Source organism: Triticum urartu, chromosome 5A (assembly GCF_056163025.1).
Source record: "Triticum urartu cultivar PI428250 chromosome 5A, HENAU_Tu73, whole genome shotgun sequence".
In the NCBI taxonomy this organism is placed as follows: Eukaryota; Viridiplantae; Streptophyta; class Magnoliopsida; order Poales; family Poaceae; genus Triticum; species Triticum urartu.
Window position 1 is genome coordinate 675,736,690 of NC_141877.1, and position 72,089 is coordinate 675,808,778.

The window sequence follows — 72,089 nt, forward strand, 5'->3', positions numbered from 1 at the left end:
AAGAATGAGCGCAAAGTGCGCAAACAGAGGATAGAAAGGAGATGGGCAAGAGAGTGGAGGGAGTACAGATATGTCACTCCTAAGTACATGAAGAAATTCGCACTCAATCCTTCATGCCCAAGAGCTCCATTGGCACCTGGCGAAATCGCTGATCCCACCAGCCTCAAGCGCGGTGAGGACTATCCTGTTGAATGGGCCAAGTGCCAAGCCAAGCTGGCTAAGCAAGCTAGAGAAGCAGTGAGGAAATTCAATGAAGACTCTGCTGCTGCTGCCTCTGCTGAGGCCTCTGCTGTCAAGCCAAAGAAGGCTATGTCTAAGAAGCCTGCGTGGATGCCAAGTTCCTCAGCTATGCCCTCACGGCCAGAATCCTCAAAGCCCTCACGGCAAATTCCTCATGCTGCTCCTGTTCCTCCAAAGACCTCAGCTCCTCCGCCAAAGCCTTCAGCTGTTCCGACTAAATCCTCAGCACCTGTGCATCTCGCCTCGTGCCAAAGGACTACCGGCATCTCCATTGCCTCAGTGTCTCAGCTAGTTCCTCAGCTTTACCAAGTTCCTCACTGCTGAAGACAAAGGCCACTGCTGGACGAGGTCCTCGCCCAAGTCCTCAAAAGAAGCAAGTCGCTTTCCAAGTGCCGTCTGATGAAGATGAAGCAGATGATGATGAACTTGCAGAAATCATCAGAGACAGGCAAGTCAGGGCCGCTAGATGTAAGTGCATCTAGTGCCCCTTAGTGATTTTGGTGTATTGAAGACTTATGGGTTAAGGGACTAATGCGTGTGTGAGTATACACATGTCTATAAGTCTATGAGGAGTTTGATATTTACAGGAAAAGTCGACCCCTAAAAATGAATATCTTCGACTGAAGATTTTGGTATTTCTGAAGACTTTCATGAAGACTTTGAAAGTGAAGAAATTGGTGTGTCCGTGAAGACTTGATATTCATGCGAGGAATATGAAGCTTGAAGACTTTCGTTTTCATAGTTTTGTTTTTCTCTTTCTTGAGTCATAGGAAACACCGTACTGTTAAAGGGGGTCGAGGAAATACTAAGGAAAAATTTCCATGTGATGCTCAACTCAAAATCCTACACCTACCAATCCCTTCGAGTGAAGCCATTGGAAATCTCATACAGTTCGGTCAATTTCTTCAGTGACAGAGACGAAGTTCTTCTGGTCTCTGAGGAATTTGTCCTGACTGAGCAGTTAGGAATTCGCCAGTGCGAATTGCCTACACAGTGAGGAACATGATAGCCCTGAGGATTTTGCTACTCAAAATTCCTACTGTTGCTGTGCTATGCGCCAGCTGTTCCAAAATATCTATCCACCTAACGGTCATATCATTGAAGGGCATTTATGTCTTATCATGTCGGGCTGCTCCCTAGGCTATAAATAGCCGCCCCCTACAACCACTAGCTGGTTGGCTGCTCCGAGAGAAACTGACACTTGTCATTTGAGAGTAACCCATCCTCTGAGGACTTTGAGCGAAAATCATCAAGTGAGGAAAAACCAAAAACCCAAAACCCAAACACCTACAAACCCCAAGTGATTGAGCATCACTGAAGAGATTGATCCTGAGTGGATCCGACGCTTGTTACCTTTGAAGACTGTGCTTCTTCCAGATGGTTAGGCGTCATGGTCTAGAGCATCCAAGAGGAATTGTGGATCGCCGAGTGACCGAGTTTGTGAAGGTTTGGAAGTCGCCTGAAGACTTACCACGAGTGATTGGACGAGGTCTGTGTGACCTTAGTTCAAGGAGAATACGGTGAGGACTGGGTGTCCTGAGCTGCGTGTTCAGGACTGGGTGTCCGGGACTGTGTGTCCTCGAGTTTAAATACTCAGCCGCTCCAACCAGACGTACAACTAAGACAGCAGTTGGAACTGGTCTACCAAATCATTGTCTTCACCAAGCTTACTGGTTCTATTCCCTCAACTCTTCCATTTCCTCATAACTGTGTTGTGTGTTTGTTCATATCTGTGTTTGAAGACTTTGACTGAAGACTTTCTCAATTTCCTCAGTTCAATTTCTTCAGTCTGTTTGTCTTCATCCTGTGTTATCCTGTGATTACGCTTCCTATACTCTGTGCCTGTCTTCATTTCATCATGATGACTATGCTTGTATTCTGTTATGTTTACTTTTGAGTACTTATTCCGCTGCTAGTACTTCTTCGCTAAGGAACTTTCCTCACCGGCAAATTCCTTAGTGAAGAATTTCATAAAAATCGCCTATTCACCCCCCTCTAGTCGATATAACGCACTTTCAATTGGTATCAGAGCAAGGTACTCCATTGTTCTGTGTGATTTTGGTTTAACTGCCTGGAGTTTTAGTTATGTCGACCGCAGGTATGACGAAGGTGACATGCCCCATCTTTGACGGTCACGAGTATCCCAAGTGGAAGGCCATGATGAAGAAACGCCTCATGGCGATGAACAGCGAGTTGTGGACCGTCACTGAGATTGGCCTGACTGATCTGTGCAAGATGGCGGATGCTGATGACATTCGCAAGTATACTCTTCTCAACCTCACGGCAAAGGATGTCATCTGCTCCAGTCTGTCACAAAATCAGTTCAGGAATATCATGCATCTCGATCATGCGAAGCTCATCTGGGACCGTCTCTGTGAGGTCTATGAAGGTCATCGAACCTGTCATGATCCTTGGTTTGAGGACTTCAAGGAATCTCTCAAAACGATGACATTCGAACCAGAATCATCATCTTCTACATCATGCCTTATGGCAAAAGATGCTAAGGTAACTGAATGCTACCTATCCGAGTCCAGTGATGATGAATCTGGTGATGAATTTGGACCTAGCTATGTCAAACTTGCTTCCCTTGCTACTAAACAACAAAGAGCTTTGGAAAAAGCTCACTATATGCTAAACAAGAGCGATGATATGTTGGGTGAGGAAATGGATCACTCAAAAGCTTTGGCAGAAAGTCTTCAGAGACTTCATACTAAGTATGACACCCTTCAAGATCAACATAACACTCTCTTATCGGATCATGAGAAGCTTTCTTATGAATTTCTTCAAAGAAAGCAAGATCTTGAAAAGCTAAGAGTGAGTTATGAAGATCTTCAGAAGGAGCACGATTCATTACTTGCTCAACAAATCAGCGCTTCTTAGGAAGAATTTGTTTCTCCATGCTTGAAGTGCATTGAACGTGAATCTGCTAATTTCCTCACCGGCAAATTCCTCAGTGAAGAATTTCATAAAAATTGCCTATTCACCCCCCTCTAGTCGATATAACGCACTTTCACTAGAGCCAAAGGATCAGAGGTGCCACTGCTTTTGGATCCCAAGCTGATCCTCGACTAAATTGATGATTGGCACAAGGACCCCAACACTCCCTTGCCTGACTTCAAGCTGACTCCTGGCCAAAGTCACATGCTGACCCACTTCATTCAAGAAGAAAGGTGGAAATTTGAGAAGGCCAGGCAGATCAAGAAAGCGCAGTACAAGAAAGAGCGTTATCTGAAGAAAAACGTTGTCTCTATGACAACTGAAGAACTTGTCACTATTCAGACTGAGATCAAGAAACTCAGTGATGACTTTGACGCATATCGCACTGATTGGCTTGGAGACAAGGTTCGTTTTGTAAAATTTGCGGATAACTTCACTTCCAATGTTGCAGCCCCAACGCAACAGGAAATTCCTCAGGCTGAAGCATCTGCTCAGCCTACTGAAGAAAATGCCAGAACCGCTGATGACAATCAGGCTGCTAAAGATAATGTGAGTTCCAGGGCTAATGACTGCATTCCAGCCGCTGAAGAAATTGCCAGGGCACCCACTAGTGGTGTGCCTGAAGAAACTGAAGAACTCAGGGCAACTGCATCAGTTGTGCCTGAAGAAAATCAACCAGATTCCTCAGCTGCTCCTGAACCAACTTCAACTCCAATCCTTCTATCTGCATCAGATGTGAAGAAGACCAAGGCTGCAAAGCGTGCTGCAGTGAAGAAAAGGAAAGCATCAGTTGCTTCAGATTCTTCAGCTCCGAAGAAAATGAAGTCTATGACAAGTTCATTTGCAAATCCGATTGATGTTGTTCCCATCTCAACCAGGCCATCAAAGGACCTTGTTCCTTTTGATGAAGAATATGCGATTCCCAGCGGATCTGATGAAGAAACTCCTTCTGTTGCTTCGTCTGAACCGTTGGATGAAGAAATTGAAGTGGATGTGATCCCTTCAACACCTATCATCTCCTCGCCTATGCCTCAGTTCACAGCTGAAGAGGCTGGCGTTGAAGAAATGGAAGATGAAGATGTGTACATTGGCTGCTCCACACCCGTAATCAGTGATGAATTCTGGGAAAGTCAGCATCCAAACTCTCCAATGTTCACCCCTCTACAGCAAATTCCTCTGTCCCCCACACAAACTGTTCATATGGGCTCTGAAGAAACTCATCCCACTGCATCTATCCATGAGGATATTCCAGCCACTAGCGCTGAAGAAACTGCTGCTGCTGAACAACCAACGACGCAGACTGCCACTGAGGAGGAACCAGAAATTCCTCAGCCTGAAGAACCTGCGATTGAGATTCCCGAGGTCGTGATGCAACTCACTGACACTCCTTTGCCGAAGCCAAAGGATCCATTCTCACACAAGAAAAAGTTCAAGGCTGATGATTTCTTCGGTGAGCACGTATTCTTCGAAGATTACAACCCATATGACTCTGCTCGCATTAGGAAGAGGCGTTTCTGGACTGCTAGTCAAGCCAATTTCTATTCCTTAGTGTTGTTCAACAAGGAGAAGATCTTCTACCATGAGCATATTCCTCACGTGGATATGGAATCTCTGCCGTGCTTCGCACCAGTCCTCAGTGTTCTTCACGATGCTGGACTGCTAAACTTTTGCTTTGACATCTGCGATAGGAATGAAGAACTGATTCTTCAATTCTATGCAACGCTGCACATCACCGGAGATGCTGAAGATGTGAATTCATGGGTGCTGGACTGTATGTCTGAAAACACTCACTACACTACACCAGCCTCTGAATTGCTTCGTGCTCTACCACTCAGTCCTCCCCTTGAAGAAGCTCGCTGCATCTACAGTGAACCTGAGCTCACACATCATTACATGCAGGTGCTGATGAAACCTTTGAAACCAGGTCAGGCACCAAGAACCAAATCCCTCGTGAAGGAATTGTTGTACGTGCCTAGAACTGTCTGTCGTATTCTTACGAGGACAATCAGTCCCATCAAAGGCCACGACTCATCTGATGAGGAAATTGTTGGCATCATGAAGAATCTGGTATTCAACATCGTTCATGGCATTCCTGTCAATTATCATGATTTCTTCATGAGAACTATGGCCAATGTTGCACTGTCTCTGTTTGAGCTGAAGCCTTATGCACCTTGGATTATGAGATTCCTCAGGACAAGGTCTTCACTCAACTACAAAGCTGATTTCCAGAATCACCTCAGCTACTTGCCCCCAATTGAAGTCCTCAAGCAGGCATATTCCTCAGTTGATGGAAAGGGCAAGGCACCAGCTGTAATAGATGAAGGCATTCGTCCATTGGATGGTCAGTTTCGCAAAGCTGCATCTTATTCCACCAATGATGACTCTGCCACACATGACTCTGCCAATGCACCTAAGTCCACTCCTCAAGCCACTGCTCCGCGCGTGATGACTGACCGTGAACTTCTGCTTAGTCTTCACCAGAAGGTGGATCGAAATCACAAATGGGTTAAGCGTCAGTTTGGTTCACTTCTTCACAACATGACTGCCACACACAATGCAGTGAAAAAAAACCACTACTACCTCCATCAAGTCTTCGATCGCACCTGGGCAATCCTGTCACATCTGTATGGTGAAGAAGATCTAAAGAACATGGGTCTCAATGAAGATTTTGACTGGCCTGCACCTCCATCGAAGAAATTCAAGAAGGTCAAGGTTCCTTTTCTGGTGGCCAGCTCATATTCTTCATCGCGCGACACTGATGAACATGAAGATTTGGACGACAATGCGGCAGGCCCTACATCAACAAACGACCCCAACAACGCTGGCGCTCCTTCATCAACATGATTATCCTCAGGGGCATTAGTCCTCATTTTCGATCCTTTTGGTCATTCGATGACAAAGGGGGAGAAATATGAGTTAGTCTTCAAGCGGGTCTACTATATGGGTGTTTTTTTTGCTAAGTTACAACTCTCGTTCTTCTGAAACTTTATTGGATCAAGTTGTAATCTTAAACCCGATGGTGCTCTAATACTTTTGATGCACTATTCTGCATGCTTATTCCTCGTTAATATTATTGCACGCAGGTTGAATTTCATCAGGCACCATATTTCATCATGCATTTCAAATTCCTCATATTATATGTTAAATGCGTGTATGAATTACAAGATATAGGGGGAGATCTCCATGATTCAACTCTTCAAGTGTGCATTGCTTCAAAAGCAAATTCCTCACTATGCACATCTTCAGGGGGAGTTCTTCTATATCTTGCAATCAAATTCCTCAATATCAGTAGTTACACTTCATATGTTTATCCCCGTTGAAAACTTAACCTATATTGTCATCAATCACCAAAAAGGGGGAGATTGTAAATGCATCTAGTGCCCCTTAGTGATTTTGGTGTATTGAAGACTTATAGGTTAAGGGACTAATGCGTGTGTGAGTGTACACAGGTCTATAAGTCTATGAGGAGTTTGATATTTACAGAGAAAGTCGACACCTAAAAATTAAGTTCTTCGACTGAAGACTTTGGTATTCTAAAGACTTTCTAAAGACTTTGAAAGTGAAGAAATTGGTGTGACCTTGAAGACTTGGTATTCTTTCGAGGAACATGAAGCGTGAAGACTTTTGTTTTCGTAGTTTCATTTTCTCTTTCTTGAGTCATAGGAAACACCGTACTATTAAAGGGGGTCGAGGAAATACTAAGGAAAAATTTCCATGTGATGCTCAACTCAAAATCCTACACCTACTAATCCCTTCGAGTGAAGCCATTGGAAATCTCATACAGTTCAGTCAATTTCTTCAGTGACAGAGACGAAGTTCTTCTGGTCTCTGAGGAATTTGTCCTGACTGAGGAGTTAGGAATTCGCCAGTGCAGATTGCCTACACAGTGAGGAACATGATAGCCCTGAGGATTTTGCTACTCAAAATTCCGACCGTTGCTGTGCTATGCGCCAGCTGTCCCAAAATATCTATCCACCTAACGGTCATATCATTGAAGGGCATTTATGTCTTATCATGTCGGGCTGCTCCCTAGGCTATAAATAGCCGCCCCCTACAACCACTAGCTGGTTGGCTGCTCCGAGAGAAACTGACACTTGTCATTTGAGAGCAACCCATCCTCTGAGGACTTTGAGCAAAAATCATCAAGTGAGGAAAAACCAAAAACCCAAAACCCAAACACCTACAAACCCCAAGTGATTGAGCATCATTGAAGAGATTGATCCTGAGTGGATCCGATGCTTGTTACCTTTGAAGACTGTGCTTCTTCCAGACGGTTAGGCGTCATGGTCTAGAGCATCCAAGAGGAATTGTGGATCGCCGAGTGACCGAATTTGTGAAGGTTTGGAAGTCGCCTGAAGACTTACCACGAGTGATTGGACGAGGTCTGTGTGACCTTAGTTCAAGGAGAATACGGTGAGGACTGGGTGTCCTGAGCTGCGTGTTCAGGACTGGGTGTCCGGGACTGTGTGTCCTCGAGTTTAAATACTCAGCCGCTCCAACCAGACGTACAACTGAGACAACGGTTGGAGCTGGTCTACCAAATCATTATCTTCACCAAGCTTACTGGTTCTATTCCCTCAACTCTTCCATTTCCTCATAATTGTGTTGTGTGTTTGTTCATATCTGTGTTTGAAGACTTTGACTGAAGACTTTCTCAATTTCCTCAGTTCAATTTCTTCAGTCTGTTTGTCTTCATCCTGTGTTATCCTGTGATTATGCTTCCTGTACTTTGTGCCTGTCTTCATTTCATCATGATGACTATGCTTGTATTCTGTTATGTTTAATTTTGAGTACTTATTCCGCTGCTAGTAGTTCTTCGCTAAGGAATTTCCTCACCGGCAAATTCCTTAGTGAAGAATTTCATAAAAATCGCCTATTCACCCCCCCTCTAGTCGATATAATGCACTTTCACATCCTGAGCATCAAGCTCGTCGTGTCAACCCCGGGCGTGCAACGTCAAAGCGCTACCACACCTCTGAGCCAGCAGGTGGTTCCTCTATTACTCAACCACCACCAGCAGGCGCTTCCACAAGTGCGCCTCCACCACCTCATCAGTCGAAGAGATCCGCCAACAAGCCAAAGGGAAAGATTGTGACTGAGATGACTGCCAAGGAGTTTTGGGAAAAGCGTCGTCGCAACCCCTATGAGGCGGACCAAGATCCCACTTTGGTCAACTGCCTGTTCTGGAACCGCTTTCAGTTTGCCATCTATTTTGATGTGATCAAGGCTAAGAAGAATCTCTATGTTGATGTTCGCTCCATCGACACTGATGCCATGGAGAAGGACCCTGAGTACTTTGGCGAAGCCCTTCAGATGTGTAATCAGCTGAACATTCTCAGGATCATGCAGTTCAACAAGCATTTCGATGCAGACTTGGTGGCCCAATTCTATGCTACCGTTCATCTTGGAACTGATGCTGACTGGACTCTGACTTGGATGACCAATGGCAAGTTGCTTTCCGTCAAGTGGAAGGCCTTCATGGAGTTACTTGATGTGGAAGATAACGGGCTTGAGACTCCAGTAGGCTTCCGCCCTCACCGCAATGCTACATCCTCTCACAAGCAAGTCCTTTGGCCCTACTACACTGTGAAGGTTCACCCAGTGACCGAGAAGGTAACCTATGAGCTGTCTACGTATCTCGACGTTCTTCATCGTGTCTTCCGTGAGACTCTCTTCCCTCGCATCGGGAATCTGGATCAGGTTCACTCCTATCTCGTGGACATGCTTCTTTTCTGCCAGCATGAGAAGGAAGCAAACACTGGAGAGAGCCTTGGCATTTCTCATGTTATGTGGTATGAACTTCTCTCTGCCGTCTCTGAGCGCAAGTGCCCGATATATGGTCCATTCATCATGAGGCTCATTGAGAAGGCCTGGGCTCGTGTCTATCCCAGAGTGTTGCTGGAAACTAGAGACTTGGTTTCTCATGAGATCAAGCGTCTGAGGAAGAAGGACAATTGGGGCACTCTGGCGCCTAAACCCGGGGGTCCATCTACTGCTGCTGCTGCCATGGAGGCTGAGGGTGAGGCTGCAACTGATGATCACGAGGAGGACTTTGGACCCGCCAGTGCAGAACCGTCTTGGGCAAAGAAGCTCAAACGCAAGATGAAGAAGCTTTTCTGCATGGAGTCTCATGGTCAGTACATGACTCATGTGGCTGAGAAGCAGCTAGGGTGCGCCACAAGGAGCTCATGCGTCACCTGGGTGCAACCATTGTCAGCGGTTCTGAGGGACAGATCACTGAAGAGGAAGAATGGATTCACCAGCATTGCCCTTGGACTGATTCAGACGCCGAGCAGTTTCCGACCAACGACGGAGATGCAGATGAACACGCCGAGATGTGATGTTCGAGATCCTCAGCTTGCCATCACCTGGAGCCGTAGCTTCGCTCTTTGCCCTTTTGGTGTCTCGATGCCAAAGGGGGAGAGAGTTTAGGGATTTGGGTTGTTGCTATGTTGTGAGTGTGTCTTTGAAGGAAATATGCCCTAGAGGCAATAATAAAGTTATTATTTATTTCATTATAATCATGATAAATGTTTATTATTCATGCTAGAATTGTATTAACCGGAAACATAATACATGTGTGAATACATAGACAAACAAAGTGTCACTAGTATGCCTCTACTTGACTAGCTCGTTAATCAAAGATGGTTATGTTTCCTAACCATGAACAATGAGTTGTTATTTGATTAACGGGATCACATCATTAAGAGAATGATCTGATTGACATGACCCATTCCATTAGCTTAGCACCCGATCGTTTAGTATGTTGCTATTGCTTTCTTCATGACTTATACATGTTCCTATAACTCTGAGATTATGCAACTCCCGTTTACCGTAGGAACACTTTGGGTACTACCAAACGTCACAACGTAACTGGGTGATTATAAAGGAGTACTACAGGTGTCTCCAAAGGTACATGTTGGGTTGGCGTATTTTGAGATTAGGTTTTGTCACTCTGATTGTCGGAGAGGTATCTCTGGGCCCTCTCGGTAATGCACATCACTTAAGCCTTGCAAGCATTGCAACTAATGAGTTAGTTGCGGGATGATGTATTACAGAATGAGTAAAGAGACTTGCCGGTAACGAGATTGAACTAGGTATTGGAATACCGACGATCGAATCTCGGGCAAGTAACATACCGATGACAAAGGGAACAACGTATGTTGTTATGCGGTCTGACCGATAAAGATCTTCGTAGAATATGTAGGAGCCAATATGGGCATCCAGGTCGCGCTATTGGTTATTGACCGGAGACATGTCTCGGTCATGTCTACATTGTTCTCGAACCCGTAGGGTCCGCACGCTTAAGGTTATGATGACAGTTATATTATGAGTTTATGCATTTTGATGTACCGAAGGTTGCTCGGAGTCCCGGATGTGATCACGGACATGACGAGGAGTCTCGAAATGGTCGAGACATAAAGATTGATATATTGGAAGCCTATATTTGGATATCGGAAGTGTTCTGGGTGAAATCGGGATTTTACCGGAGTACCGGGAAGGTTACCGGAACCCCCCGGGAGCTAAATGGGCCATGATGGGCCTTAGTGGAAAAGAGAAGAGGCAGCCCTACATGGGCTGTGCGCCTCCCCCTTCCCCTAGTCCTATTAGGACTAGGAGAGGTGGCTGGCCCCCTCTCTCTCTTTTCCCCCTCCGCGAATCCTATTCCAACTAGGATTGGGGGGGGGGAATCCTACTCCCAGAGGGAGTAGGACTCTCCTGGCGCGCCACACCTTGGCCGGCCAGCCTCCCCCCCTCTAGTCCTTTATATACTGAGGCGGCACCCTAGAACACACAAGTTGATCCACGTGATCTATTCCTTAGCCGTGTGCGGTGCCCCCAGCCACCATAGTCCTCGATAATACTGTAGCGGAGTTTAGGCGAAGCCCTGCTGCTGTAGTACATCAAGATCGTCACCACGCCGTCGTGCTGACGGAACTCTTCCCCGACACTTTGCTGGATCGGAGTCCGGGGATCGTCATCGAGCTGAACGTGTGCTCGAACTTGCAGGTGACGTAGTTTCGGTGCTTGATCGGTTGGATCGTGAAGACGTATGGCTACTTCCTCTACGTTGTGTCAGCGCTTCCGCAGTCGATCTGCGTTGGGTACGTAGACAACACTCTCCCCTCTCGTTGCTATGCATCACATGATCTTGCGTGTGCGTAGGAAATTTTTTGAAATTACTACGAAACCCAACAGTCTTTGTGTCTTGTGTTTTCTCGTGTGTTTGTCTTTGCTTGGTTTGGTTTGGTGCCAGTGAGACCTAAGTTCTAGTCATATGGTGTCAGACATATGCTCCCAATCGCTACCTTATTACTTATGTCTATTCAGTACTGTAGTATCTTATGAGTTGCTTGCTTATCCTGTGTTTTACCCTTCTCTCTGATATCATGTGCTTAGAATTGTTGGACTACAAAATATAGGGGGAGTGTTGAGGGAGTCCTGGATTAGGGGCTGTTCGGGTAGCCGGACTATACCTTCAGCCGGACTCCAGGACTATGAAGATACAAGATTGAAGACTTCGTCCCGTGTCCGGATGGGACTTTCCTTGGCGTGGAAGGCAAGCTTGGCGATGCGGATATTCAAGATCTCCTACCATTGTAACCGACTTTGTGTAACCCTAACCCTCTCTAGTGTCTATATAAACCGGAGGGTTTTAGTCCGTAGGACAACTTCATCATACAACAATCATACCATAGGCTAGCTTTTAGGGTTTAGCCTCCTTGATCTCGTGGTAGATCTACTCTTGTACTACCCATATCATCAATATCAATCAAGCAGGACGTAGGGTTTTACCTCCATCAAGAGGGCCCGAACCTGGGTAAAACATCGTGTTCCTTGCCTCATGTTACCATCCGGCCTAGACGCACAGTTCGGGACCCCCTACCCGAGATCCGCCGGTTTTGACACCGACATTGGTGCTTTCATTGAGAGTTCCTTTGTGCCGTCGCAATCAGGAAGGATGCCTCTTCCCATCTTTAAAGATGGCGCCATTACTAAGGGAGCCTTGGCTGTCGGCCAAACTCTCCGGCTAGGCGATTTTCTCACGACCGCCTGTTCGGCTGTTGCGCCGACGGTGACCTCTCGGGTCATCAAAAGCAATCTTCACGTCAGCTCGGAACTCATCGAGCAGTTAGATCCAATGGAGCTCTCTTCCGTAAATGAGCTCTTGGATCGCATCGCCGCCTTGGGGGTCACTACGGATTATGACCAGGTTGGGCTTAAACCCGATCTAAGAGAAATTAATTCTCCCCAAGTCACCCATCACGTTGCCGTGGTAGAGGCACAGTGCGGCGACTCTTCATCTATCTTAAGGACTAGCTACGTCCGGATTCCCAATCCCTCCAAGCCGAATACCAGCGGAGGGGAGGATGTAACTCAAGACCTGAACTTAGAATCAGGCAACGGGCTAGATTCACTGGACAACATCCAAGAATCCAAACTTCAGAGTTCGGAAACTCCTTGGCCTCTGAGTCTTAGATTGGGTGAAGTTCCGGATTTAATTCCACCCACCCACTCGAACATAAGCGATCTATCCCAAATCAGGCAAAAGCCCGAAGAAACAGTACATCATTACTGGGCAAGGTTCCTCCTGGTTATGAACAGGATAACGGACAAGGGAATCCTCAACGCCACAGGTCGTCGTGACATTACACGCTTCTCTGACTTGGCGTCCATACTACAAAAGTACTGTGCGATGGAAAGCGCCCGGAAAACCGAAACTAAATTTTGGGACAATCCGGCCCTGAATAGAAACCTCGTCCGAAATAAAAGGGTGCATCATCATCAGACACCCGGGTTAAAAACCAAAAAACCAAAACCCTCTACAGGGCATGGAACCGTACTGGAGGGATGGCTTAATGGACCCTGTAAAATTCATAGTACAGAGGACGCCACACCAACTCATAGCCTTAGAGCATGTTGGATACTCTGGCAGGTGGCCAAAAGGGGCGAAGATCTCCTAATTCCGGAGGCCGTAGAAAACCACCTCAGGGACTCCAGTACAGTCTTAACAGTCTTCGAGACTTTCGCATCAAATAATATGTGAAAAAGAACACTCCGCAGCCTCGCCGAAGTCTATCAAGTAGCAACAATAAACCCATGGAGTGACACGGCTATTACTTTTAATGCCAGTGATGAACCTAAAATCCGAACAGCTCGAGCACCAGCCGCATTGGTACTCAGTCCTATAGTGGACGGCTTTCGCCTCACCAAGGTACTCATGAACGGAGGCAGCGGATTGAACCTCATTTATGAGGAAACCCTTCAAAAAATGGAAATAGATTGGAACCGCATTGAGCGAAGCAGCACAACCTTTAGAGGAATAGTCCCCAGTCGGGAAGCGCGCTGTGCAGGAAAAATCACACTAGATGTGGTGTTCGGCACGCCAGATAATTATAGGTCCAAAGAGGTCACATTCCAAGTGGCCCCGTTCAGTAGCGGATACCACGCTTTGCTGGGGCGGGAAGCGTTTACAATCTTCCAAGCAATACCCCATTACGGGTACATGAAGCTCAAGATGCCCGGGCCGAATGGAATCATCACTCTCGCTAGTGATCCGGACATAGCACTCCGCGCCGAAAACAAGACAGCCGCATTGGCCCTTGAGGCACTGTCCGAAGCCCTAGCGGCTGAGGAACTGACTACGCTGCACTCCACGATAAACAGGGACGATGTGATACTCGATAAAAGATCCAAGTCCACCTCCTTTAAACCAGCGGATGAAATAGTCAAATTCCAGGTCCATCCAACGGACCCCAATAAAACAGCTTCCATCGGGGCACGATTAAACCCCGATGTAGACACCACACTGCGAGAATTCCTACGGGAGAACTGGGACATTTTTTCCTGGCACCCTTCAGACATGCCAGGAATCCCATGCAGGCTGGCCGAACACAGCTTAAATATCCTAAAAGGATTCAAACCTGTCAAACAAGCCCTTCGGCGTTTCTCTGAGCCCAAGAGACAGGCAATGGGAGAGGAGCTAGCCAAACTATTGGAGGCCGGATTCATCAGAGATATCAAACATCCGAACTGGCTAGCAAACTTGGTGATGGTACCAAAGAAGGACAAATCCCGGCGCCTGTGCGTTGACTTCAAAGACCTTAACAAGGCTTGCCCAAAGGATCCCTTCCCCCTCCCCCGCATCGATCAAATTATCGACGCCACTGCAGGACACGATTCATTGTGCTTCCTCGATGCATACTCCGGTTACCATCAAATCAAGATGGCCGAGTCAGACCGAGCCGCAACGGCATTCATCACCCCATACGTCCCATTCTGCTTCAACACAATGCCTTTCAGGCTCAAAAACGTTGGCGCAACATATCAGCGCATGATTCAGACATGTCTGGCAAACCAGATCGGCAAAACAGTAGAAGCATACGTGGATGATGTGGTCGTAAAAACAAGACATGTCGAATCTCTAGTAGACGACTTGAGGCTTACATTTGACAACCTCCGAGCATATGACATCAAGCTAAATCCGGAAAAATGCGTTTTCGGCGTTCCAGCCGGAAAGCTCTTGGGCTTCATTGTATCTGGTAGAGGAATCGAAGCAAATCCAGCCAAGATCCGAGATTTGTCACAATTGGATATCCCAAAGGACCTCAAACAAATACAAAAATTAACCGGATGCGTGGCGGCTCTAAGCCGCTTTATCTCCCGGTTGGGAGAGAAGGCGCTACCCCTCTATCGCCTCCTTCGGCGCACCGAACAATTCGAGTGGACAGATGCCGCCACGGCCGGACTCGAGGAAATAAAAGCCATATTGGCAACAAACCCCGTCCTGGCCGCGCCAAACATCGGCGAACCAATGCTATTGTACATTGCAGCAACCCATCAAGTTGTCAGCGCAGTACTCGTCGTCGAGCGGGAAACGGACGGACACAAATTCCCCCTTTAAAAGCCGGTTTACTATGTGTCCACTGTCCTCACCCCATGCAAATCACGGTACCCACATTATCAAAAGATTGCATATGCGGTATTCATGGCATCCCGGAAGCTACGACACTACTTTCAAGAGTGCTCAATCACAGTAGCATCGAAAGTACCACTCAACGATATTATAAACAACCGTGACACAACGGGCCGGATTGCAAAATGGGCCATCGAGCTCCTCCCGTTCGACATAACTTATAGGCCACGGCGAGCTATCAAGTCGCAAGTTTTGGCCGACTTCGTCGCAGAATGGACGGAGGCCGAACTCCCTAAAGAGTACGGCACATATTCAAACTGGATCATGCACTTCGACGGTTCCAAAATGTTGGCCGGACTAGGGGCCGGCGTCGTTTTGACGTCCCCCACAGGAGACATAGTTCAATATGTACTCCAGATTATGTACACGGACTCCAACAATGCAGCCGAATATGAGGCCCTTTTACATGGTCTCCGGATGGCAGTATCCATGGGCATTCAACGCCTAGAGGTGCGCGGGGATTCGAACCTCGTGATATCCCAAATAAATGGAGACTTTGATGCCAAGGATCCAAAAATGGCAGCTTACCGCAACGCCGTCCTCAAAATGTCAGCTCGGTTTGAGGGGCTCGAATTTCACCATATAGCCCGAGAAAACAATCAGGCGGCAGACGTCCTGGCACGCATCGGCGCAAAACATGATGCGGTCCCCCCCAACATCTTTCTGGAAAGGCTGTTCAAGCCATCCGTAGTATGGGAAGGGGAACATGGCAATATTAGCCCAGACCCAACCGCACTGTCCGACGCCGAACAATCTAACATAATCGGAGGCTCTGCCAATGAAATCACAACCTCAGCCCACGTACTAATGGTCGTTATCGCCCCGTGGACAGAACCATTCCTAGCCTACCTTACTAGGCAGGAACTCCCAGAGGACCAAAACGAGGCACGCTGTATAGTGCGGCGATCTAAAGCCTATAAAGTTCATGAGGGAGAACTTTATAAGAAAAGCACTACCGGAGTCCTTCAAAGGTGCATCTCCGAAGAGGAAGGGCGGAACCTGCTGGCTGAAATTCATGCCGGACTCGGTGGCCATCATGCCGCACCTCGGTCCCTTGTAAGCAAGGCTTTCCGTACAGGCTTTTATTGGCCGACGGCCCGGGCGGACGCTCAGGACTTGGTCCAATGATGCGCCGGTTGCCAGCTTTTTGCAAACCAAAGCCATATGCCACCCACTGCCCTCCAAACTATCCCCATCACTTGGCCTTTCACGGTCTGGGGGCTTGACATGGTGGGACCCCTTAAAGGCGGAACCCACAAGAAAAAATACTTACTGGTCATGGTGGATAAGTTCACCAAATGGATAGAAGCCAAGCCTGTTAAGACGGCCGAATCCGGACCTGTGATAGACTTTATATCCGGGGTTGTACACCGTTATGGCGTCCCCCACAGCATCATCACCGATAATGGCACGAACTTTACGGTCGATGAGGTAAAACTCTGGTGCAAAAACATGGGCATCAAGCTCGATTATGCTTCCGTCTATCACCCACAAACTAACGGTCAGGTCAAACGTGCAAATGGTCTCATCATGAGCGGCATCAAACCCAGATTAGTGCGGTCCCTTAAGGAATCTAACACGCACTGGGTAGAGGAGCTCGACTCCGTACTCTGGGGGCTGCGGACCACGTCGAATCGCACCACTGGATACACACCATTTTTTATGGTGTACGGCGCAGAGGCAGTCTTGCCCTGCGACATAATCCATGACTCACCTCGAGTGCGCATGTACGAAGAAAGGGAAGCCGAGCTCGATCGGCAGGACGGTTTGGACGCCTTAGAGGAGGAGCGCGACGTGGCAAAAGCCCGTTCCGCATTCTATCAACAGCAGGCTCGAAGATATCAAAGCAGAGAAGTGCGGGCCAAAAACTACAACGTTGGCGAATTAGTTCTACGCCTGCCGGACAAGAAAAAGGACAAGCTGAAGCCCAAGTGGGAAGGTCCCTTCATAATCGACCAAGTCCTGACTGGTGGAGCATACCGCCTGCGAGATGCGTCGGATAACCGACTCGAGCCGAACCCATGGAACGCAGCCCGTCTCCGAAGATTCTACGCCTAGCGCCGGACTCTGTGTTTGTCTCCTTCCTCTGTCCATTTTTTACATTTTCTGTCTTACATTTCTCTCCTTCCCCTCTTTTCTTTTATAGCCCTTAAAGGCTCCTCAAGTGACGTGCTACTCGCGCTCATTAAACCTGGGGGCTTCTTTAACAGAAGCTTATTTATACGGGCTTCACGCCCACCACATGTATCAAACTTCCGCATGTACCTTTTCTTCACCATTATATGCATCGATATGACTTAAGTTTTGGCCAAGCTGGGTTGCCTGGCTCCTGTGCTTACCCCTACGTTCCCGATTGTTCGGCTAGGTGGTAAAGGGAGCACCTCTGCGATTGTTACTGCCGGATCAGCCGGATGTGTACCTCAGACTGGGTGAAGCCGAAAGCTAGCATTCTTAAGGGAATATTCGGTCGGTGAACTAAAAGATAACCTTTTTTACTTATTTATATATATGCCCCCAGATGATTTTCCTGCGTTTGCAGTCTGGACATGCACTTTAGGGCATGCCTCCCAGAGAAAGGAACCCCTAACGGAACTATTCTCTCTAGAAGATGTTTCTTACTAACCATGTAATATAACATAACTAGTTGGGCACTTGTCTGATAAAGCACTAATGACCCCTACGCCTGGTCTCCATGCATACCCCGGTTCTTACATAACCGGTAGGGTATTCGGACACACTCCGGACCGTCAGGTCCTGAGGTTGAAGCGAAAAGGTCGGCAACGACAAACGATCTACAATCCGGCTAGAAGGCATTACACATGTCAATTAAAAAATTACATAGTCACTCTGACTGATTGTATTCCTCTTCAATACCATCTAACAGGCTGTCTAACTTACAGTCCTTCTGGGAATACTTTGCGGCCAATTCTACTTGGCCATACACTAAGCTTACAGGGATCTCCTTCCCGTCAGGCCCCACGGGTCCGAACTCGGCCATGTGGTTTGGGTCAGACTTCGTGTACCGCGTCTTCACCATGGCCCAGGCCTCCCTAGCGCCTTGTCGGCAGGCCGATATCTTCCACAATCGGAAGCGCCGCCGAGCTCCCTTAAGCTTCTCCGAAAGCTCTCCAAGGCCCTCAGGCATGGAGTGGGAAGGCCATAAGGCTTGGGCAACGCCTCGCATCGCCTGCCGAACTCGCTCGTGCAGTTGCGAGAGCTCGGGAAGAAGGTCACCTGTAGAACCGGGCATCTCCTCTGCGGGACGACCCGTTAGCATACCTACAGACATTACTCTGTTAGTCGACTTCCTCGCCGAACTCTTTTCTTTCAAAGATTCGCTTAAGCACTTACTAAATATGCCGCGTCGAAGCCGCTGATTCTCCTTAGTAGAGTCCGACAGCTGGCCACGAACATCTTTAAGTTCAACGTCCAGCTTGGTGTTGGCATCCTGAAGATCATTCTTCTCCCGCCTCACCCTTGTCAACATACTCTCACCGGCCTTTAGCCGGCGCAAGAGTTGTTGCCTCTCCGGATCTAGTCCGGCGCCATCTGCAATATGATTTGTCAGATTTACACCCACGCCGCACTTCGCAAGATACTAATCTTTCGAAGTATATCTTACCAGAGGGGGTCTCTTTGGGCTCCCCTGCCGCGGCTAGTGCGGCCTCCAGTTGGGCTTTGCACTCTTCCAGCTCCTGGGACAGTACGGTATTCTTCTCTGTAAGAACCTGCATAACAAATGATCCTTAAATCAGTTACCCTAACTGTTTCAAGTCTCGGGGGCTACTGGTATATATATATATATTTACCAAAATTTTCTTACCTGTATGTCTTTTACATATTGCTCCGTGGCTCTGGCTAAACCATTTTGAGCGGCACGGAGATACGCATCTCCCGAATTGAAGGCATCTAATGCCTCTTGGGAGAAACAAGCGTCGCGAAGAACTGTCCGGTGACGCCTGTGGTTCATGGCACTCTCCACCTTGGAATTGGTGGCAGACAGCCTGTCCGCGTCCTCTGTCAGAGGAGCGTCCGGTGCGCGCCTTGTGTTCGCTTCCGCTTCCGGGCCAGGCGTTGGAGCCTGACTGGTGGAGGCGCGATTGGCAACCTCTCCGGATGTAGTCCGGCGAGGTCTCTTCGTCCTGAAGACAGCATGAACGTTAATATGCCCTGAAGGAATAACACCAGGGAAAAAGAGGGTGCGCTATACCTTTGCGCCGGCGTATCAGTCCGGACTACATTCCTTTTTACCCCACGGGGCCCTACGGCCCCTTGTTGGCTAGCCGCCGCAGGTTCGGCCCCCCGCCTCGGAAACCTCCCCTGCAAAACACGGTCGTTGTCAGAAAAACTGAAATGTGTGAGAATGGATTCCTTCTCAAGGGGATGAGACTCCGCTCTCTGTTACCTGGGAGGCCGGGATTAACCCTGGGTAATCAGCCGTAATGGCCACCAAGGTATTGTCCTTGCTTAGCTGATAAAACACCCCGTCAATCAGCTCCACCGATATGTCCGGATCCTCTTCGGAGTCCGGATCGAGGGACCGTTCTGGATCCTTGGGCTGTGGGGTACGGCTGTTTATATCCTTTACTTCCTGACGCAGTTCCTGCGTTGAAATCGGAAGACCACATATTTAATCATGGGAATATAAAACGGATGCGCAAGCACAATTGTCCACTTACCCAACTCGGAGGGTTGTACATAGAAAATCCGCTCTGTGGGTTGACGCGGAGGAATTCCTCCTCTTCTCCCTTGTACAAAGAGGATAAGATCTTTACTAGAGCGGCAGCTGAGGCTGGCCCCTTACGACCGTAACGGGTGGCGTCGTCCTCCCCGTTAAAATCCCACATGGGGTGGCCTCTATATTGAAGCGGCTGCACCCCCCGCATAATGCATGCGGCCATGACTTCAATCATGGTTAGTCCGGAATGAACCAATAGTCTTATCCGACCCATCAGGTGAAGGACGTCCCTGTTGCCTTCTCTCTGAGAGCTCCGCGGACGCCAACTTAGGCGTTTCTTTAAGGGAGCGCTGTTGAATTCGGGGAGACCGGCCCGGATAGGATCCGGCAGCGGGACATCATCTATATAAAACCATTCCGAAGGCCAGTCCTCGGACGCCTTCTTTGGGGTTCCGGATAGATATCCGGTCCCGGCGATACGCCACACTTCAGCTCCGCACACTTGATATATAGACCCCTCTTGAGAGCGGGGCACCAGGCAGAATAACCTCTTCCACAGCGCGAAGTGAGCCTCAACACCCAAGAATAGCTCGCAAAGGGCGACGAAGCCCGCGATATGCAATATAGAGGCGGGTGTGAGATTGTGCAGCTGGAGGCCGTAGAACTCCAGAAGCCCACAGAGAAATGGATGAATTGGAAATCCAAGTCCTCTTACTAGATAAGGGACGAGGCACACCCGCTCTCCTTTGGAGGGATTGGGGGTGCTCTCCGCTTGCTCTCCGCCATTATAGGTGGCGAGTCCGGCTCTGACCGGGACCATATAGGCCTGAGGGAGAAATCCCTTGGCCTGAAGCGACACTAGCTCGCTGTGCGGGATGGAGCACCTCTCCCAGTCTCCAGGTTTAGGACTGGAAGGGCGAGAGGAGGAGCTGCGATGGCTGGCCATGTTGGAATGGACCTTTGCCGGAGGCGCTCTGATGATTACTCGCGGAGAGGAGAAGGTGTGGTTTGGATCTGAATCCCCATCCCATTAAATAGGCGGCTCGTTTATGCGGCTAGGGGTGTGAATGTAAAAACACCCCGACTTTTCGCATTCGTTTAACACGTGGAAGACGGCCATTATTGGGTGTGGAAGCCAAGGTGCGCTACATTACAAAAATCGGACATTATTCAGCAGGTACACGGAATTTGGAGAAGAACCCGCCTTGCAATGCCGAAGACAATCTGCGCGTCAGACTCGTCGTCATTGAAGCCTGGTTCGGGGGCTACTGAGGGAGTCCTGGATTAGGGGGTGTCCGGGTAGCCGGACTATACCTTCAGCCGGACTCCAGGACTATGAAGATACAAGATTGAAGACTTCGTCCCGTGTCCGGATGGGACTTTCCTTGGCGTGGAAGGCAAGCTTGGCGATGCGGATATTCAAGATCTCCTACCATTGTAACCGACTTTGTGTAACCCTAACCCTCTCCAGTGTCTATATAAACCGGAGGTTTTTAGTCCGTAGGACAACTTCATCATACAACAATCATACCATAAGCTAGCTTTTAGGGTTTAGCCTCCTTGATCTCGTGGTAGATCTACTCTTGTACTACCCATATCATCAATATCAATCAAGCAGGACGTAGGGTTTTACCTCCATCAAGAGGGCCCGAACCTGGGTAAAACATCGTGTTCCTTGCCTCATGTTACCATTCGGCCTAGACGCACAGTTCGGGACCCCCTACCCGAGATCCGCCGGTTTTGACACCGACAAGTGTTGATCCGGATGTGTGTGTCTTGCACTCCAAAGGCTCCACTAACTAGGTGCACACATTCAGGGGGAGCCCGTCTATATTTTGTAGTTCTAAAGTATTCTTACTTTTATATCTTTTCCTTGTGCAAATCCCTAGTTGTCATCAATCCACCAAAAAGGGGGAGATTGTTGAGGCATATCTCTCTCGATGTGGTTTTTGTGATTGATGACAATGTGTTTGCGGACTAATCGTGTGCCTTGAGCGTTTCAGAGATTCATCCTTGGCATGAGACGATTTCCTCCCCTCGGAGTGCCATTTAAGACGGTGTAGCTCTTTCGTTTCTCTTTCGGTGGTCTAGTTGCGTAGAGGGCACCGTACTATCAAGAGGGGGTCCGCTGTGGTATTGCTTGGGTGGAATCAACTCGTTCACTTCCGCTTCTCACCCTCAGAGCTCTTCCGCTTCGATGGAGAGATCTTTTCTCTCTTGTGTCTTGTCTGGGTCCCAGCGGTAGTACCGTGCTACCAGCGGTAGTACCGTTGAGGGGTCACAAGCGGCAGTACCGCTCCGCAGCGGTAGTACCACCATGACTCCGCAGTTGTACTACCGCTGGCATGTCTGGCTCCTACCGCCTCGACTCGAGGGCTCTTTTCCTCGTGTCGGGTTTTGCGGCACTAGTTGCGGCAGTAGAGGCGGTAGTACCGCTTCGCAGTTGTAGTACCGCCCTTACCACCGCGGTAGTACCGCTCTGGGTCCAGGTCCCTGCTTCTCTCCTCTGCGCGGCAGTACCGCTAGTTGGAGCGGCAGTACCGCTGGCTCAGCGGTAGTACCCCCCCCCCCCCCAAGCGGTACTACCGCCCTCTGCGGGGCTATTTTGTGGGGCAACGGTTGGATTGTTGCCCCCACTATAAAAGGGGGTCCCCTTCTTCCCCGTTGACCTACCTCTTCCCTCTCAAACTCCATTTTCGCCCGATCTATCTCTCTAGCCAATCAAACTTGTTGATTTGCTCGGGAGTGGTTGAGAAGGCCCCGATCTACACTTCCACCAAGAGATTTTCGATTCCCCCACCTATCCCTAGCGGATCTTGTTACTCTTGGGTGTTTGAGCGCCCTAGACGGTTGAGGTCACCACGGAGCCATAGTCCATTGTGGTGAAGCTTTGTGGTATTGTTGGGAGCCTCCGATTAAGTTGTGGAGATTGCCCCAACCTTGTTTGTAAAGGTCCGGTCGCCGCCTTCAAGGGCACCAATAGTGGAATCACGGCATCTCGCATTGTGTGAGGGCGTGAGGAGAATACGGTGGCCCTAGTGGCTTCTTGGGGAGCATTGTGCCTCCACACCGCTCTAACGGAGACGTACTTCCCCTCAAAAGGAAGGAACTTCGGTAACACATCCTCGTCTTCACCGGATCCACTCTTGGTTATCTCTTACCTTTACTTGTGCAAGCTCTTTAGTGTTACTTCTCTTGCTTGCTTGTTTGGTTGTTGTTATTGCATCATATAGGTTGCTCACCTAGTTGCACATCTAGACAACCTACTTTGATGCAAAGTTTAATTTATTAAAGAAAAGTTAAAAATTGTTAGTTGCCTATTCACCCCCCCTCTAGTCAACCATATTGATCCTTTCACCGACCTTGTGGGCCCCTTATGGACTCCCCTGACTTATTCTCGGTGCCAACACCTCTTATATATTCCCAAATTTCCAGAACAGAACCAAGATCGGGAGTTCCGCCGCCGCAAGCCTCTATAGCCATCAAAAACCAATCGGGGCCCTGTTCCGGCACCCTGCCGGAGGGGGGAAATCATCACCAGTCGCCATCTTCATCATCCCGGTGCTCTCCATGACGAGGAGGGAGTAGTTCACCCTCGGGTCTGAGGGTATGTACCAGTAGCTATGTGTTTGATCTCTCTCTCGTGTTCTTGATTTGGCACGATCTTGATGTACCGCGAGCTTTGCTATTATAGTTGGATCTTATGATGTTTCTCCCCCTCTACCTTCTTGTAATGGATTGAGTTTCCCCTTTGAAGTTATCTTATCGGATTCAGTCTTTAAGGATTCAAGAACACTTGATGTATGTCTTGCATGTTCTTATCTGTGGTGACAATGCGATATTCACGTGATCTACTTGATGTATGTTTTGGTGATCAGCTTGTGGGTTCTGTGACCTTATGAACTTATGCATAGGGGTTGGCACACGTTTTCATCTTGACTCTCCGGTAGAAACTTTGGAGCACTCTTTGAAGTTCTTTGTGTTGGTTTGAATAGATGAATCTAAGATTGTGTGATGCATATCGTATAATCAAACCCGCGGATACTTGTGGTGACATTAGAGTATCTAGGTAACATTAGGGTTTTGGTTGATGTGTGTCTTAACGTGTTATTTTAGTATGAACTCTAGGTCTGTTTGTAACACTTATAGGAATAGACCAATAGATCGATCAGAAAGAATAACTTTGAGATGATTTCGTACCCTACAATAATCTCTTTGTTTGTTCTCCGCTATTATTGAATAAGATTTTTGGTGCTCGCCTAAACGGGAGAGTTTCCTACATCTTGCTGTAATCGAGACATAGGGCGCCTGTTTCACCGCCATTACCTCACTTGGTGCAAGGTAGAAGTTAACTTCTAGTTCAAGGGCACATATAAGAGTCGCTAGTAGCAAAACGGCTGTTTCTTTCAATTTCCGTTTGTATTTCTTTTTTTTCTTTTAACATTTGTTTATATTTACAAAAAAATATTCTACATATAGAAATTCCAAAACTTAAAGTTACTGATTTTTTTAATCATGAATTTGAAAATTGTTAACATAGTGTAAAACAATTGCTAACGTCAATTTAAAAAATGTTACTAACTTTCAAAAAGAATTGAAATTTAAAATGTTCAACACATATTAGAAAAATAATTAATACATTAAAAAACTGTTCATATATATATGTATATATATATATATATATATATATGACTTCTCTTTTGTACTCCCAGGAGTAGGTACTCCCACCCTATTAAATGGCCCAATAATTAAAATATTAGCAAATTGTGTTGCATGCGCAAACAACTTCCAAGATTATAGGTAACGGGTGCATGTTATCCAATGGAAAGTCTGGTTTTGTTACGGAGGTGAGATGGCACTTGGAACGCAAGTAGTATATACCCTTAATTTATTTGCTGAACTTTAGTATATACCCTTTATACCTCTTGAGATTGGGAATGAAGCGTGTAAAAGAAAGATACAGACCTTTTTCATCTACATCATGCTAGCAGTATATACCTCATATGTGTTTTAATATATTTCAAATTGGTGGTGGATGTATATACCCAACTACATGCCAGGCATATACCTGTTTTATTTTTTTGTAAATAGGTCTGTACTGCTTTTTTCAGTAGTATATGCTGAACTTTTTGAAGGAGTATATACCAACGAAATTCAAGAAGTATACACTGCCAATTTTTAAGGTGTATATACCAACAAATACTCAAGCAGTATATATTGCCATTTTTTGTGAGGAGGAGTATATACTTCATTTTTAGATAGATTTATACTTAGCTACCAAATGAGTATGCCATACTTCTATTTGAAATCAGGACTATATACTGCTTTGCAGCCAAAGGAGTATGTACTACTATTTTCGCAAAAAACAAGAGGAGTTTATACTACTACTTTGCAGCCATAGGAGTATATACGACCAGAAACAGATGGTTGGTTATACTATATGACTTGCAGCAAATTAAAGAAGTATATACTACTCCAACACAAGAGAGATATTTGTACCAGATAACAAATAAAAGGTATTTGTACCAGATAACAAATAAAAGTACGCGCTTGCTTTTGCATCTCCCAATTCGAGCATATATTTACAATAAAAATGAATTAGAATACAAAAGAGTATATCTTGTGACCAATCTGAATATGTTTCGCCAGATGTCAATACACACTTCCTTTCCAAAGCACAAATTTGCTGCAGTTTAATGTAAGATCTGAAAGTAAAGAAGTATGGTTGTTTTGTCAAGAACATGAGCAATAGTGAAACAAGAAGCTCGGAAACTCGTTAAACTATGAAGAGATGGTGATTGCTTCATAAATTCAGTATGTCAAAAGAGAAACAGTGCAAGTGTATAGAACTAGAATTCCATCTAATTTACAAGATGACCTTTGCTTTGTAGCTTAAACTAGGATAGCAAAAAAAATGATCTACGCTGTCTCACTTTTCTTCTTATGGGATAAAAAAAAGCTAGAAAGAAAATGTGGTATAATTAGTTTTCTGGACAAATATGACATGAGTATGCTCAGAAATATGAGCATGTTCATCTAAAAAATTAGTATATTCAGAGCTATGAGTATTATTAGTATATTCGTTACAAAGGAGCATTTTCCTAAAAAGGAGTATGTTCATTTAAAAATAAGTATATCAGATCTATGAGAATATTAATTTACAAGGACAGTACACGTCAAGTTTGTTCATCTAAACAGTTCGTGGGAAGTAACTAGCATATGTAATTCATTATGGTCTTTTTACATAGAAGTAGGAAAATCTATAGACAGCTAGAAGAAAATCCTAACAAATTACTCCAGAATCATGGTGACATTCTTCTTTGATGGTCAAGGAATCGTGGTGACATTCTTGAACGCCCTGAATATGGATAAGTGGATGCATACATAGCTGAGCCCATACGTATGTTGCCGACGGATTCATCGTAGTTGTCCGAGTTCTGGTACCCTCGGCCACCTGGAGAACCTCCATATAGGGCACAAAAAAATATTTCTTCTCTAGGAAACAACAGAGCAGGAAAAATAATAGGTTAATCGTATGGAGACTAACCGCATGCTGCTGGCCCTTGGCTTCAAGATCCGTTGTACTGATGCATAACTCTCATCCATGTGAACTAGCGACACGGAAGGCCCTAGATAATCACCTGGAATCCAACAGAAGGAGGATCTTCCCAAGGATCTGGTTTTACATGTCGTTGGTTACCTCCGCAAGTCGCGCATCTCATCGTCGTCGTTAGATGTTGTAGTGCCGCCGCCGTCGTCGCCTGTCGTGATACGTCGGCAAGGTTGTGACATACCATAGGAGGAGCCGCCGAGAGTGGATATTTTCTACGAAGGTATCTTCTAAAATTTGTATTCCGGTGAGAACAGCTAGTTATAATCCCTAAAAATATGGATCGGTCAACAAACTTGTAAACGAGCGCGGTCCTCGCATGCAACAGTTGTTGTTTTCTTAAATAAAAACCTAAGCAGATTTAAGCAGCGATTTGGGCGCCTAAAAAAAGAGGCACACGTGGCATTGGGAGTACGTATTCCTAGGAGTACTAACCCATTTTCCTATATATATATATATATATATATACACACACACATATATACATATATAGTGTTACTATTCATCACTCAGGGTGTAGAATAAGTTATTCTTCACCTGAAATAATTTTACAATCATTTCATAAATAAATTACGTTTGAAATAAAAATAGTTACATTCATCTTGATTCACTATGTAAAATTTGGCATAAGAAAACGAAAATATAGATCATAAGATCAGAAATATACATTTTATGTATATTTTATACTACGTTTTTATGTTCGTAATTTTATGTAACATAAAAAAAATTACGGCGACTATATATTTTTTTACGATCTATTTTTACGTATAAAAAAATTTACGGAACGTAAAATTACGGTGCATTGCTATTAAAATAGAGGGGGTGAAGAGATATCATGTATATGAAAGATGACAAATGTGTATAAACAAATGATCCAAATAAATATGAAAAATGTACAAAGTGTATGAAAATAAGTTGGCACCAAAAAATATATATTTAAAAAATTAATCATGTATTTGGGAAATGTTGAACGTGTATATAAAATATGTTAACCATGTCCCCGCAAAATAAAAATTAATCATGTATTCGGGAAATTTTAAACATATATATAAAGAATGTTCCTGATTTATACAAAAAGTATACAATGTGTATGAAAAGGGTAGGCATCAACAATTATATGTTTTATAAAATGTTAATCATTTATTTAAAAATGTTAAATATATATATCAAGAATGTTCCTGATTTATAGACAAAAATGTACAATGGCTATGGAAAAAGTACAAACAAAAACATATATTTGAAAAAAAAATCTTAATCATGTATTTAGAAAATGTTCACGTAGTTATTACCATAAACAAATATTCCACATGTATTTGAAAAAATGTTGATCATTTATTGAAAGAAGTGTCCAAAACATGTATCAAAGAGAAAATTTACATCATGTATTTGACAAGTGTTCAAGGTGTATCAAACAATGCTTCACGTGCACAATAAAAATGTATACTATGTACTAAAAAACGTGAACATGTGCTGAACAAAGAAAACTGATGAAAATCGACGGAGAAACAAAGAAAAACAACAAAATTCTAATAAAAAGGAAAAAAGAAAACAAAAGCCCAAAAAAATGGAAATGAAAACCAAGGAAAACCAATGCAAAAAATGGAAATGGTGAAACCGAGAAGGAAACAAAGAAAACTGAGAAAGGAAATAAAATAAAACGAAGAAAGAAAGAAAAGCAAAAGAAACATGGAAACCAAGAAAGAAACAAGAAAAAGAAAGAAAAAAGAAAGAGATAGAAAAGGACCAGCATAAACGTGAAAGAAACAAAGGAACCCGGTCAAGAAACAGAGAAAACCCAGAAAGCCGAAGAAAACCATGAAGAAATTAAGAAAACAGAATGGAAAAACAACAGAAAACAAAAAAACTTGACCAAACCAACAAACGGTAGCGATCAAGAAAACAAGAACGCCAATGAACGGAAAGAAAAAAGCACCGAATCAGGCAAGCCAAGAAACGACAGGAGAGTAAAAACGCTCGACGCAAGAGATCCTTCCATCATAGCGAGATATAGTTCTCGCGGGCTCATACAATATGCAATTGCACCCCAAAAAATGAAATATATTTGCTATTGTACGTAAAGATAAATTTCTATATAATATTTGTTCAAAGTTTTGAAGATTGATTTTTTTTAATAGAAGTAATGGCACTATAGTATGGGATGGATGAAGTGCACATTTAGAAACATGCTGCATTAATTTCAATGAAGGAAACAACATCAAGTCAAGCCATTTTGTACTTACACAAGAAAACACTTGTCAAATAAATCCAACAGCTAGTTACACAAGCACTATACACCTGCACTCTATTGTCAAAAACAATTAAAAGTTACAATCAACTATGCACGCAACCATCTCACACGTGTTGGTTAACTTGGCCTTCGCCACAATTAGACAGACCACACCCGCTACCCCCGCTCTCTACATCAACATATATATAGCAGCAACTTCAACCGGATCAGTATCAGGATCTGCCACCGCCATTGGCAAGAGGACATCAGCACCACGGCTAAGATCCTCAGCAAACAACCCGGAAGCAGGTAATGCTGTTCATAAATAACCTGAAACAATTACAAGCTATCCCTTTCAGGAGTTAACGTCTTGTCTTTCGGGGGTACGACATCGCTATTTGGTGTTGTGAGGAGGTGATCTAGATCACCGATGTCGCTGTCAATGATCGATGTGTCCGACTCCAAATCATCATCTGAAGCAATAGCATGGTATCAGTTGCAAAGCAAAAGCCTCACCGTATAGTACATACTTAATCCATTCACAGCACATGGTCTAACACTCTAACCATTAGTTTTTTTTAGAAAAGAACACTCTTAACCATTAGTGCCAGTAGAAAATAAGGTACTAGTACTATAAGACAGGAGACTACACCAGCTGTTGCACTGTTGTACCTTAAACTATCTTATGCTCAGATAGCAGTCACGTTTCAACACGTACTGAGAGCAGTAAAGTGAACCATACAAGTTATTTGGTTATACGGATGAAGCAGTGGTTCTGGACTTCAGGGATTCTGGCTAGTCAAGTAATGTATGTTGACAACTGGCTGTCGCACACACTCCAATTTTAATAGCACAACTTCTCAAATGTTCACAGAAATTCAAGCAGATACAACATCTCAGGCTTCAGGTTGCAGATTACTTAAAACCTCAAATGTCCACACTATTTCAACTTGGTAGAAATGGGTATAAATAATTACATAATATCCTGATAATTCTAGCTTGGTTCACAATCACCATTCCATTGTAAGACAACTAGAAGTGTAACATCATAGATTGAAATGGTCGGTTACAGTCAATAAACACAACCTTGCGCAAGGACTGGAAACAACATCAAAGTAGCTAAGCAGTGTCAAAATGGATGTGTACAGTAAAGTAAACGACCGCGCCAAAATGTTTCCACACAAGGCAGCGTTTGAGTGTGTACAAAACATGTAGAGAGAGGGAGGTTGGGCAAATTTACCGGAAAATTCAAGGTGTGCAGTTTCATCTCTGACCGCTGAAACCTTGATGTTTTCAGGCAGAACACAGTTGCAGACGGAACCTGGTGCCACAAATGTAAAGGCAGAAACAGTTCAGAATCTACATAGCCCAGAAACAACAGATTGTGAAATAGTTAAGATCTATCCTAACCTAATCTGGCAAGTCGATTCACCCATCCAGGAGTTGGCTTTCCGGTCAAACGCTTACAGAAGTCAGCTGTGAAATGGTTACAGTTCTTGACAATCAAGTGATAGGTGTCCCCATGATAATCCTCTGCAAGATCCTCTAGGAAAGCGCGAACTTCAGCCCGGGACATATTGGTGGTACCCATACACACGGAGCGCCTGAAGATAAAACCAGGACAGCTTTTCGGTTCTACTTGGAACACTCCGCTGGTCGCGTATTCATGGGCTCCGTACCCAAACTCCATACCATGCACTGCAGAAAAAGTTTATTGGAATGGTCAGTCTCGGATGTGTCGAGCTTATAGATGACTGCATGAAACTCGTATGCACAAGACCTCGTGACACACTTGACACGGATTTAAGTTGATCCAGAAAATTGAGGCACTAAAAAATATGGCAAGCAGGCAGAGCATAGCAAAGTTGTGATAACAAGAAGAGTTTGAAAGGCCTTGGTGTGGAGCAGCTGAGCTGGAGAGGACCAGAATGTGATGGACCGTACTAATGTGTCAAATTGGCGCATGGAACGACAGGCTAAGTAGGGTCCAGTTAAAGAGTGGCAGTAAGTGAAAACGGTATTTAAGTTAGTTGGTGTGCTAAGTGAGCTTCAGTCCCGTCTCCGGTTCCGCCTCCATTTGGAAACCCAGCGATTCCTGGTGGCTCCATTGCAAGGCCCAGTTTTAGTGACGCCGAACAAGCCATTGGACAGCCTCTGCCTAGGTACACATTAGGCGAGGTACCATGCTGAGCATTAACGGCTGAGAAATGTAGGAATGTTTTGATCCAGTAGCAACAAATGGCGCGTGAAAAGAAGCGAAGTGGCGGCACGTAAGTCGAACCGGCTGCCAAACCGGGGTCATAGGGGGGACAGTACTCCGGTACAATTAGTAGTGGGTTTAACCATATACCAAAAAGATAGGTTAGGGGGGAGAAATGGCCCAACACGGATGTGTGTAAATTGTACAAGCATAATTGGGCCTGTAAGGCAGGCAGGCAGTTGATGAAGGCAGTGTACTAGTACCCTAAATAATTGGGGGAAGCAAGCACAGAAAGGTAGCATGAAAAGTAAAGGAAGCTGCCTGCCTGAACTGAACCTGAACCTGAACCTGAATGAATGGATGGATGTAGTACCAGTACCAACCGGAAGGAAATAAAAGGAGGAGTAAGCGTGATAAATCTGAAATGGTTGGATCCTCCTCTCAAAGATACGACTAGTATTATTCTGCTTCTGGTGGGATAATTCTCTTGGGGGAGAAGAGAAGTAGAGAGGTAGGGTACCTTGTACGGCGGAGTGGAAGATGCCGAGGCCGAACCAGTAGAGGTAGTTGTTGATGGGGGAGATGTCGTAGATGTTGAGGTAGACCGCGTAGGTAGCAGGAGGCGGCGGTGCCGGAGCAGCCGAAGGAGGAGGATCCGATGGAGGCGGCGGCGGGGCGGTGCTGAAGGTGAAGGCCGGCAGCACCCGCATGCGCATCTTCCTGCCCCCGGACACGAAGCAGCAGCAGGAAGCAGAGTCGTGGCTAGCTCAAGCTCAAGCACGACAAGAGAAGAGCAGCTTCTTCTCCATGCGCGCGCGCGACACGGATCTGAGTCGTATCTCGCCGGCTCTACTCTAGTCCGGTGGGATTGGATTCGATTTAACCCAATTGAGCGAGGAGGAGGAGAGAAGCGAGAGAGATTGGGGAAATTTTGGGGGAAGACAAGAAGAGAGAAGGATGGGTTGGATTTTTATCTGGGTTGATTGATTGGGAAAGAAAGAAAGGAAAGCAGAAAGGTTGCCGTTGCCGTTGCTTGCTCGCCTGCTGCTGTCTGCTCTGCTACTTGCTAGTCTTTTCTTTCTTTCTTTCTTTCTTTTTATTTTATCTGGTTGTGCTACGCTGGCCGCACCACCAACTTGCCCTCAACTCACTGAGATACTCCTACTACTAAACCTAACCTAACCTGGCTGTGCTTGCTTGCTTGCTAACCGTTTCTGCCCCCGTCCTAATTTGCGTCAACCACCTCTACTACATTACTATTATATTACTCCCTCCGTCTCAAAATATGAAAACGTTTTCGACACTAACACTAGTATAGTGTCAAAAACGTTCTTATATTCTGAGATAGAGAGAGTGCTTTACAAGACATGCCTACCAGTAGCAATTACCAAAGTGATTTATTATTATTATTATTATTACTTGGTTTTATTCCGAGAAAAAAAACTTTCGATCTACATAGTAGTTTCCATCATCTGTTCTGTCATCAAGGTCCAAAGAGGTCAAAGGAATCGCATCGAGGTATCATAACGAAGGCCATCCAGCGGCGACCACAAACACCGCCCCTCCCTCGCCACACCCGAGCAAATTCTATTGTCGTAGACACTCGCAAAAGTCACCGTCCGGTAGAGCATCATGAGAAGATCCTTATTCGATGTTCAGGGATCTGTCCTAGTCTGCGTCAACCACCTGTAGTACTCTTTTTTTCTTCTTCTTCCTTTTGCCGGAAACTACCTGTACTGCCTCTACTAAACTAATCTAGTAATATTAGTTCTTGAGACATGCGTGCCAGTAGCAACCAGCAAAAGTCTTTAATATTATTATTATCATCATTGTTGTTGTTGTTGTGCTGCGGTGGTTGGTACGGAAAGGCTTTCAACCAAGAGAGAAAAGGAGGGGTAAAGGAAAATGGGCAGCGAGGGAGGGTGACAGCCTAACCTAACCATGATTCATTCGTTCATTCATTCAGGCAGGCAGGCTAATTCATTAGAGATATGTACTTAGTACCCCTAAGTATCAACCGCTGCTGGCTAATTCAGTTTAACAGGTGGGTATCAGAATCAGACAGACGGACGGGCAGAAAGAAAGACAGACCGCGTAGCGACATATGCTACCCATCACAGGCTAAACGACGTCCGTCCGGGACTGATGCCGTGCCAGCACCACAGCGACACAACAATGGGGGTGGGGCCAGCTAAATGAATCAAACATGTACAAGCACACTACAGTGATCTAAACGCTATTACGTTTCTTCGCAAAGGGAGTACCTCTTTTCTACCCCCTCCGTCTCATAAGATAAGAGCGTTTTTGACACTAATACAGTGTCAAAAACACTTGCTATTATATTATGGAACAGAGGAAGGGAGTAAAATACATGAGGTTTTAGGTTTGTCCCAAGTGAAACATCTTTAAGGTTGACCATGTGTACATACAGATAAAAAGCCACAAGATCGCATAGATATAGTAACAGAATATTTTATGATGGAACTAATGAAAATAATTCCATGTTGTAGATGCTGCTATATCTCTTTAAGATACTTAGTAATATGTCTTGATACATCTACTTCACTGACAAGTATTTCCTGAAAGAGGAAGTATTTTGTAACTAGGGAGTACTACTATATTATAGAGATATTTTTAGGCCCCAAAAGAGAGAAAACTTGACTATATATCTGGATGGACATTCTTCCAGCACAAAACGAGTGAGCTGCTGCTAATTCATCCATTTAATTAATTACTGCGAATAAATCCACCAGGCTTTATTTATCACAAATCAATGCTTGAAAGTACGGTACGGCGCAGCACTAAACATACAGCAACACAGCAATGGAGGGGGTGGGGGCAGCCGAATCAACCAATCACACGGTGTAATGCTGGTTGTTGATGTCGTCCAGGTCGATGCCCTTGAGCATGGCGGCGTTCTCCACCTTCCCCTTGAGAGTGTGCACCGCCCTCAGCCTCGTGATCTCCGCGCGCCGCTTGGTCTCCTCCGCCATGTGGCCCAGCTCCATGGACGCCGCCTTCTCCCGCCCCGCCGACTCCAGCCCGTGCAGCGTGCGCTGCTCGTGCGCCCACGCCGCCTGCGACGCCTCCTTCCCAAAGTTCTTCTGGTTCGAAAACGCCACCTGAAACACAAACACGCCCCAAACCCACAGTGTCAGCAACGCGAGCTCGGTTCATCATGGCATGGACCAACCATCATCCTGTCCCTGTCCTTCGACCGACCGACTCACCTTGTTGTCGGTGACGAGGTTCCAGGCCCTCCCGCTGAGACCGTACCGCACGGCAAACTTTATTGGGTCCAGGAGCATGTAGATGAGGATGTTGTACAGCCAGATGACGCCCGTCCAGCCCCACCCGATGCCTCTGATGCTGGCCAGCTCCCAGTCCACCAATGCAGACAGCAAGGACGCAATCTACATCATAATAATACATTTTGCAGCGTCGATCGATTTATTAGTGTTGATAAGTCACACCACAAACCTCAAGCAAAAAGGTGAACTGTGTGAGGAACTCACCAGCTGAGCCAAGACGAACGCAAACATAAGCAGGAAGCCAGGCCGCTCTGTGAAGGACCAGCCTCTCGACCGCGTCACGAATATCAGGGCCTGGCTGATGGTGCTCACTTGGAGGTACACGGCCGAGGCCAGCATCTCTGTATTCTTGGCGATCGACTCCATGTCGTGACCGATACTGTTTACATTCAACGTGCGGACACGGAAGTGTCTCTGCAAGTAGCATGGACGATACAAGTGAGTTTGCACAGCACAGCTACCTAGTCCTTCCAAGAACTGCTTATGTAGTAGTATAACTTTGCAAGATGCAAAAAGGTATAGCCTTGTTGCCAGAAGAGGTACGCGATAGGTACTGCCTAATGAACTGCGTCAAAGAAATAGCGATTACCGGAAAAAAGTCTGTCTTATAAGCCGCCCAAAAGAACAGAACGGTTGTTACGGCCAAGTAAGCCCCCAGTACCACTCCTGTTGCGAAGATCTCTGCTAGCTTCCAACTGTCTGGACATGGAGACGGCTTCACCTTATCTTTGGATATGGTCATAATGGTTCCTGAGCAGCAGTAGTCATCACCAGAGTTAAAAACAAATGAATACCTATTGGTAAAAACATTTCTGGTAAGTCAAGACAGCAATGTTCTTACCATCATTAAGGATGGCTATCAGAAGAACCATCATTGGAGGGAAGTCAAACTTCCAAAGGCACGCCAAGAGCAAAAAACCAAGCTGCACACAGGTGAGATTTTTTATCATTGATGTGAATTCCAAAATGAGCATCAGCTTTGTAAGTATGAACAGGAACTGGAACAAGTCTTATTTGCTATTGTAGATGTTGATATTTTGTACAAATTTGGTCAAACTTTACAAAGTTTGACTTAAGACAAACCTAATATGTGAAGTAAAAAGAAACAGAGGGAGTACTTTTGGTCCATGGGCTTTGCTCAAGGGCGAACCCTATATAGCATTTACCCATACATATAACAAACTTGACCAGACACTAATATGTTGTTATAACGGATTTGTAATGGAAAATCATAATTTAACTTGGTATAATCAAATGGTTCCCAAATGGTATAAATAGTTTGCATAGCATAAACTTACCACAATACGGATGGTTATAGATACAGCGTATATCTGCAAAAAAAAACATAAATGATTGACATCAGCCAACTTCCCTTGTTACCTGAATAAAACAGCTTTCCGTAAAACACGAAAAAATCAACATATTCCTCTTCAAAGACATACAAAAGCCTAAAGTATTAATAATGTTGGAAAAGGAGAACTAGCATGATATGGAAAATGTTGCCTAAGATGGCAAGTTAGAAACAAAAGGAAAAAATGAATTGGAAACACAAACTCAACTGTATAATTTTTCATCCGCTGAAAAATGGCGCGACTTGTTAAAACAGCACTGATGATCACACTCAACCCAGGCTCTGTCAGAACAATATCAGAGGCCCCGCGAGCAGCATCAGTTGCATCAGCCACCGCAATCCCAATGTCCGCTACCTTCAGAGCAGGTGCATCATTAACTCCATCTCCTGTCATCCCGCATATGTGCTTTCTGGCTTGGAGCCTCTTGACAATTTCATATTTGTGCTCTGTGGAGGGGAGACAAGTTAGAGTGAAGCACACGATCACACAATGGCACAAGAGAAAAGTAAAGCTCACCAGGGAAAACTCCAGCAAAACCATCTGCCTGCTCAATCAGTTCGTCCACTGATAGGACCGCGATATCACTATCTATTTTGTCACCAAGCAATGATGATGATGGATACATGTTGGTGCCCATTCCTAGCCTCCGCCCAGTTTCCTTACCAATAGCCAACTGATCACCTGAAATTTTGTCCAAGGAGCATATTCATAATTCATAAAGATAGTGGGTCCAGGGAAACATATAGCAGTCAATATTAACAGATTATTCTGAAGCTCAGGACAGCTAAGCAAAGCCTGAGACTGCCACTGCTACTAGTGCTAGTACTAGCAGGCTAATGCGTGGATCGACACTTTAGCACTTCTTTTCCAGGAACATCAGGGCACATTAAAATTTAAAAGCTAACATTCTCAGATTGACTTCACCATGTTACCAGCCTCTGGGGAACAGACAATCCAAGGGAATAAACAGCAGTCCATTATCAAAGCTTACGTGATGATTGTGGTGCAAGAAAGTGGTCTGTTCCCATTTAGTGTACTAAAAAGGTACCTGTAATCATTTTCACACTGACTCCAAGGTCTAGAGCTCGGCGTATGGTTTCAGCACTATCATGGCGGGGAGGATCAAAGAGTGGGAGAAGACCAATAAATTGCCAGGGTCCACCAGCACTTTCCTTGGTACCTTCAGGAACTTCCTGCACGTTGAAGGAAATTAGCAAGTTTTGTAGGTAAACTGACCAGCAGATAAGTAGAAGACTAGCATCCAATAACCTGGTATGCAACAGCAAGCGACCGCAGCCCCCTCTCAGCAAAATTGTCAATTACTTGATGGACCTTCCTTTCGATCTCAGATTTATTTGCTGCCAGGTTCAGAATCTGCAAGACAATTAAATGAAACATAAGCAGATGCTGTGACTGTTTATTTCATAACAAAGTGATGTATCCTTGGACAAAAAATCAGATGACGTAAATTTCTATACCTGTTCAGGAGCACCTTTGCTAACCCTGTGCATTTTACCCTTAGCATCCAAGTACGTGAGAGCTGTCCGCTTGTCCGTTGGGTTAAATGGAAGGAAATGGACTTCTTCGATGCCAGCACGTGCCTAACAGCGGATAGAATGGAATATAACTAGTGTACAGTGTGACTAAAAGCATAACTATTAACTGACTCAGTAATGTATGAATGGAAACTTCTAAAGATTAGAGCAAAAGAATCACTTTTCAGTGGTATAAAACTGAGCTAGAAGGCATTACAAAATTCATGATGATATCCCCTGCTATGGAATACATGTTTGTTCAAATCCTCTAGATTAGTCAATATGTTCCCTGTACACTGATAATTCTTGACATGCTACTTTTGTTTTCAGAATGTACAGGGAACAGAATCTACTGATGAATATATGGTCAAGATGGTATCTATTGCAGTTAAGATTGTTGTTTGGTGACCGCTGTTATTTGTTTCCCTAGCTGAGTGAAGCACAAGCCAGGAATCACTGGAACTGGCTAAAGTCATAGATATATCAGAGAGGAGAGATTTTTACCTCTTTTGGGTCTGGAAGCATGGCAACAATAGCGAAATCAATAGCATCCTGATTCTCCAGTCTCGAGGCCCTTGCGGCCATCAACACGACATCACTCTTTTCGTAACCTCTAGTAAAAACCTAGAGAAAAATGCTTATCTTTCAGACCTTAGGAACATGAAGACAATGTAACTATGTTCAAAAGTACAAGTTGTGGGAGTTATGACCTCAATTATATTGTTGTCTACAGTCAGTTTGTTGAGTGTCAATGTTCCTGTTTTGTCACTGCAAAGCACGTCCATTCCGGCCATCTCTTCAATTGCAGTCATTCTCTTGGTAATAGCACCCTGAAGTCAACAGTTAAGAAAAGCGGTCACTTTCTAGGATATAGTTAGATGCCTTTTATTTCAGTGGTAGTCAGAGAGCTCTAGCCATAGATGAATATTCAAACCTGTTGTGCAAGCTTATGTGATCCAATAGCCATAGTTACAGACAGAACCGTGGGCATCGCAATTGGAATCCCTCCAATCAGAAGCACCAGAAGGTTATCAACTGTCTGGCGGTACGGTCTGTGTTGAACAGCCGCCATGACGATTAACTCGATAGTCATCCCAATTGCAATGGAGCAAATGCAGAAGTTTCCGATCGATGTGAGAACCTGAAAGCATCCATAAATTGCAGCCCATACCATGAATTTCAGCTGACAGTAGACACACTGATTGCTGAATAATACTCTACCTTCTGAAAGTGGCCGACATGGGTGGTTGACTCAACGAGGTGAGCAGCTTTTCCAAAGAAAGTATGGATCCCAGTGGCAATAACAACTGCTTCTATTTCACCCTGCTTACAAGTGGAACCAGAGTAAACTCCACCTCCAGGATGCTTGGTTACGGGTAGTGATTCTCCTGTCAGTGCAGACTGCAAAGCAATTGACATATGGTATTAGCACTTGCTGCTCCATATTCTTCTAGTATCAGAATTCTTTTATTTAGCAGAAATACTTTAGCAATATGCATTATGCAACGTGCAGAGGAGATAGTTGAGTTGGCTGAAAGACCTGATCAATTTTGAGAGGATCGCCCTGTAGTAGACGCGCATCAGCAGGAATGATGTCTCCAAGCTTAATACTGATTATATCACCCGGAACCAACAACGATGCGTCTAATTCATTCCAGGTGCCATCACGCAGAGCCTACAAAAGAAGGTAACACATAAGTATGAGGAAAAGGGGGCACCGGCCATGTAACTTGATCCTTGAGTACTAGTAGTGCTGGTAGGTAGTATTTGAAGAAAGCTATATATGTAGGTAGAAATTACCTTAGCCTTTGGTGCGAGGCGGGCCATGAGCGCAGCAGCGGCATTGCCGGCGTTGTTTTCCTCTACGAAGCTGATGGTGGAGTTGACGACCAAGAGAATGACGATTCCGACGAAATCGTGGAAGTCTATACCCATCGACTGCGTCAACGCCAATTGCAGTTCATAGTTAGTATGGGACCATAGTAGCATAGAGGTAACAGCATATAATCTACGATGGCAGTAGCAGTAGTAGTAGGTTACGTTTCCCCTGAGGTCCTTTCCACCGTGCGCGAGGGCGATCGCCATGATGGCGGCGGCCTCCATGACCCAGGAGAGCGGGTTCCACATGAAGCCCAGGAACTTGAGGATCTTGCTCTCCTGCATTGCAATTGATTAACAAATGGTTACTGCTAGTTGTATGAGAGAATTAAACTAAGAGCACAGAGATTAGTGAGTGCATGTATATACATTTTTCTCTTCGAGCTTGTTGTATCCGAAGATTTCGACCCTCTGCTGGGCGCTCTCGGTGGTGAGGCCCTCCTTGGTGCACCTGAGGTGCTCGAAAACCTCCTCAACGGGGATGTGCTCCTGCAATTAACCGATACAGTTAAGAGTTACTCCATGATTCTGTAGATTGTTCATCATTGTTTTGATCACTCAGAGTTTTCTTTTTTCTTTTTACTTCACCAAGGCATAGCTTCGGTCTTGCTTGACTTTGGTAGTCGTCGGTGGGATTTTTGTGTGTGCGCGCGCTGTGTTGTGCATCCTAGCAAGTAGCTATGCAGAAGCCGGGGGTGTTGCTCATTGTGTTTGTATCCTCTTGATGCTTCATTTTGAGCTAATAAAAAATCCGCCCTTTGTCGAAAAATGATTGCCAGGTGATTAACAAGGAGTGGGGGGAGGGAGGAAGAGCGGGTACCAGATCGACGGTCTCCTTGTTGAGGTCGGAGAGGCCATTGGCTTCGGCGGCGGGCGGGTGCTCCTCCTTGGAGTCCATGGCGACGGGCGGTCAGCTACCAGTACCACCAGCTCGCTGCTGCTGCTCTGCTGCAACCGGAGACGGCGACCGGAAGGGGGCGAGGAGGGAGACGGGGAGCAGGTGGTGGAGGAGGCGGAGGCGGGGACGGGCGTATAAATGGGGGGATGTGGCGGGCGGCGGCGATCGAGAGGGGCGCTGGTCCAGTTCCGGCGGCCATCGGCATCGGTCGTGGCTCCGTCGCTGGCAGCGGGCAAGCGGCCAAGGCGGGGCGCCTAGGTCCCCTCGACTGTCGTCTTCTCCCGCCTTCGGTCTCGCCGCCGTCGGCGCCCACCACCAGTACTACTATCTAGCTAGGTCACTCTCCTCGCCTCGGGGACGACGGCCGGTGTACGGACGACGGATCTACGGATGGACTATTTTTTTGCCCCCGCAAATGGACTGGAGACTGGAGAGGAAACCACAACCACACTGCTCTGCTCATCCGTGGCACATCGATTGGTCAGTCAAATTCCAAATCATGGCGACGGCAACCATTATACAATACTACACAATATCCATTCTTGTTTATGGCATTTTGGATTGAAGGAATATTATGATTCTACTAGTCTATGAAAACGATTTCCTAAAATTTACGTGGATTATTGTGCCGTGCTAAAATTCCGTGGGGCTTCGAGGTTAAACCCTTTTTGAGGGTTTTTTCCTTGGTGTAAATCATATTGTATTTAGAGGATTTTATACTGCTCGTTATGCTTCCTGGATATGATTGCGAGCGTGCGATTCTACCATGCCAATTTGTGACTCTGAATTTTTGTGTATTGACGTCTATTTCAAACATTGTATTTTTTCTATTGGAATTCTTGTTTCATTTTCCTTTTTTATGCCTTAATTGAAACTATGATTCAAATATGCCCCTAGAGAGTAATTGTTCATGGTTTGTTTGTTTTAGTAGATATGTATCTAATGAGGCGCTAATCTGTAACGTCAGCCAATTGCGAAACAACGAGGTTGTATAGGGTTTCGCCGGTGAGCTCAACCCAAGTGACATGCCACAAAGACCATGGCTTCCCTCTGCACCCCGGTGAGCTTAACCCAAGTGACATGCCACAAAGACCATGGCTTCCCTCTGCACCCCGGTGAGCTTTTTTTGAGGTCCACACAATCGAAGACAAGCCATTGTAATTACACCAAGCTCGGGCGTAAAAGGTTTTGCTCGTATCTTTTTTCTTAGTGTACGTCTTGACAGCGCCGGAAACGGGAGGCATCAGGGCAAAGGGCTTGGGGTGTGATTTTACTTCGGGGTTCTTTTGTATTTTTATGTTGACTCCCTGTCCGTCAAGCGTTTTTCAGCTTGTAATTCTCTTTCGGCATCTAAATGGAGCATGTAGCCAGGGACCAGGGACGGATCTAAGGGGGGACGAGGGGACCCCCCCCCCTCCCCCAATGATCGTATCGTCCTCGATAGCGATCAGTTAATCCCTTTTTTTTGCTTACCCGCTTGTCCCGAGCTGGCTTCACCCCCCCCCCCCCTCCTATCCTTCCTCACACCTTTTTCACGTGAAAGCTTCAGCCCATGTACAACCCATTACATGCTAAACAAAAATCATCATCATAAAAGAAAATTGCCTAGCAGGCCATCATGGAAGGGAAAGAGACATGTTAATTGCACCACGCGGCCACGACCTGATTACGCACTCCCATATCGCTAATCTTTCCAAGCCGTCGTTGCTATCGAAACTGACACCCGAAGGCTGCTGCGATCGGATCTCTCCATAGGGTCGCCATGGAGAGAAGCGGAGAAGGGAAGGGGTCGCCTGGATACGTAGGTGTCGATCCACGCACACGTTGCCACTTCCCAGCAGAATGGACGCACAGATGAACAACCACCACACAAGGGGAAAAGGTAATTGATTCTCACATCAGATTAGTTATTTGCTTTAATAATTATAGAAGTACACTTAGACAGATTTAGAAACAATTATAATATTCCTACTTGTGCTTGTGTAAACATGAAGAAGAAGAGAGCAGAATCGATTCATAAATTTCTGATTCTTGTTTTGGCATTGGGTTGAGTCAATGAGGTCCATCTTGCCAATTCCAATAAATAATGAGATTAGGTAATATATTATTTACCCACATTGCACTACTTCAAATTATTATTTCATAAGATTATATGGTGTTTATAGTGTTGTGAATTTGTTTTGTCATTTGTCAATTTTCAATCAAATTTTGATCATGTGACTGCAATGAATAGACAAAAAAATGGTATGTTGACACCATGGCATCTCCATTAGCCTAGACCCTAAATTTCGAAATCCTGGCTCCGTGGAGACTTAGTTCTACAATCCATGGAGACTCTCTTGACGACCAATCGACTTGGTGGCATTTGCAATTGGCAATTGCCGGGACTTTTCACCACCACACCATTTGACCGGAGGACCAGCTACTACTATGCTGTTCACTTCTGGGGCGATGCAAGCAAGAGTTTGCGGCTGTCCCTTGCCTGTGATGTATCTTCAGCCACTCAACCGACCATAAACTCCCTCTGTTTGAAAATTCTTGTCTTAGATTTGAATAGATACAAATTTATCTAGTTACGTTTCAGTGTTAGATACATCTATATCTAGACAAATGTAAGACAATATTTTTGAAACGAAGGTAATACCACCTAGTTTGCGCAATTGTATTCGGCGAAAAACGGCATCTGTATATAAGCAGCACGTGCAGGATACGGACAGGTACAAAGGTGCTAGCAGCTAGTATTACTGAGGGAATTGCACGAACCACCACTTATTGGGGCTAGTGTTGCACAAAACACCTACTATACAGGTTTGTTGCAGAAAGCACCACATATTGGTGTAATACATTGCAGATAGGTCTAATCTAGTGTTTAGCTATATTAACATAATTTCAGACAAATGGATCCCGCTTGTAAGTCAATTCTAACCGGCTGATGCAAAGGAATGTGATTTTTATCCGTTTGGGTCGGCCGAGCAGACATGCATGTCCGGGTTTTTTGGGTCGGCTGGTGCACCCACCGTGGCCGACGCATTTGTCCGCGCGGTCTTAGAAAAACTAAATAGGCACAAAAAATATTTAAATTTAAAACATGAATATTAATAATACATGATTAAACATTAAAACCGCTGGCCAAAGTCCCCTTCAAACATAACTAAATATAATAAAACATAATAAAAACAAAAAGCCTCACAGCAGTTCTCGCCCACAGCCGTAAGCGTCATCCTCATCGTTGGAGCAGGTAAAGTCAAAGAACTTTGGCGGCTATGCCCAGGGGAACGCTGTCTGGTAGGCCGCGAGCGCGGCCTCCTCCAACGTCTGCTACTACGCCATGGCTGCCTGGCGCCGCTTGCCTCCTCCTGCTTCCGCCGCTCCTTCTCCTCCTCGCGCGGCTAGTGCTATCGGTGCTCCTCCTCTCCGCGCTCGTGTCGCATGCGGTGCTCCGACCAGTCCACTTCTCCTCTAGCGTGCGGCAGCGCCGCTGCTCAAGGTAGGCCGCCTCCTCCTCTGATGCATCGAGCCACACCAGTGGTGTGCCGACCCTCCCGCACGATGCCCTGCCACTGCGTATGTCTCGGTGACTGTGGGCGGTGCCGGCGTGGGTGTATGTGGTGCTGGTAGCAATGGCGGCGGCAGTGGCGGGTAGATGCAATTGCCGGCCACAGAGAGCTGGAGCGCCTCCTCCAGACCAAGTATGCAAGACTAGTCATATTATTTTTTGATGGTTGTATTGGCCACATGACAACTAGTTTGCTGTAGTGGCCATATAGCAAATACTTGGATGCTAAAATCTAATGGCAACAATATCTACCATGTTTTTGGTGCTAGTGATCACATGCCGAACTTGTTTCATTTAAATTTTGGTTCAAATTTTAACAATTTCAGAAAATATGAAAAATTCCAGTGAATTTCACATGTCTACAGTACCATTCTGGGAAAGTTTTACCCCATTTGGATCAATGGGTTGAAGATAATGAAAGTTTTGGTTAGCCCGTACAATTTTTTGGTTCAATTTTTGACATTTTTCAGAAAAATGAGAAACAATTCCAGTAAATACTACATGTATTCAATACTAATTTGAGAAAGTTTCGGCTCAATTGGACCACAAGTTTGGGAGATAATGACGATCTAATATGTTGGCTGATGTGACCGGTTTTTATTGCCACATGTGCACTTACAAGTAGGACCCATATGTATAAAATTATGTCAATGTATCCAAACACTAGATTAGATCTAGTTGCAATGTATTACACCAATATGTGGTGTTTTCTGCAACAAACCCGTATAGTAGGTGTTCTGTGCAACACTAGCCCCAATAAGTGGTGGATTATGCAATTCCCTCAGTATTACTATAGAGGCCGGCATCTCCTTGCTTCCGTGCTTTGATTTGCTTTGTTTAAGCTTTGGTCAGTAAATATAGTCGGCTGCTGGTATTACTATATAGACTCGCTTATTGCCATGTTATCTATAGTCAATGCAATAGCCAACATGTATAATGCTATCTTCATTTCTTAATATAAGATGTTTTTGCAGTTCATTTTGTTAGTAATATATGATTCACCTTCAAGGATGTCCTACTTTATTAACATATGGTCCAAAACTTCCACTTTTGTAAAGTTTCTTGGAGCCTGTGCTTTAATTAGTCGGCTGGAAATCTACTACAGCAGCTCCTCTTCTCTCTCCTTCAGGCAATTCTGAAAGAAAAGAAGGGAAAATGGCCATCTTCTTTCAGTTAAGAGGCGGTCTCTTAGCTCTAAGAGAAACCATATTTTGGTCACACATTTTTGTAGATACTAGATAAACATCAATCACCACAAAACATGGCGCCATGTAAACACTAAACTGTGGAGATAGCACTAAAAGATACATAAAACCCATCATATAGTCGTATCTCTAGGTAACATTGAGGATGCCTTTTAGAAAAGAAGGGTAGCATGGAGAAAACCCGGTTTCAGCCATTGTAGATGCCCTAACTGATCTCACGGGCCTTCTGTTAGACCATTACCGTAGCCATCATTCCATGCGACACATACTTTCCCTAAAATTTGCTTTCAGAGTGATTTAACATGGTTCTTGCCAAAGCCACCACACCTTTCATCAATGGCACAGGGTGACAAGAACACTTGGGATCTGTAGAGGTTAGTAAAACCCCCTCTACTTCTCACTGTGTACATACATGGAGAGACCCTTGGCGATCAATCCACTTGGTGTCATTGCAATTGGCAGCCGCCGATGTTTGTCAACAGAATTTCCAACAGAACATTTGACTCCATGTTGTCCAATTCAAGTTCCTTTGCCGGCAACCGACACTTGGCTGTACCGCATCTACAGCCATTCCTTGAATCAATGACACACACACCACAGGGTTTGTGCAATTGTATGTATTCCGCGAAGAAGGCGCCGTGCACAGGGTGTGTATTTTGTACTCCCTCCGATCCAAAAAAAAGTGATTGTCATGGTTTTAGTTCCAAAATTATCTTGGATCGGAGGGAGTAACTTTGCATGGCTGGTCAGGCACATCCTTGGTGCATCTCCTTGCTTCTGCTTTGCTTTGGGTCTCCCTTCCCTTTCTCTTTAGCAAGCTAGCTTGCCTGAACAGTTAACAGCAGCAGCAGCCATGACACCAACAGCCCAACCAACCAACCAAAGGCTAGTAGTAGCAGCACAAGAATGGGGAAAGAAAAGCACTAGCAATTAACCAGACACAACTAAATGGACAGCTAATTGCACTGGGGAGTTGTTTGGTACTGGTACTAGTAGTAGTACATCTCACTCACACTCACTCACACTCACATGCTTCTTCTTTCTTTTTCCTTCTGCCAACAAACACCACACCATACACAAGCACATGCCATTAGTTAGTATTTTATCTCAGCTGGACCGCCTCAGGTACCACCGGCAGCATAGCATAGCAGAGGCAACACCTGGTGAAGGTCTCAACCCTTTCTTTTCTTGCCTTTGCCTCTAGGGTTGCGGTGGCCGTCCACCTAATTAATTCTCCTCCATTTCAGCTTTATTGGTAATACTACTAGTTTTACTACTCTGTTTCTTCTCCAACATGTATGTTAGGCTAGGTTCCTTGTCTTCTTGTCTTCTTGACTCTTGAACCTCCCTCCCTTCCCAGCTTGTGTCCTTTTTTCTTTTTACTTTTGAAGAATCCCCAACTTGTTCTTGACTTGGTTCTGTTCCAAATGGAAATGCCCTACATTTTAATTTTATGCACATCTCCAAAGTTCCAATCCAAACATCCCATTTCATTCCATCCATAAGTCCCAGAACAACAAGTCTGGCTGGGGCCTCCACTCTGAGATCACAGCAATGCAGATGGATGGATGGATGGATAGAGGAGTTCAATGGAATCTATACTCCTCTCTTTCACAAAGCAATACTACTGGTAACAACAAATGGAGTGACGAGAGAAAAAGAATAACATTATCAGAGGGGCTAAGTGCTAGCTCATAGAAACAAATGCAATGCGATGCGATGCCACGGTGTTATCTCTGTCTGTCATCACAATCAGAATTACATATAGGAAGGAATGGTCAGATGAGCTGCTCCAGTTGATTCTCTTGTTAGTTGCTAGTTTTGTTCTATGGAGTAACAATGTAGTAGTAGTAGTAGCAGTAGCAGTAAATTTGTGTATACACAAGGAACAGGGGAAGATCCTAATGCTAAGCCATAATTAAGACAAGAAGAGACAACGAATTTCGATTCATTCTGCTGCATCCTAGGTAGTAGTGAGCTCCAAATCTCTCCAAAAAGAATGGAATTTGATCAAGAAATACCAGCACTTTGTCTGTCTAAGGTGTACTTGTATACGGGCGGCGAGATCTTGTTGCCTAGGACTTGGTGGCGGCCGTGGCGGAGCGGCGCGTCGGCCCCGTCTCCATGTCGCCGTCCTCCTTCTTCTCCACCACCACCCCCGTGGCCTCCTCCCCTCCGGCGCTGTCGGCGGAGGCGACGGGCTCGAGGTCGTCGCGGACGCGGAACGCGGCGTGGAGCACGACGACGGGGGCCCCGGCGGCGAGCGCGAAGAGGAGGTTGGGTATGGCATCAGCCGCCGCGAGGTCGGCGACGACGAGGACCACGAAGACGGCGGCGACGAGGCGGCGGTCGAGGAGGCGGCGGAGGAGCGCGGAGTTGGGGAAGGCCCGGAGGAGGCCCCCGTAGAGGAGCAGGCCCTTGGAGGCGGCCATGAGGAAGAGCATGGAGGCGCGGTGGCGGGGGGCGAGGGAGGCGAGCAGCAGCGCCCACTGGATCACGGCGTAGTGGACGCGGAAGGTGCGGAGGTTGCGCACGGCGCGGACCGCCGCGGCCTCGGCGTCGGGCGCCGGGGCGAAGGCCGAGGGGCGGGGCGCGAAGCGGGCGAGCGCGCGGCGGCCGGTGCGGAGGCTCGCGCCGGCCCTGTCCAGCGCGCGGCGGACCGCGCCGGGGCCGTCGGCGGACATGGCGGAGGGGGCCGGCGGGCGCGCGGGCGAGATCCGCGGTTGCCCCTCTCCCTCCTTTTGGCGTGCGGTTTGCTTCTCTCTCACCTTGTCTTCGGTCTGGGTCTGGGTGTGGTCCGCTTTGCCCACACACACACAAACCCTTGGATCTAGGCCAAGGCCAACCCTCCCAACCTCAACAAAAATGCAAAATGTGGTGCCAATTCTGTTCTTTTAAGCACAAGAAATTCCAGCCCAACTTTGAAAAATTCGAGTCAAATGCCCTCACAGGCATTTAATTTAGTATTTAATACTCCTTTTGTATCAAAAGATCAGACGTTTTGGCAGATACAAAGGTAGTACTAACTAAAGAGCGTTGCTACACGGACGACATTTCACGCGCGATGCATAGACGACACTGCATATCCTACCATTCATGCATCAGACCAAAGTGCACAAAGCTGTTGGATTAGGCATCGTGCATGTATCGTCCCAGCATTTGTCGTCTATGAAGTAGTTTCGCTAGCTAAATGCTCGTGTGCTTGCTATAAAAGTTAATTGTTTATTATACTCCCTCCATCCTAAAATTCTTGTCTTAGAATTGTCTAGATACGGATGTACCTAATACTAAAACGTGACTTGATACATCCGTATTTAGATAAATTTAAGACAAGAATTTTGAGACGGAGGAAGTACATTATCAATTGTTTAAACACTTGTGCCACCATCACCATGATACACGAGTTGGTGTAAAATTTTTTTTTGAAAATCTCAAGGTATACCACAAATCGAGACAAATGTATGTCCTTTTACAATATGGATGAAAACCTTGAGAATTCCTAACTTAAGAGGTGAATGCACGAAAACAAAGATAGCATATTGGGGGAGGCTCGACTATAGCTGGCCAAACGGGCCGTGCTAATTGGGCCGGCCCAGTAGCACGCAGGAACGGCACGGCCCATGCACGGCACGCGGCACGCCATGGGCCGTGCCTGGGCCTAGAGGCTGGGCACGCGGGCCGACACGACAGGGCCTGTTTAACTCTTTTTTTTGAAATATATAAATAAATATGTCCTATATAAATACCTAGAATTCTAATATGTTCAATAATTTTGTAGTGCATGCGTACATTTGTAGTGCTCTAATATATTTCTTTCTATTTCTTTTATTCTTTTAGTATTTCTAGAGCATAGCTTGTACCCTTTTACTTTTTTGGGATGGAAGGTTTTAATGAGGCAAGCGCTAATAAAACTCTAAATTTATCCCAGATAATACTCTACATTTTTTGGAAAAAAATGTTGCTGTAGAGAGGGAAAAAATGCGCCAGCCGAGGTAAATATGCGCAGGCGGCTCAGCGTGCCTGGGCGTGCCGCGTGCCGGCCCAGATAGGCTGCATGCCGTGCCTGGGCTGCCAGCTCCCGCCCGTGGGCCGGCATGGCACGGCCCGTCTAATAATCGTGTCGTGGCGGGCCGTGTCGTGCCGGCCCGTTTGGCGAGGTATAGGCTCGACTCTCCGCTTACCACCCCTTTCCTCGTTCCCTCCACCTCCCATCCCCTTCGCTCTACCTCTTCTCAGGTCTGCCTCACTCCCCCCCTCACTAGTAGAAAAAGGGTCAAACGTGAAGCACATTAGTGCCGGTTTAAATTTGAGCCGGCACTAATGTGTACATTAGTGCCGGTTCCAATGGCTAGCCGGGCCGCTCTCATTAGTATCGGTTCGTGGCGAACCTTTAGCACCGGTTCGTGCCACGACCCGGTACTAAAGTGAGTGGTGGCAGGATGTTGTCAGTCCGGGGCCCCTCCAGCACCTTTAGTACCGGGTCGTATCACGAACCGGTACTAAAGGTCGTCGTACATAGACCCTTCGTCCACCCGAGCTCGCTCTGTTCTTCCCCTTTCCCCTCTCCTCTCTGTTCTTTTCCCTCTTCCTCTCAAGCTCATCACACATTTTGCCCAAGATTTGAAGGCCCCCATCCATTCAAATGATCACAAAGGTTTGCAACTTTTTCCTTTCATCTCTCATTGCTAGATTAGCTCGTGCAATGCTTTATATAGTGATTGATTTTTGAGTTTAGTAATTTGGGAGGAATTATATATATATATATGTGCTAGTATTTGATTTATATGCAATTTGAGGTCATAAATAACACTTAGTTTGCATATGTAGGTGTGGTTTACTTAGTACCTTCTAAATCTCCGTCGTAACCACCATCGATCGCTCGCAACGTCCCGTCGCCGGCACCACCTTGTGGTGAGCCTGTTGTTCATGAAGTTTTATATAAAAAATTGATGTTTGTGTGATTTGGATATATAGTTACTCGTATAATTATCTTACTCATACGTTGTTTGTTATACATAGTGCCATGGTTTTGATATCCGTCCCCGTCGGCCCTCGTCCGGGTTATGATTCGGATGTGGTATATTCTCTTTTAAAACTATTCATTGCATTTCGTGTTTATGACAAATTATGCCCATCAAGTTGACATAGATATTTGTATGTAGGAGGTAGTTGAACCGGAAATTCCAACCAACCCTATTGTCGAGAGGTTAAATTTAGTTGAAAGAGAAAACGAGGATTTGAAGGAAAAATTGAAATGAATTGAGGGGGAGAAGATGGAATTGGAGTTGCATGTTGCCGATGTCGTCGATGATCACAAGATTAAGATGGAGAAAATGCGCTTGAAGATTAGAAAGATTAGAAAATATGCCATTCATAGTGAGGCTTGGTATTATTATGCTGTTGGTTCAATTGTTACCTTAGTTGCGATCTTGATCGCATTTGTTGTTGCATTTAAATTCTTTAGCTAGAGAGTTATTTGTTTGTTGCATTTAAGTGTTGTATGAACTTTATGTATTGTATTAATTTGATGTTTTCGGTGCTGTGTATTGAAGATGAGCCGGCAATGGATGTACGATGACCGATGCTCTCCCGAGTTCATTAATGGCGTGCATACTTTTCTGCTTGCGGCTGAGGCAAACAAGCGAGCGGATGGTTTTATGCATTGTCCATGTGCTGGCTGTAAGAATGGTCACAATTACTCTATGTCAAGAACCATTCACGTCCACCTGTTTGAGTCCGGTTTCATGCCCCACTATAATGTTTGGACCAAGCATGGAGAAAGAGGGGTTATGATGGAAGACAATGAAGAAGAAGAGGACGACGACAGCTATCCTGGCCATGGGTTCCCTGAATACGATGATACAACAATGAGGGAAGAAGCTGAGCCGGTAATGCAGGAAGAAGCTGAGCCGGCAATGCGGGAAGAAGCTGAAGAAGATGTTGGGGAACGTAGTAATTTCAAAAAATTTCCTACGCACACGCAAGATCATGGTGATGCATAGCAACGAGAGGGGAGAGTGTGATCTACGTACCCTTGTAGATCGACAATGGAAGCGTTAGCACAACGTGGTTGATGTAGTCGTACGTCTTCACGGTTCGACCGATCCAAGCACCGTTACTCCGGAACCTCCGAGTTCTTGGCACATGTTCAGCTCGATGACGATCCCCGGCCTCCGATCCAGCAAAGCGTCGGGGAGGAGTTCCGTCAGCACGACGGCGTGGTGACGATCTTGATGTTCTACCGTCGCAGGGCTTCCCTAAGCACCGCTACAATATGACCGAGGTGGAATATGGTGGAGGGGGGCACCGCACACGGATAAGGAACGATCACGAAGATCAACTTGTGTGTCTAGGGGTGCCCCCTGCCCCCGTATATAAAGGAGCAAGGGGAGGAGGCCGGCCGGCCCTTATAGGCGCGCCAGGAGGAGCCCTCCTCCTAGTAGGAGTAGGACTGCTACTAGGAGGGGGAAAGAAGTGGGAAGGGAGAGGGAAAAGGGGAGACGTCGCCCCCCTCTCCTAGTCCAATTCGGACCAGGGGGAGGAGGCGCGCAGCCCACCTCTGGCAGCCCCTCTCTCTCTCCACTAAGGCCCATATGGCCCATTACTTCTCCCGGGGGGTTCCGGTAACCCTCCGGCTCTCCGGTTTTCTCCGAAATCATCTGGAACACTTCCGGTGTCCGAATATAGCCGTCCAATATATCAATCTTTATGTCTCGACCATTTCGAGACTCCTCGTCATGTCCGTGATCACATCCGGGACTCCGAACTAACTTCGGTACATCAAAACTCATAAACTCATAATATAACTGTCATCGTAACCTTAAGCGTGCGGACCCTACGGGTTCGAGAACAATGTAGACATGACCGAGACACGTCTCCGGTCAATAACCAATAGTGGAACCTGGATGCTCATATTGGCTCCTACATATTCTACGAAGATCTTTATCGGTCAGACCGCATAACAACATACATTGTTCCCTTTGTCATCGGTATGTTACTTGCCCGAGATTCGATCGTCGGTATCTCAATACCTAGTTCAATCTCGTTACCGGCAAGTCTCTTTACTCGTTCTGTAATACATCATCTCACAACTAACTCATTAGTTGCAATGCTTGCAAGGCTTTATGTGATGTGCATTACCGAGAGGGCCCAGAGATACCTCTCCGACAATCGGAGTGACAAATCCTAATCTCGAAATACGCCAACCCAACATGTACCTTTGGAGACACCTGTAGAGCACCTTTATAATCGCCCAGTTACGTTGTGACGTTTGGTAGCACACAAAGTGTTCCTCCGGCAAACGGGAGTTGCATAATCTCATAGTCATAGGAACATGTATAAGTCATGAAGAAAGCAATAGAAACATACTAAACGATCGGGTGCTAAGCTAATGGAATGGGTCATGTCAATCAAATCATTCACCTAATGATGTGATCCCGTTAATCAAATAACAACTCTTTGTCCATGGTTAGGAAACATAACCATCTTTGATTAACGAGCTAGTCAAGTAGAGGCATACTAGTGACACTCTGTTTGTCTATGTATTCACACATGTGTTATGTTTCCGGTTAATACAATTCTAGCATGAATAATAAACATTTATCATGATATAAGGAAATAAATAATAACTTTATTATTGCCTCTAGGGCATATTTCCTTCAGTCTCCCACTTGCACTAGAGTCAATAATCTAGTTCACATCGCCATGTGATTTAACATCAATAGTTCACATCTTTATGTGATTGGTTCACATCTCCATGTGACTAACACCCAAAGGGTTTACTAGATTCAATAATCTAGTTCACATCACTATGTGATTAAGAACCAACAAGTGATCATGTTTTGCTTGTGAGAGAAGTTTAGTCAACGGGTCTGCCACATTCAGATCCGCATGTATTTTGCAAATTTCTATGTCAACAATGCTCTGCATGGAGCTACTCTAGCTAATTGCTCCCACTTTCAATATGTATCCAGATTGAGACTTAGAGTCATCTGGATCAGTGTCAAAGCTTGCATCGACGTAACCCTTTACGACGAACCTTTTGTCACCTCCGTAATCGAGAAACATATCCTTATTCCAGTAAGGATAATTTTGACCGTTGTCCATTGATCTGCTCTTAGATCACTATTGTGCTCCCTCTCTTAACACAGTGTATGGTATACAATAGATCTGGTACACAGCATGGCATACTTTATAGAACCTATGACTGAGGCATAGGGAATGACTTTCATTCTCTTTCTATCTTCTGCCGTGGTCGGGCTTTGAGTCTTACTCAACTTCACACCTTGTAACACATGCAAGCAACTTTTTCTTTGACTGTTCCATTTTGAACTGCTTCAAAATCTTGTCAAGGTATGTACTCAATGAAAAACTTATCAAGCGTCTTGATCTATCTCTATAGATCTTGATACTCAATATGTAAGCAGCTTTACCGAGGTCTTTCTTTGAAAAACTCTTATTCAAGTATCTCTTTATGCTATCCAGAAATTCTGCATCATTTCCAATTAGTAATATGTCATCCACATATAATATCAGAAATGCTACAGAGCTCCCACTCACTTTCTTGTAAATACAGGCTTCTCCAAAAGTCTGTAAAAAACCAAATGCTTTGATCACACTATCAAAACGTTTATTCCAACTCCGAGAGGCTTGCACCAGTCCATAAATGGATTGTTGGAGCTTGCACACTTTGTTAGCTCCCTTTGGATCGACAAAACCTTCTGGTTGCATCATATACAACTCTTCTTCCAGAAATCCATTCAGGAATGCAGTTTTGACATCCATCTGCCAAATTTCATAATCATAAAATGCGGCAATTGCTAACATGATTCAGACAGACTTAAGCATCGCTACGGGTGAGAAGGTCTCATCGTAGTCAACCCCTTGAACTTGCCGAAACCCTTTTGCGACAAGTCGAGCTTTGTAGACTGTAATATTACCGTCGGCGTCAGTCTTCTTCTTGAAGATCCATTTATTCTCAATTGCTTGCCGATCATTGGGCAAGTCAACCAAAGTCCACACTTTGTTCTCTTACATGGATCCCATCTCAGATTTCATGGCTTCTAGCCATTTTGCGGAATCTGGGCTCACCATCGCTTCTTCATAGTTCGTAGGTTCATCACGATCTAGTAGCATGACTTCCAGAACTGGATTACCGTACCACTCTGGCGCGGATCTCACTCTGGTTGATCTACGAGGTTCAGTAGTATCTTGTTCTGAAGTTTCATGATCATCATCATTAGCTTCCTCACTAACTGGTGTAGGTGTCACTGAAACAGTTTTCTGTGATGCACTACTTTCCAATAAGGGAGCAGGTACAGTTACCTCGTTAAGTTCTACTTTCCTCCCACTCACTTCTTTCGAGAGAAACTCCTTCTCCAGAAAGTTTCCGAATTTAGCAACAAAAGTCTTGCCTTCGGATCTGTGATAGAAGGTGTATCCAATAGTCTCCTTTGGATATCTTATGAAGACACATTTCTCCGATTTGGGTTCGAGCTTATCAGGTTGAAGCTTTTTCACATAAGCATCGCAGCCCCAAACTTTCAGAAACGACAACTTTGGTTTCTTGCCAAACCACAGTTCATAAGGCGTCGTCTCAACGGATTTTGATGGTGCCCTATTTAACGTGAATGCGGCTGTCTCTAGAGCGTATCCCCAAAACGATAGCGGTAAATCAGTAAGAGACATCATAGATCGCACCATATCTAGTAAAGTACGATTACGACGTTCGGACACACCATTGCGTTGTGGTGTTCCGGGTGGTGTGAGTTGCGAAACTATTCCACATTGTTTCAAATGTACACCAAACTCGTAACTCAAATATTCTCCTCCACGATCAGATCGTAGAAATTTTATTTTCTTGTTACGATGATTTTCAACTTTACTCTGAAATTCTTTGAACTTTTCAAACGTTTCAGACTTATGTTTCATTAAGTAGATATACTCATATCTGCTCAAATCATCTGTGAAGATCAGAAAATAATGATACCTATCGCGAGCCTCAATATTCATCGGACCACATACATCAGTATGTATGATTTCCAACAAATCTGTTGCTCGCTCCATTGTTCCGAAGAACAGAGTCTTAGTCATCTTGCCTATGAGGCATGATTCGCAAGCATCAACTGATTCATAATCAAGTGATTCCAAAAGCCCATCAGCATGGAGTTTCTTCATGCGCTTTACACCAATATGACCTAAACGGCAGTGCTACAAATAAGTTGCACTATCATTATTAACTTTGCATCTTTTGGTTTCAATATTATGATTATGTGTATCACTATGATCGAGATCCAACGAACTATTTTCATTGGGTGTGTAACCATATAAGGTTTTATTCATGTAAACAGAACAACAATTTATTCTCTTACTTAAATGAATAACCGTATTACAATAAATATGATCAAATCATATTCATGCTTAACGCAAACACCAAATAACACTTATTCAGGTTCAACACTAATCCCGAAAGTATAGGGAGTGTGCGATGATGATCATATCAATCTTGGAACCACTTCCAACACACATCGTCACTTCACCCTTAACTAGTCTCTGTTTATTCTGCAACTCCCGTTTCGAGTTACTAATCTTAGCAACTGAACTAGTATCAAATACTGAGGGGTTGCTATAAACACTAGTAAAGTACACATCAATAACATGTATATCAAATATACTTATGTTCACTTTGCCATCCTTCTTATCCGCCAATCACTTGGGGTAGTTCCGCTTCCAGTGACCAGTCCTTTTGCAGTAGAAGCACTTAGTCTCAGGCTTAGGACCAGACTTGGGCTTCTTCACTTGAGCAGCAACTTGCTTGCTGTTCTTCTTGAAGTTCCCCTTCTTCCCTCTGCCCTTTTCTTGAAACTAGTGGTCTTGTCTACCATCAACACTTGATGTTTTTCTCGATTTCTACCTTCGTCAATTTCCGCATTACGAAGAGCTTGGGAATCGTTTCCGTTATCCCTTGCATATCATAGTTCATCACGAAGTTCTACTAACTTGGTGATGGTGACTAGAGAATTCTGTCAATCACTATCTTATCTGGAAGATTAACTCCCACTTGATTCAAGCGATTGTAGTACTCAGACAATCTGGGCACATGCTCACTAGTTGAGCGATTCTCCTCCATCTTTTAGCTATAAAACTTGTTGGAGACTTCATATCTCTCAACTCGGGTATTTGCTTGAAATATTAACTTCAACTCCTGGAACATCTCATATGCTCCATGACGTTCAAAACGTCTTTGAAGTCCCGATTCTAAGCCATTAAGCATGGTGCACTAAACTATCAAGTAGTCATCATATTGAGCTAGCTAAACGTTCATAACGTCTGCATCTGCTCCTGCAATAGGTCTGTCACCTAGAGGTGCATCAAGGACATAATTCTTCTGTGCAGCAATGAGGATAAACCTCAGATCACGGATCCAATCCGCATCATTGCTATTAACATCTTTCAACACAATTTTCTCTAGGAACATATCAAAATAAACACAGGGAAGCAACAACGCGAGCTATTGATCTACAACATAATTTGCAAAATACTACCAGGACTAAGTTCATGATAAATTTAAGTTCAATTAATCATATTACTTAAGAACTCCCACTTAGATAGACATCCCTCTAATCCTCTAAGTGATTACGTGATCCAAATCAACTAAACCATGTCCGATCATCACGTGAGATGGAGTAGTTTCATTGGTGAACATCACTATGTTGATCATATCTACTATATGATTCACGCTCGACCTTTCGGTCTCCGTGTTCCGAGGCCATATCTGTATATGCTTGGCTCGTCAAGTATAACCTGAGTATTCCGCGTGTGCAACTGTTTTGCACCCGTTGTATTTGAACATAGAGCCTATCACACCCGATCATCACGTGGTGTCTCAGCACGAAGAACTTTCGCAACGGTGCATACTCAGGGAGAACACTTCTTGATAATTAGTGAGAGATCATCTTAAAATGCTACCGTCAAACTAAGCAAAATAAGATGTATAAAAGATAAACATCATATGCAATCAAAATATGTGACATGATATGGCCATCATCATCTTGCGCCTTTGATCTCCATCTCCAAAGTACTGTCATGATCTCTATCGTCACCGGCATGACACCATGATCTCCATCATCTTGATCTATATCAATGAGTCGTCACACGGTCGTCTCGCCAACTATTGCTCTTGCAACTATTGCTATCGCATAGCGATAAAGTAAAGCAATTATTTGGCGCTTGCATCTTATGCAATAAAGAGACAACCATAAGGCTTTTGCCAGTTGCCGATAACTTTAACAAAACATGATCATCTCATACAACAACTTATATCTCATCACGTTTTGACCATATCACATCACAACATGCCCTGCAAAAACAAATTAGACGTCTTCTACTTTGTTGTTGCAAGTTTTACGTGGCTGCTACGGGCTTAAGCAAGAACCAATCTTACCTACGCATCAAAACAACAACGATAGTTTGTCAAGTTGGTGCTGTTTTAACCTTCGCAAGGACCGGGCGTAGCCACACTCGGTTCAACTAAAGTTGGAGAAACTGACACCCGCAAGCCACCTATGTGCAAAGCACGTCGGGAGAACCGGTCTTGCGTAAGCGTACGCGTAATGTCGGTCCGGGCCGCTTCGTCCAACAATACCGCCGAACCAAAGTATGACATGCTGGTAAGCAGTATGACTTATATCGCCCACAACTCACTTGTGTTCTACTCGTGCATATAACATCAACATATAAAACCTAGGCTCGGATGCCACTGATGGGGAACGTAGTAATTTCAAAAAAAATCCTACGCACACGCAAGATCATGGTGATGCATAGCAACGAGAGGGGAGAGTATGATCTACGTACCCTTGTAGATCGACAACGGAAGCGTTTGGTTGATGTAGTCGTACGTCTCCACGGCCCGACCGATCAAGCACCGAAACTACGGCACCTCCGAGTTCTAGCACACGTTCAGCTCGATGACAATCCCCGGACTCCGATCCAGCAAAGTGTCGGGGAAGAGTTCCGTCAGCACGACGGTGTGGTGACGATCTTGATGCACTACCGTCGCAGGGCTTCGCCTAAGCACCGCTACAATATTATTGAGGACTATGGTGGAAGGGGGCACCGCACACGGCTAAGAGTATGATCACGTGGATCAACTTGTGTCTTTCTGGGGTGCCCCTGCCTCCATATATATATGCTTAAGAGGGGGAGGCCGGCCGGCCAACATAGGGCGCGCCAGGAGGAGTCCTACTCCCTCCGGGAGTAGGACTTCTCCCCCAATCCTAGTTGGAATAGGATTCGCGAGGTGGGAAAAGAGAGAGAGAGAAGGAGGGGGCCGCCGGCCCCCTCTCTCCTTGTCCTATTCGGACTAGGGGGGAGGGGCACGCGACCCAGCCCTGGCTGCCTCTCCTCTTCTTCCACTAAGGCCCATTAAGGCCCATATAGCTCCCGGGGGTTCCGGTAACCTCCCGGTACTCCGGTAAAATCCCGATTTCACCCGGAACACTTCCGATATCCAAACATAGGCTTCCAATATATCAATCTTTATGTCTCGACCATTTCGAGACTCCTCGTCATGTCCGTAATCACATCCGGGACTCCGAACAACCTTCAGTACATCAAAATGCATAAACTCATAATATAACTGTCATCGTAACCTTAAGCGTGCGGACCCTACGGGTTCGAGAACAATGTAGACATGACCGAGACACGTCTCCGGTCAATAACCAATAGTGGAACCTGGATGCTCATATTGGCTCCTACATATTCTATGAAGATCTTTTATCGGTCAGACCGCATAACAACATACGTTGTTCCCTTTGTCATCGGTACGTTACTTGCCCGAGATTCGATCGTCGGTATCCCGTACCTAGTTCAATCTCGTTACTGGCAAGTCTCTTTACTCGTTCCGTAATACATCATCTCACAACTAACTCATTAGTTGCAATGCTTGCAAGGCTTATGTGATGTGTATTACCGAGAGGGCCCAGAGATACCTCTCCGACAATCGGAGTGACAAATCCTAATCTCGAAATACGCCAACCCAACATGTACCTTTGGAGACACCTGTAGAGCACCTTTATAATCACCCATTTACGTTGTGATGTTTGGTAGCACACAAAGTGTTCCTCCGGCAATCGGGAGCTGCATAATTTCATAGTCATAGGAACATGTATAAGTCATGAAGAAAGCAATAGCAACATACTAAACGATCGGGTGCTAAGCTAATGGAATGGGTCATGTCAATCAGATCATTCACCTAATGATGTGATCCCGTTTAATCAAATAACAACTCTTTGTCCATGGTTAGGAAACATAACCATCTTTGATTAACGAGCTAGTCAAGTAGAGGCATACTAGTGACACTCTGTTTGTCTATGTATTCGCACATGTATTATGTTTCCGGTTAATACAATTCTAGCATGAATAATAAACATTTATCATGATATAAGGAAATAAATAATAACTTTATTATTGCCTCTAGGGCATATTTCCTTCAGGCGCCGCCCCCCTTCCTTGTCCAATTCGGACTTGGGGGAGAAGGGGCGCACGGCAGCCCCTAGGCCTCCTCTCCTCTTCCTCCACTAGGCCCATTAAGGCCCATTAGGTTACCGGGGGGGGGGTCCGGTAACCTCCCGGTACTCCGGTAAAATGCCGATTTCACCCGGAACACTTCCGATGTCCAAACATAGGCTTCCAATATATCAATCTTTATGTCTCGACCATTTGAAGACTCCTCGTCATGTCCGTGATCACATCCGGGACTCCGAAAAAAATTCGGTACATCAAAATATATAAACTCCTAATGAAACTGTCATCGTAACGTTAAGCGTGCGGACCCTACGGGTTCGAGAACAATGTAGACATGACCGAGACATGTCTCCGGTCAATAACCAATAGCGGAACCTGGATGCTCATATTGGCTCCTACATATTCTACGAAGATCTTTATCGGTCAGACCGCATAACAACATACGTTGTTCCCTTTGTCATCGGTATGTTACTTGCCCGAGATTCGATCGTCGGTATCTCAATACCTAGTTCAATCTCGTTACCGGCAAGTCTCTTTACTCGTTTCGTAATACATCATCTCGCAACTAACTCATTAGTTGCAATGCTTGCAAGGCTTATGTGATGTGCATTACTGAGAGGGCCCAGAGATACCTCTCCGACAATCGGAGTGACAAATCCTAATCTCGAAATACGCCAACCCAACATGTACCTTTGGAGACACCTGTAGAGATCCTTTATAATCACCCAGTTACATTGTGATGTTTGGTAGCACACAAAGTGTTCCTCCGGCAAACGGGAGTTGCATAATCTCATAGTCATAGGAACATGTATAAGTCATGAAGAAAGCAATAGCAACATACTAAACGATCGGGTGCTAAGCTAATGGAATGGGTCATGTCAATCACATCATTCTCCTAATGATGTGATCCTGTTAATCAAATGACAACACATGTCTATGGTTAGGAAACATAACCATCTTTGATTAACGAGCTAGTGAAGTAGAGGCATACTAGTGACACTCTTTTTGTCTATGTATTCACACATATATTATGTTTCCGGTTAATACAATTCTAGCATGAATAATAAACATTTATCATGATATAAGGAAATAAATAATAACTTTATTATTGCCTCTAGGGCATATTTCCTTCAGGCGCCGCCCCCCCTCCTTGTCCAATTCGGACTTGGGGGAGAAGGGGCGCACGGCAGCCCCTAGGCCTCCTCTCCTCTTCCTCCACTAGGCCCATTAAGGCCCATTAGGTTACCGGGGGGGGGGGGGGTCCGGTAACCTCCCGGTACTCCGGTAAAATGCCGATTTCACCCGGAACACTTCCGATGTCCAAACATAGGCTTCCAATATATCAATCTTTATGTCTCGACCATTTGAAGACTCCTCGTCATGTCCGTGATCACATCCGGGACTCCAAAAAAATTCGGTACATCAAAATATATAAACTCCTAATGAAACTGTCATCGTAACGTTAAGCGTGCGGACCCTACGGGTTCGAGAACAATGTAGACATGACCGAGACATGTCTCCGGTCAATAACCAATAGCGGAACCTGGATGCTCATATTGGCTCCTACATATTCTACGAAGATCTTTATCGGTTAGACCGCATAACAACATACGTTGTTCCCTTTGTCATCGGTATGTTACTTGCCCGAGATTCGATCGTCGGTATCTCAATACCTAGTTCAATCTCGTTACCGGCAAGTCTCTTTACTCGTTTCGTAATACATCATCTTGCAATTAACTCATTAGTTGCAATGCTTGCAAGGCTTATGTGATGTGCATTACTGAGAGGGCCCAGAGATACCTCTCCGACAATCGGAGTGACAAATCCTAATCTCGAAATACGCCAACCCAACATGTACCTTTGGAGACACCTGTAGAGCTCCTTTATAATCACCCAGTTACATTGTGACGTTTGGTAGCACACAAAGTGTTCCTCCGGCAAACGGGAGTTGCATAATCTCATAGTCATAGGAACATGTATAAGTCATGAAGAAAGCAATATCAACATACTAAACGATCGGGTGCTAAGCTAATGGAATGGGTCATGTCAATCACATCATTCTCCTAATGATGTGACCCCGTTAATCAAATGACAACACATGTCTATGGTTAGGAAACATAACCATCTTTGATTAACGAGCTAGTCTAGTAGAGGCACACTAGTGACGTTTAGTTTGTCTATGTATTCACACAAGTATTATGTTTCCGGATAATACAATTCTAGCATGAATAATAAACATTTATCATGATATAAGGAAATAAATAATAACTTTATTATTGCCTCTAGGGCATATTTCCTTCAGTCTCCCACTTGCACTATAGTCAATAATCTAGATTACACAGTAATGATTCTAACACCCATGGAGTTTTGGTGCTGATCATGTTTTGCTCGTGGAAGAGGCTTAGTCAACGGGTCTGCTACATTCAGATCTGTATGTATCTTGCAAATCTCTATGTCTCCCACCTGGACTAGATCCCGGATGGAATTGAAGCGTCTCTTGATGTGCTTGGTTCTCTTGTGAAATCTGGATTCCTTTGCCAAGGCAATTGCACCAGTATTGTCACAAAAGATTTTCATTGGACCCGATGCACTAGGTATGACACCTAGATCAGACATGAACTCCTTCATCCAGACTCCTTCGTTTGCTGCTTCCGAAGCAGCTATGTACTCTGCTTCACATGTAGATCCCGCCACAACGCTTTGTTTAGAACTGCACAAACTGACAGCTCCACCGTTTAATGTAAACACGTATCCGGTTTGCGATTTAGAATCGTCCGGATCAGTGTAAAAGCTTGCATCAATGTAACCATTTACAATGAGCTCTTTGTCACCTCCATATACGAGAAACATATCCTTAGTCCTTTTCAGGTATTTCAGGATGTTCTTGACCGCTGTCCAGTGATCCACTCCTGGATTACTTTGGTACCTCCCTGCTAGACTTATAGCAAGACATACATCAGGTCTAGTACACAGCATTGCATACATGATAGAGCCTATGGCTGAAGCATAGGGAACATCTTTCATTTTCTCTCTATCTTCTGCAGTGGTCGGGCATTGAATCTTGCTCAATTTCACACCTTGTAACACAGGCAAGAATCCTTTCTTTGCTTGATCCATTTTGAACTTCTTCAAAACTTTGTCAAGGTATGTGCTTTGTGAAAGTCCAATTAAGCGTCTTGATCTATCTCTATAGATCTTAATGCCCAATATGTAAGCAGCTTCACCGAGGTCTTTCATTGAAAAACTCTTATTCAAGTATCCCTATATGCTATCCAGAAATTCTATATCATTTCCGATTAGTAATATGTCATCTACATATAATATCAGAAATGCTACAGAGCTCCCACTCACTTTCTTGTAAATACAGGCTTCTCCAAAAGTCTGTACAAAACCAAATGCTTTGATCACATTATCAAAGCATTTATTTCAACTCCGAGAGGCTTGCACCAGTCCATAAATGGATCGCTGGAGCTTGCACACTTTGTTAGCTCCCTTTGGATCGACAAAACCTTCTGGTTGCATCATATACAATTCTTCTTCCAGAAATCCATTCAGGAATGCAGTTTTGACATCCATCTGCCAAATTTCATAATCATAAAATGCGGCAATTGCTAACATGATTCGGACAGACTTAAGCATCGCTACGGGTGAGAAGGTCTCATCATAGTCAATCCCTTGAACTTGTCGAAAACCTTTTGCGACAAGTCAAGCTTTGTAGACAGTAACATTACCGTCAGCGTCAGTCTTCTTCTTGAAGATCCATTTATTCTCAATTGGGCAAGTCAACCAAAGTCCACACTTTGTTCTCATACATGGATTCCATCTCAGATTTCATGGCTTCAAGCCATTTTGCGGAATCTGGGCTCACCATCGCTTCTCCATAGTTCGTAGGTTCATCATGATCTAGTAGCATGACTTCTAGAACAGGATTACCGTACCACTCTGGTGCGGATCTTACTCTGGTTGATCTACGAGGTTCAGCAGTATCTTGTTCTGAAGTTTCATGATCATCATCATTAGCTTCCTCACTAATTGATGTAGGTGTCACAGAAACTGGTTTCTGTGATGTACTACTTTCCAATAAGGGAGCAGGTACAGTTACCTCATCAAGTTCTACTTTCCTCCCACTCACTTCTTTCGAGAGAAACTCCTTCTCTAGAAAGTTTCCGAATTTAGCAACAAAAGTCTTGCCTTAGGATCTGTGATAGAAGGTGTATCCAATAGTTTCCTTTGGATATCCTATGAAGACACATTTCTCCAATTTGGGTTCGAGCTTATCAGGTTGAAGCTTTTTCACATAATTAAGCATCACAGCCCCAAACTTTCAGAAACGACAACTTTGGATTCTTGCCAAACCACAGTTCATAAGGCGTCGTCTCAACGGATTTTGATGGTGCCCTATTTAACGTGAATGCGGCCGTCTCTAAAGCATAACCCCAAAACGATAGCGGTAAATCAGTAAGAGACATCATAGATCGCACCATATCTAGTAAAGTACGATTACGATGTTCGGACACACCATTACGCTGTGGTGTTCCGGGTGGCGTGAGTTGCGAAAACATTCCGCATTGTTTCAAATGTACACCAAACTCGTAACTCAAATATTCTCCTCGACAATCAGATCGTAGGAATTTTATTTTCTTGTTACGATGATTTCCAACTTCACTCTGAAATTCTTTGAACTTTTCAAATGTTTCAGATTTATGTTTCATTAAGTAGATATACCCATATCTGCTTAAGTCATCTGTGAAGGTGAGAAAATAACGATATCCGCCACGAGCCTCAACATTCGTCGGGCCACATACATCTGTATGTATGATTTCCAACAAATCTATTGCTCTCTCCATAGTACCGGAGAATGGTGTTTTGGTCATCTTGCCCATAAGGCACGGTTCACAAGTACTAAGTGATTCATAATCAAGTGGTTCCAAAAGTCCATCAGTATGGAGTTTCTTCATGCGCTTTACACCGATATGACCTAAACGGCAGTGCCACAAATAAGTTGCACTATCATTATCAACTCTGCATCTTTTGGCTTCAACATTATGAATATGTGTGTCACTACTATCGAGATTTAATAAGAATTGACCACTCTTCAAGGGTGCATGACCATAAAAGATATTACTCATATAAATAGAACAACCATTATTCTCTGATTTAAATGAATAACCGTCTCGCATCAAACAAGATCCAGATATAATGTTCATGCTTAACGCTGGCACCAAATAACAATTATTTAGGTCTAATACTAATCCCGAAGGTAGATGTAGAGGTAGCGTGCCGACCGCGATCACATCGACTTTGGAACCATTTCCCACGCGCATCGTCACCTCGTCCTTAGCCAATCTTCGCTTAATCCGTAGTCCCTGTTTTGAGTTGCAAATATTAGCAACAGAACCAGTATCAAATACCCAGGTGCTACTGCGAGCATTAGTAAGGTACACATCAATAACATGTATATCACATATACCTTTGTTCACCTTGCCATCCTTCTTATCCGCCAAATACTTGGGCAAGTTCCGCTTCCAGTGACCAGTCTGCTTGTAGTAGAAGCACTCAGTTTCAGGCTTAGGTCCAGATTTGGGTTTCTTCTCCTGAGCAGCAACTTGCTTGTTGTTCTTTTTGAAGTTCCCCTTCTTCTTCCCTTTGCCCTTTTTCTTGAAACTAGTGGTCTTGTTGACCATCAACACTTGATGCTCCTTTTTGATTTCTACCTCCGCAGCTTTCAGCATTGCGAAGAGCTCGGGAATTGTCTTATTCATCCCTTCCATATTATAGTTCATCACGAAGCTCTTGTAGCTAGGTGGAAGTGATTGGAGAATTCTGTCAATAACGCAATCATCTGGAAGATTAACTCCCAATTGAATCAAGTGATTATTATACCCAGACATTTTGAGTATATGCTCACTGACAGAACTATTCTCCTCCATCTTGTAGCTATAGAACTTATTGGAGACTTCATATCTCTCAATCCGGGCATTGCTTGAAATATTAACTTCAACTCCTGGAACATCTCATATGCTCCATGACGTTCAAAACGTCGTTGAAGTCCCGATTCTAAACCATAAAGCATGGCACACTGAACTATCGAGTAGTCATCAGCTTTGCTCTGCCAGACATTCATAACATCTGGTGTTGTTCCAGCAGCAGGCCTGGCACCCAACGGTGCTTCCAGGACGTAATTCTTCTGTGGAGCAATGAGGATAATCCTCAAGTTACGGACCCAATCCGTGTAATTGCTACCATCATCTTTCAACTTTGCTTTCTCAAGGAACGCATTAAAATTCAACGGAACAACAGCACGGGCCATCTATCTACAATCAAACATAAACAAGCAAGATACTATCAGGTACTAAGTTCATGATAAATTTAATTTCAATTAATCATATTACTAAAGAACTCCCACTTAGATAGACATCCCTCTAATCCTCTAAGTGATCACGTGATCCAAATCGACTAAACCATGTCCGATCATCACGTGAGATGGAGTAGTTTCATTGGTGAACATCACTATGTTGATCATATCTACTATATGATTCATGCTCGACCTTTCGGTCTCCGTGTTCCGAGGCCATATCTGTATATGCTTGGCTCGTCAAGTATAACCTGAGTATTCCGCGTGTGCAATTGTTTTGCACCCGTTGTATTTGAACATAGAGCCTATCACACCCGATCATCACGTGGTGTCTCAGCACGAAAAACTTTCACAACGGTGCATACTCAGGGATAACACTTCTTGATAATTAGTGAGAGATCATCTTAAAATGCTACCGTCAATCAAAGCAAGATAAGATGCATAAAAGATAAACATCACATGCAATCAATATAAGTGATATGATATGGCCATCATCATCTTGTGCTTGTGATCTCCATCTTCGAAGCACCGTCATGATCACCATCGTCACCGGCGCGACACCTTGATCACCATCGTAGCATCGTTGTCATCTCGCCAATCTTATGCTTCCACGACTATCACTACCGCTTAGTGATAAAGTAAAGCATTACAGCGCAATTGCATTGCATACAATAAAGCGACAACCATATGGCTCCTTCCAGTTGCCGATAACTCGGTTACAAAACATGATCATCTCATACAATAAAATTTAGCATCATGTCTTGACCATATCACATCACAACATGCCCTGCAAAAACAAGTTAGACGTCCTCTACTTTGTTATTGCAAGTTTTACGTGGCTGCTACGGGCTTAAGCAAGAACCAATCTTACCTACGCATCAAAACCACAACGATAGTTTGTCAAGTTGGTGCTGTTTTAACCTTCGCAAGGACCGGGCATAGCCACACTTGGTTCAACTAAAGTTGGAGAAACTGACACCCGCCAGCCACCTGTGTGCAAAGCACGTCGGTAGAACCAGTCTCACGTAAGCGTACGCGTAATGTCGGTCCGGGCCGCTTCATCCAACAAATACCGCCGAACCAAAGTATGACATGCCGGTAAGCAGTATGACTTATATCGCCCACAACTCACTTGTGTTCTACTCGTGCATATAACATCAACACATAAAACCTAGGCTCGGATGCCACTGTTGGGGAACGTAGTAATTTCAAAATTTTCCTACGCACACGCAAGATCATGGTGATGTATAGCAACGAGAGGGGAGAGTGTTATCTACGTACCCTCGTAGACCAACATCGGAAGCGTTATGACAACGCGGTTGATGTAGTCGTACGTCTTCACGGCCCGACCGATCAAGCACCGAAACTACGGCACCTCCGAGTTCTAGCACACGTTCAGCTCGATGACGATCCCCGGACTCCGATCCAGCAAAGTGTCGGGGAAGAGTTTCGTCAGCACGATGGCGTGGTGACGATCTTGATATTCTACTATCGCAGGGCTTCGCCTAAGCACCACTACAATATTATCGAGGACTATGGTGGAGGGGGGCACCGCACACGGCTAAGAGAACGATCTTGAAGATCAACTTATGTGTCTAGAGGTGCCCCCTGCCCCCGTATATAAAGGAGCAAGGGGGGTGCGGCCGGCCCTAGGAGGAGGCGCGCAAGAGGAGTCCTACTCCTACCGGGAGTAGGACTCCCCCCTTTCCCTAGTTGGATTAGGACTTGGGGGGAAGGAGGAGAGGGAAGAAAGGAAAGGGGGGGCGCCGCCCCCCTCCTTATCCAATTCGGACTTGGGGGGGAAGGGGCGCGCGGCAGCCCCTAGGCCTCCTCTCCTCTTCCTCCACTAGGCCCATTAAGGCCCATTAGGTTACCGGGGGGGTTCCGGTAACCTCCCGGTACTCCGGTAAAATGCCGATTTCACCCGGAACACTTCTGATGTCCAAACATAGGCTTCCAATATATCAATCTTTATGTCTCGACCATTTCGAGACTCCTCGTCATGTCCGTGATCACATCCGGGACTCCGAACAAACTTCAGTACATCAAAATATATAAACTCATAATGAAACTGCCATCGTATCGTTAAGCGTGCGGACCCTACGGGTTCGAGAACAATGTAGACATGACCGAGACATGTCTCCGGTCAATAACCAATAGCGGAACCTGGATGCTCATATTGGCTCCTACATATTCTATGAAGATCTTTATCGGCCAGACCGCATAACAACATACGTTGTTCCCTTTGTCATCGGTATGTTACTTGCCCGAGATTCGATCGTCGGTATCTCAATACCTAGTTCAATCTCGTTACCGGCAAGTCTCTTTACTCGTTTCGTAATACATCATCTCGCAACTAACTCATTAGTTGCGATGCTTGCAAGGCTTATGTGATGTGCATTACTGAGAGGGCCCAGAGATACCTCTCCGATAATCGGAGTGACAAATCCTTATATCGAAATACGCCAACCCAACATGTACCTTTGGAGACACCTGTAGAGCTCCTTTATAATCACCTAGTTACGTTGTGACGTTTGGTAGCACACAAAGTGTTCCTCCGGCAAACGGGAGTTGCATAATCTCATAGTCATAGGAACATATATAAGTCATGAAGAAAGCAATAGCAACATACTAAACGATCGGGTGCTAAGCTAATGGAATGGGTCATGTCAATCACATCATTCTCCTAATGATGTGATCCCGTTAGTCAAATGACAACACATGTCTATGCTTAGGAAACATAACCATCTTTGATTAACGAGCTAGTCTAGTAGAGGCACACTAGTGACATTTAGTTTGTCTATGTATTCACACAAGTATTATGTTTCCGGATAATACAATTCTAGCATGAATAATAAACATTTATCATGATATAAGGAAATAAATAATAACTTTATTATTGCCTCTAGGGCATATTTTCCTTCACATGGGAGTCTTAAAGAAATATCTTCATAATCGTGCTAGGCCAGAAGGAAGCATCTCCAAGGGCCATGAAAATGAGGAGGTCATTGAGTTTTGTATTGACTTTATTCCTGACCTTAAGCCGATTGGTGTTCCTGAATCGCGGCATAAGGGCAGACTAGATGGAAAAGGCACGCTAGGAGGGGAACAAATAATATGTATGGGCGGACATTCTCTCACTGAAGCACACTACACAGTTCTACAGAATTCTGCCTTGGTGGCTCCGTATATGGATGAACACAAGAATTTGCTATGCTCCAAACACCCGGAGCGGTCTGATGACTGGATTACACGTAAACAAATCAGGAGTTTCGCCAGCTGGTTGCAGACACGTACCATGCATGACACCTCTATTGAAGATGACCTGTACTTGCTGTCCCAGTTACCATCTTCGAATATAATGACTTTCAAAGGGTACGAGATAAATGGTAATACATTTTACACGATCGCCCAAGATAAGAAGAGCACCAACCAAACAGTGGTGTCCGCTTTGATGCAGAAACCAAGACGGGAAAGGAAACATATTATGGTTATATACAGGACATATAGGAACTTGATTATCGACGTGGTTTGAAGGTCCCTTTGTTTCGGTGCAAATGGGTCAATATGACACGAGGCGGGGTAACGGAAGACCCGCGGTACGGAATGACAACAGTGGATCTCAACAATCTTGCGTATGCAGACGAACCATTCGTCCTAGCCAATGATGTGGCACAGGTTTTCTATGTGAAGGACATGTCTACCAAGCCAAGAAAAAGAAAAGATAAGGAAGCGAATGCATCGTACGATGAGCCAAAGCGGCACATAGTTCTTTCTGGGAAGAGAAACATCATGGGAGTGGATGACAAGACAGACATGTCAGAAGATTATGAAAAGTTTGATGAAATTGCTCCATTCACAGTGAATATTGACCCGAGCATCCCGTTAAATGATGAAGATTTTCCATGGTTACGGCGCAAAGGGACACACGCGAAGAAAAAGTTTCACACCCAAAGATCTGGGATGTGATCGGCTTCACTATCATCACTTTCTTCTGTGTTTCACACCTAGGAGGGAATCTCTGTAATAGTTAGGGTAGTTATGTGTTTTGGCATTTGAAACGCGAAAATTTTTATGTGCAAACAAATTCTTTCATGCCTTTACTGATTTTTAAAGTTAAGTTATTTACAAACTAGTGATTCACACTAATTTCAAATAATTCAAAATTTAAACTATTCAAATTTGAAAACTACGGGCACTAACAGAAAGTTTGTAATTTTTTGTACCTAAAGCAAAAATATTCACAAAGAAACTCTAAATACACAAAAAAACAACTCAAAAATAAATAAAGCAAAAAAAATAAAAAAAGCCCGCCTACTGGGCCAGAGCGGCCTGCATACGACTAGAAACCCAACCTGTTGTTGGGCCAGGATGCAGGCCCGCAAAGGCCCAGTAGGCCCACAGGGCAGCACAGAACATGTAGGCCCAGTAGGCCTGCTTTGGAGAGGAGCTCGAGAGAGCTACCGCACGGGGGGTTACAAACCAGTGCGGACGCCCCTCGGCTAGCGAGGTGGGACTAAACTTGCCGCACCGCACCTGCGCCAGCGCACCCCCTTTAGTACCGGGTGGTGGCACGAACCGATACTAAAGGGGGGGCCTTTAGTACCGATTGGAGCCACCACCCGGTACTAAAGGGGGTGCGCTTCCCGCCGCTTGGCCTGGCCAAAACAGGCCTTTAGTATTCGAGGGATCTCACTTCAGCTATGATCCTGTGAGGGTTCCTTCTCTTTGGGTGTCCACCGCCCGCGCCGCAGGAACCGCGAGTGTCCTAGATTCTTCTGTAGTATTCGATCTTTATTAGCTACCTAGCCAGTGATGTATTCGATATATAATATTCGAGACGATGTATTCGAGATTATATATTATTCGAGACGATGTATTCGAGATTATATCTATTATTCGAGACGATGTATTCGAGATTATATCTATTATTCGAGACGATGTATTCGAGATTATATCTATTATTCGAGACGATGTATTCGAGATTATATCTATTATTCGAGACGATGTATTCGAGATTATATCTATTATTCGAGACGATGTATTCAAGATTATATCTATTATTCGAGACGACGTATTCGAGATTATATTGGATGATGCTTATTATGTACTATGATTGATTCAGTTTTTCCTTATTAATTGATTGCATCCATGCATTGTAATTTGAATATATTTCTTTTGGATTAGTTAAACAAAACCTATGGCGGATAATACCGACAGAGAGGGAGAAGAGGCCCTGTTCAATATCATACGCAATCCTCGCGGGCCAGATGATGATCAGAATGAAGAAGATTATGACGGCTCCGAATATCTAAACAACACCGGGGAGGGTGATATGATATTTGATCGCGACGACCGAATTGATGAAGTCATGAACTATGAACATGACGAAGAAAATGTTGATCTTGAAACAACAAAGACCGGCGAGGTATATATATTTATATAAGCAGGCATCTGGTGATCATCACATGTTTTAAATGACTTGAAGATATATTAACGAATCGATCTTTCTTCTTTCAGCCATCCGGATCGAGCAAATCTTCAGGCAACAGGACGAAACGAGGCCCGAACAAAAAGTTGAAGGAGGGCGTAAAGTACAATATCGAGGCAATCAGACCTAATGGCGAACCATTAGCGCCTAAGAAGATTGCGGACAAGTTCATTCGTCAGTGCGGAGTTCTTGTGAAGGACCAACTCCTGATCTCCCTTCAAGAATGGAGAGAGCCAGCAAAGCCACGTCTAGGAGTTACTTTTGTCGACGACAGTCAAAAACATTTGCTTTGGGAAACGCTCATGGAACATTTCACCCTACCAGATCATTTCACAGATGCAGATGTGGAGAAAGTCAAGGGCGCTGCTCTTAGGAAGATGGCGGTTGCATTCAAGAACCACAAGATTCGTGAATGGGCCAAGTACGTCAAGGGAGGAAGGAAGACTCCAGTATTCGAGGGAACACTAGAGAAGCAAAGTGCTCATTGGGACGATTTCGTGAAATTCAAGGATTCGGAATTATCTAAGGAACGTTCCAGAATAAACAAGGCCAATGTCGCAAAAAAGGATAAGTTCCATAAGCTGGGGCCAGGTGGCTATGCGGTGGGAATGCCTAAGTGGAATAAGTCTGAGAAAGAGATGCTGGATGCAGGTGTCACTCCAGAAACATTGAGCTGGCCCCCCAGGTGCAGGACTTGGTTCTATGCGCATGGGGGGAGTTGGACCCGAAGACAGGCAAAGTTTCGAAGAAGGCATGTCTGGACAGAGCCGAAGATAAGCTACTTGTTGCAATAGAATAGGCTCGATCGGGGTTGTTCGAGCCCAACAGAGAGAACGACGAGCTTACGCGTGCCCTGGGAAATCCTGAACACCTGGGAAGAACACGAGGCATGGGTGCTATTCCATGGTATGAGGGGTTTTCGGACTGGAACGCCGACTACAGAACCCGTGCGAGAAAGAAGATTGCGGAGGAGAAGAAGAGGAAGATGGAGGAGGAGCAGAGGAAGCTAGACTATGAACGCCTTCAAGGCCTAGAATCAGCGCACGCGGACTTGGCAGTCAAATTCCAGCGGCAGCAGGAGCAGATCGACTCACTTAGCTAGCAAAGGGGGTCTCA

At 45.1% G+C, this 72,089-nt stretch overlaps 3 protein-coding genes across 3 annotated transcripts; all 3 read right to left on the reverse strand.

Moving 5' to 3' along the window:
• Window positions 1-28,610: 28,610 nt before the first annotated feature.
• On the reverse strand, window positions 28,611-31,943 carry LOC125511603 (deSI-like protein At4g17486). The gene is made up of 4 exons (XM_048677021.2): window positions 31,390-31,943; window positions 30,080-30,367; window positions 29,910-29,990; window positions 28,611-29,142 (listed from the first exon to the last, which is right to left on the reverse strand). The coding sequence occupies exons 1-4, from the start codon at window positions 31,583-31,585 to the stop codon at window positions 29,009-29,011; spliced, it is 699 nt and encodes a 232-aa protein (XP_048532978.2). The 5' UTR covers window positions 31,586-31,943; the 3' UTR covers window positions 28,611-29,008.
• A 1,420-nt stretch (window positions 31,944-33,363) lies between these two features.
• Window positions 33,364-40,337, reverse strand: LOC125511602 (plasma membrane ATPase 1-like). The gene is made up of 20 exons (XM_048677020.2): window positions 39,766-40,337; window positions 39,315-39,434; window positions 39,108-39,224; window positions 38,868-39,005; window positions 38,608-38,742; window positions 38,289-38,468; window positions 38,002-38,208; window positions 37,778-37,897; window positions 37,572-37,691; window positions 37,011-37,133; window positions 36,802-36,906; window positions 36,581-36,725; window positions 36,049-36,213; window positions 35,740-35,978; window positions 35,479-35,511; window positions 35,022-35,103; window positions 34,770-34,930; window positions 34,385-34,594; window positions 34,100-34,282; window positions 33,364-33,991 (listed from the first exon to the last, which is right to left on the reverse strand). The coding sequence occupies exons 1-20, from the start codon at window positions 39,841-39,843 to the stop codon at window positions 33,725-33,727; spliced, it is 2,928 nt and encodes a 975-aa protein (XP_048532977.2). The 5' UTR covers window positions 39,844-40,337; the 3' UTR covers window positions 33,364-33,724.
• A 5,964-nt stretch (window positions 40,338-46,301) lies between these two features.
• On the reverse strand, window positions 46,302-47,418 carry LOC125506491 (uncharacterized). Its single transcript, XM_048671295.2, has one exon. The coding sequence runs from the start codon at window positions 47,286-47,288 to the stop codon at window positions 46,680-46,682; it is 609 nt and encodes a 202-aa protein (XP_048527252.1). The 5' UTR covers window positions 47,289-47,418; the 3' UTR covers window positions 46,302-46,679.
• Window positions 47,419-72,089: the final 24,671 nt, after the last annotated feature.

Bases quoted from the DNA above. Each gene is read 5' to 3' on its own strand.
- LOC125511603 (XM_048677021.2), bottom strand. From the start codon at position 31,585: ATGCGCATGCGGGTGCTGCCGGCCTTCACCTTCAGCACCGCCCCGCCG. The intron at 30,368-31,389 runs GTACCCTACCTC...CTTTTTCTGCAG, and splicing joins CTTCCACTCCGCCGTACAAG to TGCATGGTATGGAGTTTGGG. The intron at 29,143-29,909 runs GTAAATTTGCCC...CTATTGCTTCAG, and splicing joins TGCACACCTTGAATTTTCCG to ATGATGATTTGGAGTCGGAC.
- LOC125511602 (XM_048677020.2), bottom strand. From the start codon at position 39,843: ATGGACTCCAAGGAGGAGCACCCGCCCGCCGCCGAAGCCAATGGCCTC. The intron at 34,931-35,021 runs GTAAGAACATTG...ACTGCTGCTCAG, and splicing joins GATAGCCATCCTTAATGATG to GAACCATTATGACCATATCC. The intron at 34,283-34,384 runs GTGAGTTCCTCA...ATTATGATGTAG, and splicing joins CGTTCGTCTTGGCTCAGCTG to ATTGCGTCCTTGCTGTCTGC.
- LOC125506491 (XM_048671295.2), bottom strand. From the start codon at position 47,288: ATGTCCGCCGACGGCCCCGGCGCGGTCCGCCGCGCGCTGGACAGGGCC.